Source organism: Medicago sativa, chromosome 6, assembly GCF_051527215.1.
Source record: "Medicago sativa cultivar Bolivia chromosome 6, Bolivia_mono, whole genome shotgun sequence".
NCBI lineage: Eukaryota > Viridiplantae > Streptophyta > Magnoliopsida > Fabales > Fabaceae > Medicago > Medicago sativa.
The window spans coordinates 20,710,469-20,773,627 of NC_140754.1; the positions used below are offsets into that span (position 1 = coordinate 20,710,469).

At 32.6% G+C, this 63,159-nt stretch overlaps 2 protein-coding genes, 1 long non-coding RNA gene, 1 other non-coding gene and 1 pseudogene across 9 annotated transcripts in view; 2 read left to right on the forward strand and 3 right to left on the reverse strand.

Annotated features, from left to right (window-relative positions):
- Window positions 1-725, forward strand: part of LOC146913587 (uncharacterized) — a 3,815-nt gene extending 3,090 nt beyond the window's left edge. For both annotated transcript variants that reach the window (XM_085716775.1, XM_085716774.1), the window contains one exon: window positions 1-725. This exon is cut by the window's left edge and continues 1,097 nt beyond it. In XM_085716775.1, coding sequence (XP_085572901.1) covers window positions 1-637 — 637 coding nt within the window. In that variant the 3' untranslated portion in view covers window positions 638-725.
- A 17,252-nt stretch (window positions 726-17,977) lies between these two features.
- Window positions 17,978-18,064, reverse strand: LOC146913588 (small nucleolar RNA snoR109). The gene has a single exon (XR_015016924.1). It is a non-coding gene; the product is annotated as a small nucleolar RNA snoR109 (small nucleolar RNA).
- Window positions 18,065-19,640: 1,576 nt separating this feature from the next.
- LOC146913589 (uncharacterized) lies at window positions 19,641-20,636 on the reverse strand (annotated as a pseudogene).
- Window positions 20,637-39,337: 18,701 nt separating this feature from the next.
- LOC146913590 (uncharacterized) lies at window positions 39,338-42,745 on the forward strand. The gene is made up of 2 exons (XR_015013667.1): window positions 39,338-39,911; window positions 40,017-42,745. It is a non-coding gene; the product is annotated as an uncharacterized LOC146913590 (long non-coding RNA).
- Window positions 42,746-44,419: 1,674 nt separating this feature from the next.
- Window positions 44,420-60,600, reverse strand: EMB2247 (protein EMBRYO DEFECTIVE 2247). Of its 5 annotated transcripts, none has more exons than XR_015013673.1 (27): window positions 60,270-60,600; window positions 58,528-58,618; window positions 57,795-57,921; window positions 57,154-57,237; window positions 56,014-56,108; window positions 55,403-55,494; window positions 55,089-55,142; window positions 53,973-54,025; window positions 53,813-53,880; window positions 53,420-53,495; window positions 52,665-52,748; window positions 51,939-52,087; window positions 51,734-51,851; window positions 51,511-51,627; window positions 50,786-51,006; window positions 50,023-50,112; window positions 49,377-49,488; window positions 49,059-49,169; window positions 48,816-48,953; window positions 47,867-47,917; window positions 47,677-47,789; window positions 47,445-47,598; window positions 46,343-46,447; window positions 46,145-46,266; window positions 45,783-45,855; window positions 45,482-45,648; window positions 44,420-44,939 (listed from the first exon to the last, which is right to left on the reverse strand). XR_015013673.1 is itself a non-coding variant. In XM_085716783.1 (27 exons), exons 5-27 carry the CDS (start codon window positions 56,048-56,050, stop codon window positions 44,811-44,813), a joined length of 2,406 nt encoding a protein of 801 aa, XP_085572909.1. In that variant the 5' UTR covers window positions 56,051-56,108; window positions 57,154-57,237; window positions 57,795-57,921; window positions 58,528-58,618; window positions 60,270-60,600; the 3' UTR covers window positions 44,420-44,810. The 5 variants fall into 5 exon arrangements, 4 of the variants coding, with proteins under 4 accessions (XP_085572909.1, XP_085572907.1, XP_085572906.1 ...); XM_085716783.1 differs by having other exon boundaries at window positions 46,145-46,246; window positions 55,411-55,494; XM_085716781.1 differs by having other exon boundaries at window positions 46,145-46,246.
- Window positions 60,601-63,159: the final 2,559 nt, after the last annotated feature.

Here is a 63,159-nt window from a genome sequence, read left to right on the forward strand (position 1 = left end):
TCTCGACAAGTATTTTCCTAGAAGTGCTAGGACTGCAAAGGAACAAGAATTTCTGACCCTGAAACAAGGAGGAATGACGATTGGAGAATATGCAGCAACGTTTGAGTCGTTGGCAAAATATTTTCGTTTCTTTCAGGACCAGGTGGATGAAGATTGGCTATGTGAACGATTTGAAGGTGGACTGAAGCATAGCATCAAAGAATCTGTCTTGCCACTAGAAATTCGTCAATTCCAACCACTTGTAGAAAAATGCAGAAAGATAGAAGCAATGAAGGGAGGTGGAATTAATCGAGGAAGTGTGGGTGGACCATCTAGGTCTAAATATCCAACTCAAGGGTGGAACCATAAAGGAAAGCAACCGTATAAAAAGCCTTACTCTCGAACTGCGAGTAATAATCAGAATCAGAGATCCTATCGTCCAGTTACATCAGCCATTGGAAATGGATCAAACCTAAACCAGAATCAAGAACTCACTCGAAGGTGCTACAAATGTGGAAAACAAGATCATTTGGCTAACACTTGTCCCGAAACAGGAATAAAGTGTTTCAAATGTGGGGATATAGGACACATGGCCAGAGAATGGCTTTTGTATGTGAGAATGATAGGAAAGCAACATGTTTTATTTTTAAAAATATGATATATTTTGTATCATTATGGCTGTTAAACTTAAGATTTATTTTATATATATTGACGATGTAATTTTTTTAAACATGTATTCAATCAAATCACGTGTAAATTTTTAAGCTTTTTGAGATAAATTTTTAAAATATCTCTACAATATCTACTTTATGTGATTTAATTGTATGCGCATGAAAAAAATAATTACACCATTCGTGCATGAAAATTAATTTCTTAAATTAATGCTAGTTTATTTATTTTTTGGTTACATTTAATACCAATTTATTGGTTTATCTATGATAATTGTATACATTTATATTTTAAAAAGGGTCCTGCTAACCGGTGCCCCCGGGGCACTGGTTAAGCATACCATAAAAGGTACCATAAAAGGAAACTGTTTTTGAGTTTATTATAAATTAATTACATAATTTCAATGTATTAACTACTATATAATTTCCTTTTTCATCCCTAACTAGTGTTACGGGAGCACCGATTAACATTTCCCTTTAAAAAACTATATTTATGAAGACAATGTCTACTTTTTTTTATGTAAGTAAAATAAAAATTATAAGAGATTTGAAAGAGATTTTTTTCCTTAGTGGGGACATGAGCCCACATAGTCTTGTAAGTATGGGAAATTGTTCATCCCAACTATGCTTAGGGCCACCACTATCACTAAGTTTAGGACAATTTGTAACAAGTGCAATTAAAGCGGACTATGTCAGCTCATGACAAAGACTAAGGTTTATGGACATCAAAGCACCAATAACCAAATGCAACTCGTAAACATGTTAATTATTCAGAATAGAGAATAAGGTGTATTCAAGATGATACAAATATTGGAAACATTGACACTTTGATAACATAGAGGTGGTTAGGGATTGCAAAGCGGGCCGGTCTGCCCCATTTAGGTCCGTCCCGTCTAAGCCCGCTAAAAACGAGACGAGACGAGCCGAGTCAAATTTTGTGACCGAGTCGAAAATCTCACCCGCCCCGTTTAGTGGCGGGCTTGCTAGTTGGCGGGTCGGCCCGCCAAAGAAAAACTTTTTTTTTATTTTTTTTTACAACTTAATTGTTACAAAAAAAAATTATGTTGCTTTTATCGTTAAAAAATATAAAAGAATAGTTAGCAAGTAAATTTGTGAAAAACAAGATAATTATCAAATTGTCGAATTCAACCTAATAACTAATAGTAAAATAAGGTAAATGTGCCACATAAAACAAATCATAAAATAAATCCAACAACCAAATTATAAAATAAGTCTCAAAATAAATAAACTCAAAAACCAAGATAAATCCAAAAGCATAAAATAAGTCTCAAAATATATCTAACAACCAAAATAAATCCAAAAACATAAAATAAGACTCAAAATAACAAATTGAAACACGAGTTAAGCGGGCCGCCCGCATCGCATTTTAACGAGACGTGACGAGCCGAGCCAACTATAGAAAGAGAGTTCAAAACTTCGACTCAGCCCGCCAAAAATAGTGGGCCAAACGGGCTGGCCCGATGGGCCAGACCCGTTTTGCCACCCCTAGAGGTGGTCACATAAATCATAATATGGTTTACACTCCCTCATCATATCACCTATAATTGATCTACAATAGGTAGTTGGTGTTATCTTGGTTTCCTCAAACGAATTTGGGAAGAGAGTGTTCCGTGGTGTATTTGATTTGTTATATATAATTTGCTTTTATACATACGGAGTTGTTGTTATATTTTCCAGAAGTTATACAATCTGAATCATTATATTTGTAATTGAACACAATTTGATTGACTCAAATAATCCCTTACTTATTTAATTATCAATTAATTAATACAAAAAATTAAAGGTCGTCAATGGAACCCTAATAGCAACCCACTATTAAGATTTTGCAGCTACCACAATTCTTTCCAATTAATTACATCAAAACTAGCTTGTTCAAAATAAATCATATCAAACAAAACCAAATTAATAATACGCATATATGCACAAAGGAAAACTCGTAACTCAGTAACCCCTAGAAGAACAAATAGAAGTCTCAATCCGATTCTTCATTTCTCACATCAAAAAACCCATCTTTGATCTTCCTTTATTGAATCTGGGCAAAATACCTTTAATTGTTTAATATAAATACAATTTTTTTTAGTGTTAATCATGAATTTCCTCATCTTTCTATGAACACGAATTGACGGCCTTTCTTGTAATGATGCTAGAAATTATTATTAAGCTAAACTCAGACACGTCTAATGAATAGAAAAATATATAAAATTTACTGAAACTTGAGAATGACACACTCCCAGCCTTTATTGTTGGCCTTATGTGTTGGTACATTAGCTTGTAAATAAAGAAAATAGAAAGAAAAAAACGATAAAGTGCAAACAATGAAACACAATGTTTGGTTACAAATTTCGGCCAAGTATGCCCATGGCTCGACAACAAAACAGTTGTAAATTTCCGTTCTCAACAATTTATCAGTAGAATATTTACCGTTAATAAGTCAAATTAGGTTGTTGAATGGAGTTGAGTCATTGTCGACAAAAGAAGGAAAGAAAACATAAAAGCTTTAAGTAAAAAAAAATGAGATGTGAACATTTAGATACTAGCTAATAAAATAAGAGAAAAACACCAACCAAGCCTTAACCAAAGGAGAAAAATGACAACCAAAGCTAAAGCCTAATTACATTGAGAACCAAGACACTTCTTCTCTTCCTCTATAAATGCTTCCTCATTCCTCCCTTTTTTATGAGAGAAATTTGTGGTGAATTTTTTCCCCTCTCCCTTGGCCAAGTTGGTGTGTGGGTGAAGAAGAACTTCAATTTCTTCTATCAATCTTATCTCTTTAATAGTATTTCTAGCTGTCTTTTTTTTCTTTCTTTCTAAGTTTATGTTCTATATTTATCTTTGAGATATGTATTTAAGTTCAAGCTTTATATCCAAGGTTTTGACCTTGTACCGGAGTTCCTATCTCATGATAAAGTCTCAAATTTTACACTTAAAAACCCAAGCTTTGTGTTGTAATGTTTAATTTTAAGAGTAATGTTGGATATTATATTCTATATTCAATTTTTGTGCTGTAAAGTTTAATTTTTTTCATATGCTTAAAGATTCAAGTTTTGTGTCCTCAAATTGACGATGTTTATTTAAAAAAATAGTAAACGCTTTATGTTTATGTCCAAACTCTTTATTTATCTATTGAAGATCTTTATTTATATTCAAGCATTTATATTGGAGCAATACATATTTATATTGGAGCATTTATGTTCAGGTTTTATATCTATATTCAAGTTTTTGCTAAGTGAGGTTCTATCTAAACTCATCTCTAATTGCATATTCTATGATCAAGTTTTATGTTGGAAGATTAAGCCATGTGTTTAAGTCTTTATTAATACAAGATTTATGTTCCAAAATTATGTTCGAACCAAGATGCGGTCCTTGCTTCTAAGATGAGGAGATCTTGTGCTCGATGAGGCTTTTTATTTTTGTTAACTTGAAAGTTTGTAAATGAACTAGAAGAAAATCTTAAGGATCCGTGATTTATTGTGAACGAAAATACTTTTTTTTTTATGTCTTGGCTGTTAGCTTCTTCAAGAATAGGAGCCAAAGATTTTCGTACAAAACAAAAAAAAACACACAACAAACAATTCTTGAAGAAAAAAAACACAAAATACATGTGCTTCTCTGATTTTCTTGGGACTATTTGTCATTTTACATCGCTCATTGCAGACTTAAATCCTTTCGAGGTGGATGGTTCACTTCTACAAATTCACCACTTCTACAAATTCACCACTTGATTTAACCACTTTCCTCTAAAGGATTTAAGTCTACAATCAGAGCACAATGTCAAATAACACAACTCGCATAAATTAGTTGCAGCTTAAACTAGTATCTATGTTAACCTAGCTTATTTCACCTTATTAACCTAGTTATGATAGAAATTACAAATGCAAGTCAAGATAGGATTAGAAAATGGTTTGTTTCATCTTATCCCTTTGGTGGTGCATCAAACACGAGATTTAAACATAATATGATAAATTTATCATATAATGTCTCCATATCCTAACCACAAAACGGGCTTGTAGATGTCAATTGCAACCTGAACCTCAATTTAACGATTCAATTTTGTCCCAACCCGTTATTTTCTATAAGTATACACATTTTTTTATCCGTTTTCAATCATATCTACTATCTTGTGGCTTCTCTATTTTTACAGACATTTTCTCTTTTATCTTATCTAATTTATATCTCAAAATATCATTTAAGTCCTTACATAACTCTTTGAGCATGTTGTTGACGAGCCACTTCCCCAGGGACACGTCGTTAACAACTGCGATGGATTGAAAATTTTCATCACAATCACTATTTAACTCTTATTGGTTTTGGGCACTTTCATATAAGTCGTTCCAACCTAAGAGTCGTTCCAGCCTTTCCTAAATACGACACATGTTTTTGCCCTTCTCTGACGCTCGATTGTATTGTTTGATTCTACTTTATTTACATGATTTTCTTAATACTTCGGGCGATTGGATCATTTTCCAAAGTATTAAAAAAATTATGCACATAAAGTAGAAATCTAATAGTATAGCCAAGTCTCGGGGAAAAAAATAAGAAGGTGCTGCTTATTTAGGAAATGTTGAAACGATTCTTGTAGTTCAAGACCTCTAAAACAAAGTGTTGAAAAGTGATTATGATGAGAGTTTGAAAATCATCATAATTGTTAACTTGTTAACGATAAGCCTTTGTTGGAGTGACTTGTTAATCTCAACAACATGCTCAAAAAGTTGCGTCGGGAAGCAAGATGACATTTCGATATGTAAATAAAATAAGAAAATAGAGATTAATATCGGATAAAAATAGAAAGAAGTGAAATAGTACTTGAAATAAAGTGAATACGGAAAAAGTTAAATGAATAGTGATGCATTTACGGGTCCAAGTAGGGCTTGAAATGAGTCGAGTCAAATCGAACTTGTCTGAACTCAACTCGACTCGTTAAGAATTGGCTCGGTTCGAATCTCGGTTCGAGTTTGACACAAACTTTTTTTCAGCTCAAGTTCGGCTCGTTTAAATTCACGAACAGTTTGGTTCGGTTCATTAGGTTCATTTCGTTTGTTCAAAGCACATATGTTTAGGTATGGAAATGAGTAAAACCACTTGAACCATGTAACTCAAAAGTCAAAGAATTTAAATTTTCGACCCATAAATATATTGGAATTTATACCAATTTTTAATGGACTGGATGAGGCTACTATTACACATAGTAATTAACACTGGTATGCAACCACTAAATCCAGTTTTGCTTTCTTGTGGCATATGTTTCTCTTCTTCTAGATAATTGTATCCACCATTTCTCATGCATGTTCCGATGCGAGACTATTTTAGTTTTGAAATCTTTAAAAACTACAACAACATTGTGCATGACATTGTCTATCAATTTTAATGTAGCTCATTTTTATCCTATTATTGTCAAGTGTTTAATTTGTCTTAGTTTTTAAAGTATTATATATATATATAATCAATTATATATAAATTTAAAAATATTTTTTAAGTGTTATATATATATATATATATATATATATATATATATATATATATAATCGAGTCATCTCGTGAACTAAATGAGTCGAACTACATATAGCTCAAGTTCAGCTCAATTAGTTGACGAACTTAATTTTTAGCTCAAGTTCGGCTCATTTGATTCATGAACCAAGTTCGACGAATCAATTATCGAATCGAATTACAAACTTTAATCGAGTTGGTTCGGTTCATTGCCAGCCCTAGGTCCAAGGTAATCATTTAATCATGGATTCTTGTGTGTGGATAAAATTTGGTCAGCAGAAAAAGAATCTATCTTATAAATAGAAGTTCATCAACAAAAATTACTCACAGCTAAATAGTGATAAATATTTTATATTTATAATATGTGAGAATTTGGATGATTCACTCAGCATTTTGTTATGTACTAGAATTTGTATCATTTAAAAAAATATAATGACAAAATAATATTTCTCAAAAGTGTGAGCAAAATAAAATTTAATTTGTTTTTCCGAATTTTTATTAATCATATAAAGTGAATATTGATTATATCTTACTATAAAATGCAAACATTTAGTATAATTAATGCTTATAAATAATGAAATGGTGTTTTTTTTCTTATTAAATGATATTTCTTAGAATATAAAAATTGATAAATAACTATTTGATTCAAAAAAGTGATCGTTAATATATTACTTTAAAAAACAAATATATTAAATCCGTTCCATATGTGAATGTACCGCAAAAGCTCCAAACAAATAATCTTTCCTTGAATATAAAAATTAACAAATAACTATTTGATTCAGAAAGAATGATCGTTAATTTATTGATTTAAAAAATTATATGTACCGCAAAAGCTCCTAACATAAACCGGTTGGTAATAGAAAAATGGCTTTCAGTGTGTGTGATTCCATCTCATTGTTATTCTCCATTTTTTATGGGGGTCTATTATTCTCCATATTTCCTACCAAATTTAATGAAAAAACAAAGGAGAGAGGATTCGTAGATAAGAAAAATGAAGAGGGCATTGATGGTATCTCTATTTGTTGGACATGGCATGAACTCTCTTGTGTTACATCAAGTTGGCTTCTGGATGTATCTTGCTTGAGTTTTGCATCGTAGTTGTACATCGCTAAAATGAACTTTGAACATGATGTGGGTAGAACAGGGGTTGATTGAAATAATATCAACAAGTAGTATGAAATTCTAAGCAATGTATATTATCATCCAACACCAACAAGTATTAAAGTGGTTTGACTCTTCCACTTTAAAAGCTGACCTTTAAGGGAGAGTTCCACAAATACTTAGATACTTATCGGGAACTCATCTAAGGGTGTAACGGTTCAGTTTAGATCAATCTTCAATCAAAAAATATTTGAACCGATGAAATCTTCAACGGTTTAGTTAGATTTTTACTGTATTTCAAAAATGGAACCGAACCAAACAAACCGGGTTAGTTGGTTTGGATCAGTTTGTTTGGACAATATAGAAACAAAAAAAAATTCATATTCTCATAAACTTGTATTTCATGCATACATCATGTATACTCATATATTTCATAGAACTTTGTATTCTATATTTTGTTTTTCATGCTCTATGTTTTTCAAGCAACTTTGTATAACTAACGATACTCAAATTTTCCATATATCCAAGATACATTCATCCATCAAACTCAAATATTTCGATCATCCATAATTCATACATTTATCATTCATCCAACACAAATTCCAAAAATGCATCCTAAAATTAAGGCTACCACTCGCATTGTCAAAGGAAGGTCGATATTCACTTGCAATAGACTCGAGCAACTCATCTGAGATTTTCAGAGATGCAAAAAAAAGACAAGTGAACCTCTTTCATCGAAGAATTAACAAAGATTGGACCGTGGATTGGGTTGAAAACAACTAAAAACCAAAAAGTCCTCAATCTTACATATAAACCAGAATGCCTTGCCGCAAAATGCAGTGGACATGGACAGAGTGTAACGCCCTTATAAAGTATCTAGAATTTTTACAGAGCGTTAAAATTTTATACCGGATACATTAATTTACAATACATAAATTATATATGACAAACTGATAATATACATATGTCTCAGGAATTCCTTGTCAAAATACACCAGAGTAAGTACAATATACGTAATAACCGGATAATATTAGTACTAACTGACGAGTACGTAATATTATACATAACTGAAACATAGTCCAACATAATGTCTAGGAACTGAACCACACTAAAACACATCCAGAGAATATATATATACATATATACACCAACATGGAAGCTCAAACTCAATCTATAGCCTTCTCTTTACCTTTCCTGCGAGATGTCTGCGCACCTGAAAAAAAATAAAATGGAATGGGATGAGACATAATGTCTCAGTGAGCTCCACCTATCTTAGGCTGCAGGAAATCTTTGGGGATACCTATGACTACCCTTTGTCTAAAATCAACCTCTTTGAGGTTTATACATCATTAACCTGTAACTCTGTAGTCTTAACATAACTGAATATTTAATCTCAATAACTATCAATTGTGTTAGTAAGTTAGCGTTGAACAATATAATTATCCGAGTTGATTTTACGGAATAAAACCAGGTGGAATAACCCCGGAATTTATTCCACTGCTAACCGGTATATATTTCCAACTGACAGGAATCCAACTGACGGGAATACCGGACTCCTCTTATTGTTGTGGGGTCATCCTTACGGATAGTGCCCGTTCCAACTGGCGGAAACATTTTGTATCCTAACTGGCGAGGATAGCAAAAGCCACTGCTAATGAATTATTTAAAAGTCATGAACTAATAAAGAGACTTAAGTTCTCGTCTCTTAACTTGGAATATAATCACAAGGACTATGCCTCCATAATGTCATTTAACCGAGTTAGTGTTCTACCCATAACTCTTATTCATGGCCAATTTATTCTAAACATTCTTTTACACAAATAATTATGCAATATGGTAGTATGTGATTAGAGGTCATAATAATACATTTCGGCTATACGTTCCTTCAACTCCAAGCCACTAGCTAAATCCTTTCCTTCTCCAATTGCTCCTACAATCATCAAACATGTTAAAACCACAATACCCATAACATTTTAAACACATTAAAAGCATGAATTTGGCACACATTCACAAAGAGCAATTTTTCCCAAAAATGAGGGTAAGGGGCGGCCTCCTCAAGGAGTAGGAAGGGAAGGAATTTTTTACACTTATCACTTGTTTTAAGGGGTATCCCTTAAAACATGATTTCTAACAATTTCGCATGGATTTGGAGACAAAATTGAAGGATTGTAGATATGAGGAAAGGGGGAGGCTAGCTTCAAATGAGAGGGAGGAATGAATTTTGCTTGTGATTCTTGCTATACACTTGTAATATCACCACTACTAAGCTTGAATCATGACATTTGGAGTGATTTTGGGAGATTTGAAAATTTGAAGAGGATGATGAATAGTGAAGAGGAGAGAGCCGATAGTTTTAGAGAGGGAAAGGGGAAAGATGTTGTGATATTTTAGTGAGAGAAGGAAATTGGAATTATGTGGAATGTTGTGGAATAATTCTCTTAAAACAAATTTTGGTGGGCAATACCCATTTTAAGCGACAGATAAACGACAGATGACAGTGTTGTTAAGCGGGATATTATACAGAGAGTCAGTGATTTATGGTGAAAGAGTTGTTTTGAGATACAAGCAAGTTAGCGAGCAGATCCTAAGATGATACTATCAATTCTATTTCCAAAGATTATATTGTTTTGTCCATGTAGCTAAATATGCTAGTTTCAATTCTCATTGATCGTGTGTAATGGAGATGTTTTATTCAAGATTTTTGATTTTGATTTCAAGATTATTGTTTGTGTAAATATAACATGCTTTAGTTTTATTTTCTGGAATATGGATTAGAGAAATCGACAAGTGTGGCCTAAATTTAGTTTCATTTCATTTAACTTAGAGTATTGTCGCCGACCTTTTATGATAATATGATTAGTTTGAATTAGGGTTGTAAATGAGTCAAGTTGAGTCATTGTTGTTGCTTTCTTCCATGTTTTCAATTTTTCCAGACAAATCAATTTGCTTAAACTTAATCAAAACCCCTTTTATGGTAACGAACTCACATATGAATCATTTAACTCAATTTTGTAAAATCCAACACAAACTATCTAATCGTCCAGACTACAGATAGATGAATCACTGAACTAAGATCATTCGTTTTTAAAGAAATCTTTCAAATAAATTATTCATTTCTTTAATTGATCCACATGAACACAGGTTAAACGATCAAATATTACCAAAACCAGCTTCTCATTAGTATTTATTGGATTAAAAAACCAGAGTTTAGAAATCTAATGGAAAATGGGAAAATGGTATTGGTCTCATAGATAGAGCAGTTCCAATTTCCTCCTATTAAGATGCCCTCCTCGAGACGCTGAGAGTTGTTGAAACAAGTGGAAAAACAATGCGTTGTCGATTAACCATGCAATGTTTGGAATGTGCGTCTGAAAGCGATTGTGTAGATGGAGTAATGACGAGAGATTAACCTTGCAAAGTTTGGAAGGCGCACATCCCCTCTCGCGACAAATAATTAACTTAGGATTATTGTAGCCCTCATATGATATGATTAGTTTTAATGTATTCACGCCATGCGCATTTCTGCCTTGATGTTTTTGTTTAGTATTTCTAACTTGCTCCCATTGAACCATTGAAAATAGAAGCTAACCTTATATTTTTGTATTTGCAAAGTTTTGAGGAAATTTGTATTGAGAAATCTCATTTTGTTCCTTTCACTATTTGGGTGTAAATTTTTTGGGACAGTTTAGTTTCGCATTCTGATCAAGATTTTGGGAGAGTTTTGCAAATCACATTTTTGTTTCTTTGAAAGGGGAAATAAGTGGTTATTTGGCTTTGAATAATCCATCAAGATTTTACTTTGTTATTAAGTGGCTTTGATAGAATTATCTAAGTCGAAGTTAAACAATTTAAAACCAAACATGTTTTTAGTTTATTACCTTATTAGCACTATTAATTAATAATTTAAAGTCTGTCTTACTCCTTATTGTTTGATTGTATGTTCACACTCCTCATCAATGTCTATTGTTTTCATTTTGTTGATGATTGAGTTTGTGTGCTGCTAAAAAGTCTACATGCTAATTTATTTTTGATTATTGAAAAAATCCTGAATTTTTGTGAGTTTAACCTACAAATTGTAGAACAAGCTAAGTAATAGATAGAATACACTAATAGAACTTATCTATAGGGACTAAGCTTAGATGATAAGGAGGTTAATGGGTCTAATTATAGAATAAAAATAAAAATGAACTCAGAATTCAATTAAAATCGAATCATAGCTTGTACTAATATTATTAGATAGAATTTGACTATGTTAATACTTTTCTATAAAGAAAATATTTGTGTGAAAGTTTTTCCCAACACGAATGTTTTATTCAAAAAACAATTGTCAAAAAAATTTCATTCACAAGATCAATAAATTATTTACCGTTAATGAGTCAAATTACATTGTTGAATGAACTAGTCATTATCGACAAAAGAAGAAATGAAAACATAAATGCTTTATGTAAGGAAAATGAGATGTGGACATTTAGCTACTAGCTAGTACAAATAAGAGAAATTGACCAACTAAACCCTCAAAATGAACCTAGTTACATAAGAACCAAGACAATTCCTCTCTTCCTCTATAAATACTCTCTCATTCCTCCCAATTTGTATGTCACTTAGAAGATTTTAGAGAGAAATTTATGTTTGTGAGTTTTCTTCCTCTCCTTTCTCCCTCTTACTTGGCCAAATTAGCGTGAGTTGGTGAAGAACTTCAATTTTTTCAATCCTTCTTATCTCTTGTTATTTCTATTTCTAGCTGTCTTTTTTTTTTTTTGGTTAAGTTTAAGTACTATATTTATATTCAAGCTTTTGATTTAAGTTCAAGCATTAATTTGTTATTCAAGTTCTATATTTATGTTCAATTTTTTCTTTAAGTTCGAACACTTTTTTTTGTTGTTGTTTAAGTTCGATATTTGTTTTTAGGCTTTTATTTAAGTTCATGTATTTATTTTTGGTTCAAGTTATATCTATATTTATATTTTTAAGCATTTAGCTGTGCTCAATGTTTATGTTATATTCAACAAGTCTTATGTTTACATTCAACAAGTCTTATATTCAACAAGAGCTCCTATCTCTTCATAAAGTATCATTTTTTATGACTTAAATCCCAAACTTGGCGTTTAATGTTCAAGAGTAAAGTTAGAAATTTAAATTTAAATGTTATTGTATGGTAAAATTCAAACTCTTCAAATGCTTGAAGCTTCATGCTTTGTGACCCCAACTTTATGTTATTGTTTTATGTTTATGCCCAAGCTCTTTATTTGTGTTCAAATACATGCGTATAATCACTTTAATTTATTTTCAAGTTCCATATTTATATTCAAGCATTTTACTTATGGTCAAAATTTCATATTTATGTTCATGCAATTTATTTATGCTTAAGCTTTATATTTTCTTTCAAAAAAATGTTCAAGCTTTATATTTATGTTCAAGTTTATTTTAAGTTCATGATCAAAAGTTATGTTAGAAAATTAATCCTTGTGTTAAAGTATCTATCTTCTGTTTAATTTTCAAATTCTATGTTTGAAGGTTCAAAATTTATGTTCTAAAATTATGTTGAGACCGAGACGTGATCCTTACTTTTAAGATGAAATGATCTTGTGTTTGATTTTTTGTATGTTAACTTGAGAGTTTTGAAATGGGCAAAGAAAATCTTAAGGATCCATGACATATTGTGAAATAAAACACTTCCTCTTTTTTGTCTTGGCCGTGAGCTCTTTTACACATCTCTAATATGTTTGTTGAAGCTTATATATTGTCGGACTAAGGTCAATTTAGTAGACCACACCTTGGATTACTTATCCCTTAAATTACACACCCTCTTGAATTACCATCACCCTAATTGCAGACTTAAATCATTTTGTGGAGGATGGTTTGATGATTTGTATGGATTTTTACAAGTGATTGGAATGGTTCCCTTCTAAGAATCTATTCAACTCTTCGGACGTTCCTTCGCTTGTAAGACTTTAAATTTACAATTGGTGTGATGGTAAAATGAAAAATAGTATGGTTAATACTTACTCTAAAGAAAGACAATCACTTAAAGAGGGGGACAATAGCAATGGACTATATTTGAGGTATTATTACCGAATCGATTTTTTAGATGAATATTTAATATTAGTTTGAAAATTTTAGTTTTTTAACGAATATATTAAGTGTGAGATTTCATTCTATTCAATAATATTTAACTTGCCTAATATGTTTGGTTAAGGTTAATATACACTAGTTTAAAATCAATTTGATTGTATTTAAGAGTGTGTTAATTTGTCAAAAAAAAAAGAGTGTTAAAAAGTGAGTGTTGCTAGCATTCTTCTTGTATTCAAATTTACTAAAACTGCTGACAAAATGAAGTGTTGACATAGTTAAGGTGAAAAATCGCCTAAATACCAGAAGGTGAAACTGATATCTCTAATTTCAAATACCAAGAATAAATTAGTTTCACGTTAAGATATTTTTTTTAGGGGGATGAATAGCTTATTTGGTTGTGGTAAGGGATTAAGGAAAAGTTTCGTGTCAAGGAGTTACAACTCTAGGTTTGAATCCTTAAAAAAAACAATAACATAACAATTAACATACTAACATTTGTCATAACAAAAAGTTTCACTTTAAGTTAATGATGTTTTCATGAAAATTTTGAAAACTATGAATCTTAATTCAAATTCATAATCTTAGAGAAGAAGTCATCCACGTAAGTAAATAAATAATCACATGTTACATGTGTCACGTGTGCAAAATATTCAACTCTCAATTAACCGAAATACGTAACACGAGTATAACGTTTTGAATGATTTTTTATTTTATTTAAGGGGAATAACGTTTTGAAAAGTAAAATACCAAAATGCATCGAAAAATATAAAAACAAATATTAGATAAAAGATAAAAACATAAAAGTTATCCCCTAAAAAAATGAAAGTTATATTTTATCATTTTAAATAAGTGTTCTTAAAAAAATCATTTTAAATAAGTGTTCTTAAAAAAATCATTTTAAGAATGATGTAATTATTCCCTTAAAAAAAAGAATGATGTAATTATTAATCTTTTCATATAAAAAAATTATAGTTGGTAGAGGCAGACCACACACAGTTTATGGGTAAACACAACCTACCATTTAGTTTGATTGAGTATGTACCTTATCCAATCAATAAATGTTATGTCATTTTTTTTATAATAGTTTATTTTAAAATAATTTTAAAATGTCAAACAAATTTTGCATAGAGGATACCGGTACCCTATCAAGCTCTAATTAAAATATCTTAGAATTTACCCAGTTTATGTCATAATTTCTAGCTGCATAAATAACAAATATGTTATTGTGCTGAAAACCTATTTGGCATAAGGATGAAATGCAAAATCTTGACCAAAAAATGCAAAATTTCGCCAATAAATCTATCTAATTATTAAAATGTCAATTCCTGAATCAAATATTCACTTTTTTTTTCCTTCTAAAAAGTCAACATAGAAACATGAAAAAAATGTTAAAATGGTTTTCTTAGTGGGTTGTAGCTAGCTAAGTTGTTGACATGAAAAAGAATTATGTAACTTTCCGAGTCACTGTTGTGTTTTAATCTTTGGATAAACAATGTGCGAGACGTTGTCACTCTAATCCATAAATGAATCAAAATTACTAAAAGATCAACAGGTAAAAATTTTGTTGGTCATTTTGGTTTTCTAATATGGTTTTTTTGCAATCAATTCCGTCCTCTTATGTGTTTTTTATTTGTTAACTTAGTCGATAAAATTACTAACAAAAGAGAGATCAGAGATGCATTTGGAATATTTACAGGCAACATGCAAAAACAAACATATTGCTAATTATGATTACAATTAGGAATCAGAGAGTATGAGAAAATTAGGTGACATAACAAGTATACATTACATTTAATATACGTACGAAACATTACAACCAACAACATCAATTTCTAGCTACTAGGCTACTTGACCAAAAAAACATGGGTAAGAAACATTACAACAAACAACACAAATTATTTTACCAAAAACTGACAAAGTTTCGGTCTTAGTAAACAACTAAATTTTTTTGTGTTGATATGGAATGACATAGAGAGTAAAAAATTTAGATCCTTCTAGTAAACTAGTCATGACAACATTAATGTTGTTCTAAAATAATTCATAAACTGCTTGAATCAATTAACAATGAAAATCATTTTAGAAACCTATATCAAACCTTGTTGAGTGCATGTTTTATTAATTAAATAAAAAAATTAAAATATCATTAATCTTCAATTAAAAGAACAATTATGAATATTAGATAAATCAGCTAAAATCATTTTCTTTTGGAGTCATGCATTTCAACCACAAACAACAACACACACTATTTGCACCAACCACCAATATATTTTACAAAGAATATATACTATTCTTCATGTATTAAATATGAATTTTAGACTCATCCATTTCAATTACAAATAACATAATGAATTGTATGCACTAAACCACCAATATATCTTGCAAATAATACATATCTTTCCTCTTCTTCATGTATTAAATATAATTGTATAATTCATGAATGTCATGTGAGAATAAATATTATATATGTTAGAAATATAATCCGAATGTAAATTTTAACCCATCTTGCATTTTTGCGATATGTATTTATTATCTATTAAATAACTGATTTTTTTCATAAATAATCTCATAAAAATTTCAAACGTTCTACTCCTCCGTATTTTATAATACGTCAATTTGCAAAAAAAAAAAAAAAAAAAAAAAAAACTGTGTTTTTATATAAGTCACGTTACAATACGAATGCATCATGAATGTTTCTTTTCCTGCCATTTTTTACTCTATCTTTTTTCAATTATTTTAATCTTTTTTTCCATGTCATTTATAAGGGATAATTTTGTCCCCGTGAGCATAGCTCCGTAGTCCGGGATAATGCATTGTTATATGCAGGGTCAGGGTTTGAATTGCAGACACCCCATTTATTGATACTAAAAAGTGAATTATAGTCACTAGGTTACTTGCCAAAAAGAAATATAAGGGATAATTTTTATAAAATCACTCATAATTTCTTTCTTCAATACAAAATTAACTACATTATGACAAAATAAAGAAAAACATCGTCCTTTGGAGCATAGTTCAATTGGTAAAGACTTTGCATATAATATGCAGGGGTCAGGTTGCGGTTCGTACACGGATTCTCATTTATTCATCTTATAAATGAATTTCTTGCCACTAGACTACTTAACTTCGAAAACATGCGTAAGAAACATTACAAAAAATAACAACAACATTTATTTTTCCCCTTACTGCCATAATGTATATAATAACACCATGCATTAGAAACATTTCTCAGCAAATTTAAAGGTGAGGGTGAAAAGTGATACATGCATTGTGTAGATTGCCACTATTTGGAAGACAAAATACAAAAAAATTTGGATCTGAAATTAACAAAATTAAAGCATGTGGGGATAAAATGTTCCATTATCTCACCGAGATTCAAATGGAAACTTGTCTATGAATATGGGAGAACAATTAGGATAGTTTGGAGGAACCAGCAAGTGCAAAGGCTGAATAGGTGATTGTAAGTTGATAAAACACAAATAAGGCTAACAAAAGAAATAAAACAATAAAAGCTATTAAAAAAAATTCACCTGCAAAATCTGGGAGTCCATACCTGCAGTGAAGCATATTTAGATTTTGAAGATGGGCTTAGAGACACAGGAATGAAAGAACATTTGACAATGGTCCCATGTACCCATATTCAGCAGCAGCTGCTGCAGTTGAATCAACATTTTCAATACTCATGTCTGCTTCAATTCACCATCATCATCATCATCATGTCTGCTTTTCGTGCCACATGAAGTTGAAGCTCTTAGATCTACCATGGGTGATGATGAGTCTTGAACTTGAACACTCTTTGTGGGCACCACAAAACCGCACCAAAATAGCACAGCCACACAATGTTGTCATAACAGACCAAAACAGCAGCACAGAAGGCCCAAAAACTATTAACAGGATCCTACTTACACATTCAGTCAGAAGACATTACCATACCATATTGCAATCGAATGCCCCTTTACCACAATTGTCGCTTGAACCTCTCAATATAACACATTGCGTGGCTGTTGTAGGAGCAACAATAATCAAAGAAGGGTACATAGATTTGTGCTCTACTTAAACTTTTCATTAGGCTTCTCTGAAAATTTGAGCAACTAATTTCTGGAAAATAACAAAGAAATGACTAAGAAAGTTATACTTAGTGAGTATTTAATTGAAACAAACTAAAAAAGAACATTAAAACCTTTAAAATAAAATGCATTTGAGATATTTTTGAAATGTGTTGTTCTCTTAAAATTTAAATCACAGAGTTAAATAAATTTACATAGCATTGCATTTCCAGTTTCAGGAATCACTTTAGCAGCCACATTTGAAACAATATATCAGCAAACCAAGCAAAAGCAAAATTAAAGATAGAAGAATAAGAATCAGAATCCATCTAAAGAAAAAACAACCAAATGCAAAAATCACCAAAATCATGTAAAAAAATAAGAGATAAAAATCAATTGAAAGCAAATGTGGACCTTTCAATACTTGTGCTCTTTTTCTCTTCAGATTCAAGTAACTAAATGTGGGCCTTTCAATACTTGTGCTCTTTTTCTCTTCAGATTCAAGTAACTAAATGTGGACCTTTCAATACTCGTGCTCTTTTTCTCTTTAGATTCAAGTAACTATAACTGTGTGGACCTTTTTTTTTTTAATTGAAAGAAACTTAGAAAAAATGTGAGAAACTCGGTAAGCAGATTTATCGACAGAATCACAATAACCGGCCAGTTAGCTTCTTCGATTTAATATAGCTATAGCCACAATGACACATTCAAGATTAACTGTGTGGACCTTCATTAGAACCTACAAATTAAAAAGTTTAGAACATCAAAAGGTAAGAATTAAAAAAGAAGTTAAGAACAATCAAAAGGTTTATGTCATTAGATAACAAAATTATAAATGTTCAATTAAGTAGTGTCAGAAGTAATGAAAAAATAAATAAACAAACTAACCTAACAGGATAAACTCCATTCTTTCTACTGGACATGACAACAGACATGGGTAAATGCAATATATGAATTAAGTAATAGTAGTTTTAGGACGTTCTACTATAATCACAATGAAACAACTTTTTTATAAGCACAATGAAACAATTGTTCCCCATCTGCAAAATGTGTAGACAAAATTTTATCAAATAAACAATAAAAGATTAACAATCACAACATTCTCATGTCTAATCCATCTCAAGGAAGTTTGAAAATTGAAAAAACCAAAGAAGACACAATCAAAATAGAGAGTTAACTGAATCAGATGCTACATGAAATTTATTTGCAAAAGAATGAACACCGGATATCACACAACCATGATTAGAGAAACAGATTAGAGAGAACATACATACCTTCTATTAGTTTCTTTCATACGGACAACATAATTTGAAGTTATTTAATTCCTCAATGATTCAGTTACTCTCAATTTCACAGCAAATCATCTAATACCATAAAAGATAAAGAATCACAGACAAAACAATAGTTGTAACAAATGAAAGCTAAAAAAAAAAAACTTAAATATAGATGATAGCAGTAGAAGAGGCATTGGTCTGTTTTCATAACCGCAACCACCACCTGAATTCTTCAACCTGCAGTGGGAAGGGTGAATTTCGTGTTTGTGTTTGTGATTTCTGGTGATGCAATTTCACAAAGGTGGGGTCAGAAATTAGGGTTTTCCAACACTTACTTACATACCTGAATCGAAGAAAAGATCTTATAGGAAAAAACGAAAGTACCTCAAGGATGAGATCGCTGGAGAGGATCGAGGGGACTGCCGGCGACAGAGTCATTGTCATGGCGGTGATGGTAATGACGTGATGAAAGTTGACCGCGGCGATGGTTTGTTAACGGTGACGACTGTGACGGTTGGTTAGTGATGACAGATGGATACGGCGTGATAACTTATTGTTTGGTTACTGCACTGATGGTGTGGATAATGAATGGTGATAGTGAACAGAGAATTGAGAGAGAGGGAGATGAAACAATGAAAAAAAAATGGTGTATTGAAGTTGAAAAAAAAGAGATGACACAGATAAAGTAACGTTTTTGGAAAATGAAAAAGAAATTAAAGTGAGGGACACAAAGGTAATTGTGAGATTTGAATTAGGTTTAGGGTTTTCACATTAGCTATGCATTGTGAACCTTCATATTATATATTAAGATTCAATAATACTAGATCCCCTTCCCGTGCTGACGCACGGGCATTTATAGTGTGGATTAAAATATAGTAGAATATAACACATAAAATGTGTACATGTTGGTAAATAGTTTCAAGCCAGTCTTATATAGTAACAAATAAAATTAAGCATAATATGAAAATACAATAAATGAAAATGTTAGATAAAATCAATTACAAAATAAGCTCAATGATTCTTATATTGTATGTAGAAGTTCATACATTCTAAAATACTTCCTTGTATACGACATTGGTTGTGTTATCAATGCAATCACCATTTTCATCAGTTATGAGTATTTTCAAACATTTCCTTGATGTTACCCTAGAAACTGCGACATATAATTGGCCGTGAGAGAATACAGATTGTGGTAGGTAGATGCCAACTTGTTTTAATGATTGCCCTTGCCTTTTGTTAATGGTCATTGCAAAACAAACGGTAATAGGAAACTGCCTACGTTGGAACTTGAAGGGGAATTCTGGTGTCTGAAGGTTGCAATGATAATCTAGGCACATACACCTTGTCCCCAATGTTGCTTCCTGAGGCCACACTTCCTTCTAAAACATATCTCCACATTCTTGTTATTATTAAGCGTGTTCCGTTGTATAAGTTAGCAGTTATGTCCAAGTTCTTCAGTAGCATAACAGGAACTCCTACCTTCAATGTGATCTTGTGGTTTGGAAGACCATATGCACTAATCGTGTTCAAGAATTCTGGTGTGTGAACATCATCAGGCCTATTAGCAACAGTACTACTGGGGCAAGGTGAATCACAACTCAAATATATCCTTTCTTCACCAGGTATCAAAGACATAACATAGTTGTTTAATTTCATCCACAATCACATTCTTAGGCGTCAAAATTGCTCTATCTCTAAAAAACTCTGGATCATCCATATTATGCAAAATAGAAGGGTAAATGCACTCTACAATTGATTCAACATGATCACCTGAACTACGAATAAGCAAGTCGTCGGGAACACATACATTAATTCCATCATCACATATATCCCCGACAACACCATCACCAATACCCAAAACCCATTCGCCAAATTTTCTTAATTCATCAACATCATTTACTTGAACAACCATGTAAAAGTCTCATGTTGGTAGTTAGAGTTAATACCTCACAATGACGCCAGAGACGCGATGAATTAATGCTCATAACAGAAGGGTAAATGCACTCTACAATTGATTCAACATGATCACCTGAACTACGAATAAGCAAGTCGTCGGGAACACATACATTAATTCCATCATCACATATATCCCCGACAACACCATCACCAATACCCAAAACCCATTCGCCAAATTTTCTTAATTCATCGACATCATTTACTTGAACAACCATGTAAAAGTCTCATGTTGGTAGTTAGAGTTAATACCTCACAATGACGCCAGAGACGCGATGAATTAATGCTCATAACAGCAGTGTATATTACTGCAACTTCGGTCATTTGACCGTTTATCTTCACAAACCAAAACAAAGAATGAAAGTAAATCAATCCATTTTAGTTTTACCTTGTATGGACTTACTATTGAGTATAACAATTACACAATTAATTGAATAATAACTGCAAATTTTACCTTGTATAGACTGATTTCCCTTCTTTATGCTCCATAAAATCCATTTAAATTACGGAGTTACAGAGAACCAAAGCCATATTTTCAACATATCAATCATTCAACCTTCAAATGTCATATAACTTAAACCAAAGGAAATCTATAATGTATGCATTTAAAAAAAAGTATAGAGAAAATTCATCCCTTTATTTGGCAGAAGAGAGAAGAAAATAAAATTTAAAGTAAACGCCTTATAAACAATTTTAGGAACCACCATAAAAATCATTAAGTGATGCATATATATGTCCATAATCTCAGTGCATCCCCCCCTCATAATTTAGTATGATCAAACCAGCCCTTGATGATATAATTACACTATCCTATTTCTTACAATAGAAACATCCTTTGACAAACCAATTTCAGAAAATGTCAAACTAACTACGACCACAATTTAATAAAACTCAGTAGTAGCTACAAAATTAACATTTTGAGAAGTTGTAAGGGAATAGTAAGTATACAAACCAATCAGAGCAACAAACAAACATGCTTTTCCGATTGACAAAAATAACATCTTATGAGATTGAGAACCTGAACATTTATGTGGATCTCTTCCTAGAGAAAAGCTAAGAGGTACCAATTGAAAAACAGAGTTTTCAAGCTTAAACTAACACCCCAGTGAGAACGCCTTATAGTCAAAGCAAGGAAGAAAAGCACAGTGAAGACTCAAGCAGATCTTTCCTAGTATTGCAATGTCAAATATTCAATCTCTGTACATTCAAATTTAACACAAATCTCAAAATCGCAGTTCAAACAAAAATTTGTGATTGTGTAAACTTTTAATTAAAATGTGGGAACTTTGTTGAAAATATCATATTTAAAGATTAGAGATATAATCTAATGCATGGACTAAGACACAATGCTATTCAACAAAAGAGAAAAACCCTTTAAGTTAAGCAAATTAGTTGCAGCATCTCATAACAATTGATAAAAGCATCATAATTTAGTATATTTGCGTCTGGTATTGTGTTTCAGTTCAACGAAGTCCCAATAATAATATAGTCCAGTGTGTATAAATGCAAATCATATTAAATATGTCTTAGAGTTTCAAAGCACATTCAAGTGATTTTTTTTATGGCTGCAATTTCCACAACGTTCACATGCTTTTATAGTATAATTTGTGCCGCATAATTCAATGAATTAAATCAACCAAACAAAAAGAACCAATGGTAATTGACAGACCAAAGAAATAAAAGGAACACCTACATGAAGTTTCATAGTGGTGACTAAGAATCATTTGAGTAAACTAAATCAGGAATAAGGTTTTATCTGAACCAAAGGGAAAACAGAGACAAATTAAGGGTTATTGAAAGGAACATGCCTGTCATGGATGGATTCTGTGAGAGCATTGGAAGAGGAGTGAAGGTTAAACAAAATTATTTATGTTAACCTACATACACAACCACGTATAAAAGGAGACCAAACACAAATAAAACAAAAATCAAATGAACTAAATGATATGAAGACATCATGCTTTTGCTCTTAGATATACAAAAAGAAAAATAAAACCGTGTTGTTTGATGGAGCGATCAACTCAACACCAAAATTTGGAGTTGCATGATGATTTCCACACCAAAAGGTTGGTCCATAAATCTGAACAATATTAGACATGTGATGGTTATCTCCTAGGCTTTCAAAGAGAAAAATCATACTAAAACACAACCATGACAGCAACAGCTACCACAACACCTTACTCTGTAGATATGAAGAGTGAATATGCTTATCACTCCATGAAAAATCAAGCTTCCCCTGTTCTGCATCTGTCTCAGTTGTAAATGCACATGTCATTCATTAATCAACACCACATTCAATTTTACGTCCATATAAAATTAAGGCTTGATTTTGTTTTGTTTAACTTCGAATAATAATAATTGAAAGCAAAATACATTTTCTTTGCTGCCCCTGCAAAAGAGAATCCCCTAATAAATGAGAAATAAAATAGAGAATTGTGAAGCGCAACCTCAATGTCTGCATGGAAGAGGTAGAGTTCGGAAAACTCGCCGTCGTCGGAAACATTTTGCTTAACAGACTCGTATCCGCCACCCTCGCCGAATATCAATAAACCTTCACTTGCACCATGTCTGCAGAAAATTATTACTGCTATTTGGCTTTGAATCAAACACCTTACATACGCGATAAGAAAACAAATAAACATGATTGGAATTAGAATGAATGGAAATAAATTATGTCGAGAGAGAGAGAGAGAGAGAGAGAGAGAGAGAGAGAGAGAGAAGCGTATAAAGAAGCTTCAATGAGAAAAGGATAGTGCTTGATTGATACATACCTGCGGGAAGTGCGAAAACGTTTAATTACAACCACCAACATCACTCACACTCCCTATTCTGAAGGTGATGCTTGTATTTCAGGTCTTTTTGGCTGGCTGGAGTGCTAGTTGCTCAGAATAAAGGAAAAGGTTCAAACTCGGCACAAGCAACGTGTGTGTTCTGCGTTAACGGTGTTTAACTATAGGGGACGTTAGCGTTGAATAATAAATAGAGGGAGTGTGGGTAACTTATTTCATGGAGAATTTGGTCGACACTGAGGGAATGAATGTAAACAGAAGATATCCAGAGTAACATGGCTATACCAATGGGAGAAGAAATTGATAATTGTTTGGGTTGTTAGCTTGAACATGATTTTTCTATGTGCATAAGGAAATAAATTGGGGAAAGATAAAGAATAAGAAGACATAGGGAGATGCGATTTTGCTTTGGAATGATTTTGATTTTCTAGAGCCCAGCGTAAGACATACAGCCACACCTTGTGGGGAATACAAACACATTTAATGCTTGTGTGGAGATTAGCATAGATGCATCTAATGGCTAGAACAATTTGGAGCCAAAACCATCAAGATTAGGGTTGGCACAAATTGTTAGCAATGTTATTCATATTAGAAATAAGTATGATTTAACTTGCCTAATATGTTTGGTTAAGGTTAATATACACTAGTTTAAAATCAATTTGATTGTATTCAAGAGTGTGTTAAAAAGTGAGTATCGCTAACATTCCTCTTATATTCAAATTTACTAAAACCGCAGACAAAATGAAGTGTTGACATGGTTAAGGTGAAAAATCGCCTAAATAATGTCAAGGAGGTGAAACTAATATCTCTAATTTCAAATACCAAGAATAAATTAGTTTCACGTTAAGATATTTTTTTTAGGGAGATGAATAGCTTATTTGGTTGTGGTAAGGGATTAAGGAAAAGCTTCATGTTAAAGAGTTACAACTCTAGGTTTGAATCTTGAAAAAAAAAATAACATAACAATTAACATACTAACGTTTGTTATTAAAAAAAGTTTCACTTTAAGTGAATGATGCTTTCATGAAAATTTTGAAAACTATGAATCTTAATTCAAATTCATAATCTTAGAGAAGAAGTCGTCCATATAAGTAAATAAATAATCACATGTTACATGTGTCACGTGTGCAAAATATTTCAACTCTCAATTAACCGAAATATGTAACACGAGTATAACGTTTTGAATGATATTTTATTTTATTTTAGGGGAATAACGTTTTGAAAAGTAAAATACCAAAATGCATCAAAAAATATAAAAATAAATATTAGATAAAAGATAAAAACATAAAAGTTATCCCCTAAAAAATGAAAATTATATTTTATCATTTTAAATAAGTGTTCTTAATAAAATACATTTTAAATAAGTGTAAATTATAAAGACTTCTCATTTATCCTAATAGCAAAATTATGTATTTGTTTCTATTTTCTAACACAAAAGGGAAAAGATGGTATCATCCAGACCAACCAGATTTTTAAGAATGATGTAATTATTAATCTTTTCATATAAAAAATTTCTAGTTGGTAGAGGCAGACCACACACAGTTTATGGGTAAACACAACCTACCATTTAGTTTGGTTGAGTATGTACCTTATCCAATCAATAAATGTTATGTCATATTTTTATATTAATTTATTTTAAAATAATTTTAAAATGTCAAACAAATTTTTCATAGAGGATATCGGTACCCAATCAAGCTCCAAAATATCTTAGAATTTACCCAGTTTATGTCATAATTTCTAGCTGCATAAATAACAAATATGTTATTGTGCTGAAAACCTATTTGGCATAAGGATGAAATGCAAAATCTTGACCAAAAAATGTAAAATTTCGCCAATAAATCTATCTAATTATTAAAATGTCAATTCCTGAATCAAATATTCACTTTTTTTTTCCTTCTAAAAAGTCAACATAGAAACATGAAGAAAATGTTAAAATGGTTTTCTTAGTGGGTTGTAGCTAGCTAAGTTGTTGACATGAAAAAGAATTATGTAACTTTCCGAGTCACTGTTGTGTTTTAATCTTTGGATAAACAATGTGCGAGACGTTGTCACTCTAATCCATAAATGCATCAAAATTACTAAAAGATCAACAGGTAAAAATTTTGTTGGTCATTTTGGTTTTCTAATATGGTTTTTTTGCAATCAATTCCGTCCTCTTATGTGTTTTTTATTTGTTAACTTAGTCGATAAAATTACTAACAAAAGAGAGATCAGAGATGCATTTGGAATATTTACAGGCAACATGCAAAAACAAACATATTGCTAATTATGATTACAATTAGGAATCAGAGAGTATGAGAAAATTAGGTGACATAAAAATGTATGAAGAAATCTGAAGTATATTTCTCAACAAAATGAGAAGGAAGTTATGTTTATAAAGGTCAAGACAAAAGTGAGTTTAGCTAATAATTGGCCTGATTAGCTTAATTTAGGATAATCTGAGTTTAGTTCTTTATGCTAAATGACTAAACCCACAGGGCCACAAGAATATCAAGAAAAAAAATGCATTAAATTTAAAACCAAGATGCAGCATGGACTACTTACGATATTAATTTATGTTGGTAGATTGGATCTTATATGGAATAAATTATGTTGGCATATTTCTCTATTTTTGTATGCTGCAAAGACCAATGGACATGAAAAGTTTAGAAAATGTTTTCTCAAGTAACTAAGTAAATGTAGAGGTCATTCCTATTCCAACCAAAGAAGACATCCATATATACAAATATTTTGAGTTAATTAGTCCAGTTGGGTCAATGATGCTTGGGATATCAAATCACATGGATGTCTACACTATCCCTGTTCGTAGATTTTTACCGTTAATGAGTCAAATTAGAAAACATAAAAGCTTTATGTAAGGAAAATGAGATGTTAACATTTAGATATATACTAGCTAGTAAAATAAGAGAAAATGACCAACCAAGCCTTAACCAAATGAGAAAAATGACCAACCAAACCTTCAAAATGAGCCTAATTACATAAGAACCAAGACACTTCCTCTATAAATACTTCTTCATTCCTCCCAATATTTATCTTAGACACTTAGAGAATTTTAAAGATACCTTAATTGTGGTGAGTTTTCCTTTCCTTTCTCCCTCTTCATTGGCTAGGTTGGTGAGCATCAGTGAAGAACTCCAATTTCTTCTATCCTATCTTTATCTTTTGTTAATGATATTTTTCTAGTTTTTTTTTATGCTTAAATTCCATTTTATATTTAAGCTTTTTATTTAAGTTCAAGCATTCATTTTGTTATTCAAGTTCTATATTCATGTTCAATTTTTTTTTTATTAAGTTCAAACACTTGATCTATGTGCAAGTTATATCTATATTTATGTTCGAGCTTTTGTTTTAAGTTCAACCAATTTACTAAAAGTTTAACACTTTGAATCTTGTCATGGCTTGAACATAAACTAGAAACATTTATTTATGGTCAATTTTTATATTTATGCTCAAGCATTTTATTTATGTTCAAGCTTTATATTTGTGCTCAAGTTTATGTTAAGTTCATGTATAATGATCGAAAGTTATGTTTGAAGGTTAAGTCTGGTGTTAAAGTCTCTATTTTGTGTTTAAAGTTTCAATTTCAATGGTTGAAGACTGAAGCTTTGTTCCAAAATTAAGTTGGGACCAAGATGCGATCCTTCCTTTTAAGATGAGGTGATCTTGTGTTCGATTATTTTTTGTTAACTTGAAAGTTTGGCAATGGACTATAAACTAAATATCATGATTTATTTGTAAATAAAATGCTTCCTTATTATTTTTTATTTTTTTTTGAGGGAATTATTTTATTTTTTTTGTCTCAACTTGTTTAAGCTTATATATGGTGAGACTATGGCTGATTTAGTCGACCACGCCTTGGATTGCATATCCCTTAATATACACACTCTCGTGGATTGCCATCACGTTGATTGCAGACTTCAATCATTTTTAGGACGATGATTGTATCATTTGAATGAATTTTTACAAACGATTAGAATGATTCATTTCTAATAATTTATTCAAATGGCAGCTTTCATTGTGCTTGAAAGCTTTAAATTTGCATGAGTGAGATGACAACACAACAACCAAAGCTTTAAATTTGCATCAGTGAGATGATAAAACAACAACCAAGTGTTATCTCATTAAATAGGGTTGATCACATAAATCAAATTACGTCATAGTGTTCTATTATAAATCATATTTAGATTTAAATTATTAATCTATAAATCTTTTTTAATAATTTTTTTATGTCATCTTCTACCTCTTGTAATTTGACTATCCTCCATTTTATATAGTCTCCATAGTACAAAATTTATAGGTCTTTCTCTATACATGTCTAAACCACCTGAGCCTATTTTCCACAGTCTTTTCTACTATAGGTGTTTCATCTACTCTTTCTAATGTTGTCATTTCTAATCATATCTCATATAGTCTTACAAAAAATCTAACACAACATCCTCATCTTCACTACACTTACTTTATTCTTGTGTTGGTTCTTAACCGCCAAACTTTCTGTTTCATATAACATCGACGGTGGAATAATTTTTTGATAGAATTTCCCGTTCAACTTAAGCGGCACCTTTGCAATGATAAAATTGAAAAGTAGCATGTTGAATATCGACTTAAGCTCTGCTATTAAATTTTGTGGACCTTCCATTGGTCCTTATCTTCTCAAGGTATGTTCCAATTCACTTGTCTTTTTTACTTCTTTTCTTAAAACCCTTTAGGTGTTGGGCACTTTGAGAATTCTTGAAGTTAAAGAAAGTGATTTTAGAGATGATATGTAAGTAAAGAGAGAGTTTTTTTTGAAACTTTGTGGAAATTGTTTATTTGACTATTAAGGGAATGAATTACATTTGTTATTATCTACACCCTCCGGTCATAAATATAAGCAAAAATTTACTTTTTAGGTTCATTCAATAAATGATGTATGTGGTCTATTTAATAGTCTACATACATCATTTATTGGATGAACCTAAAAAGTGAATTTTTGCTTATATTTGTGATCGGAGGGTGTATGTATTTATACACAAGCACAAAAATATACCTAACTTGCTAAAATTTCAACGATTAACAAACTCATAACTACCTTGTGTGATAAGAAACTAACTTGTCATAAAATTAACACTATCAAACTTGAATTTCCACTTCATCCTTAGGTGCTTCTTCATATATTTACTGTGTGCTTATGGCAGTTCATAAAGTGTATGGACCTACTTTTGAAGGATATGTTCTATGAAATGTAAATTATAGTTAGTGGCATAATTTTTTTTCACACTGATTCCAAGGGTTAGTCTGAATTTCATTCCATGTAAACAAATTACAATGAACTCAAAGGGAGTGGTTGAATTACTTGTTTGTTGGATTAGTTTTGCAGATGGAATTACCTGAAGATGTTAAGAAATTTCAATCAATAAGCTTTACCATATTATATATGTGACAAGAAATTTGTTCTTTCTTCCCTTGCATCCTTTAGCAAAACCTTGTTAAGAGCTACCAACAAGACATGTATACATTCATAAACCACAAACTTCCACACCCCAACCTTGTATTACATAAAAAAGTAATGAAATAAAAACTAACTTATGCAAATATAATAACTTTTCGCCGCTTTCTATATAAGAACTCTTCGCACTTTACTGTTGGAGGTTTTTTCTAGCTTTTGTGTTGCTATCCAGAATGCAACTACAGTTAACTGCTGTTGGACGTATTTTAGTATTTTTGGGTGTTAATTAGCAATTTTTGAAGTTAGAAGAACAATTCTTGATCTCAATAAGTTTAGGACTATTCCAAGTAAGTGCAAACAAATTAGATGTTGTGAGCTGATGACAAAAGATCAAGTTTTATGGACTTCAAATCACCAAGAAACAGGCAAATTGGCAACATTTTGATCATTCAGAAATTGAGTATATTCAAGATCTAAATGAAGAAAACCTTTAGACTAGGATCATCAAGAAAAGATTCCATCATAATTATGTCCAAAGCAATTTTAGAGAACAAGCCTCGTTGAGAGTCGGTCCTAAGATATTGGATGATCTAGGTTATATAAATAATAGTGACCCTCTTAATTATAAATTTAGAATTTTTGTGTCGGCGGAACTTGAACAAAAAATTGGGATGTCAAAGTGAAGAGAAAAAAATTTAAATTACAAATTTACAAAAAATAAATAAATAAGAAAATAAAATCATTGATGTATAATAACATTAGTAGGGCTTCTTCATGCAAAAGATAATACAAATGGGGTCCAAGTCTTAATTCCGATAAACAACTAAATTTATTCCTCTTATATATTGATATAAAATGACATACATCTTGTTAAGAAACTAGTATAAAGCATTTAGTATTATTGTTTCTTGTTTTGCAGGGCCAATGTGGTGGAAGCACAACGTTTACTCACTATTCTTAAAACTTAGGCAGCATCTGGACAAGAAATTAACTTATCAAAGTCTGAGTTGTTTTTCAGTCGCAATATGAGTGAGGCAACACAAGAGGATTTGTCACGCATTATTGGTGTCCGGCATGTGATGGGTACTGGAAAGTATTGGGGATTATCTTCGATGATTGGTAGAGATAAGAGGTCTGTTTTTTCTTTTATCAAGCATCGTATTTGAAAACGAATAAACGCATGGAGGGGACGAGCATTATCGAAGGCGGGCAAGGAAGTTATGATCAAATCTGTGTTACAATCTATTCCTTCATACATAATGAGTATTAAACTTCTACCGAATTCAGTTATAGATGATATTGAGAAGATGATCAATGCGTTTTAGTGGGGCGGAAGGAGTAACAACCATGGGATTAAATGGATGGCATGGGAATGCGTGGCATGCCCTAAAGAATTTGGTGGAATGGGGTTTAGGAATTTCAAAGCTTTTAATCTCGCTATGATAGCTAAGCAAGGATGGAGTTTTTGGTCGAAACCTGAATCTCTGGTTGCTAGAGTTTTTAAATCGAGGTATTTTCCCAGTTCTTCATTTTTAGGTGCCAAATCAGTTATAACCCGAGCTTTGCTTGGCAGGGTATTTGGAATTCACGTCAGCTACTTTTATATGGATGTAGGTGGACAATTGGAAATGGGCAGCAGGTCAGCGTGATGAATGATCCATGGATTTGAGGTGTTCAAGGTAGCTGGATCCAATCCCACAAAGTCAAGGTGTGCATAGTTTGAGTGTGTCTGACTTGATAGCTGTCGGGGAACGGATTTGGAATATTGATAAGATTGAATCTTTGTTTTCATATGATATGGTGCAAGCTATTATCGACACACCACTGTTTGCGGAAGTTCAGAATGATAGAATAGCGTGGATGATGGAACGTAATGGGAGGTATACTGTTAAGACTGGTTATAAACTGGCTATGATGGAGTTACTGCATACTGATCGATTCTATGTTGATGGAGAGTTGCATAGAATCTGGAAGGTGAATACCCCTCATAAAGCTCGTAATTTACTATGGAAGATTTGCAGAGAGTGTGTTCCGACTCGACTCCGGTTACAATCACGACATGTACAGTGTGAGATGATCTGCCTTGGTGTGAGACAACTGTTGAGGATGATTGGCATGCTTTTATGGGTTGTACGGTGGTGCGTGAGAGTTGGTATTGGGCAGGGCTTTTGACTGTGCTGCAATCGCGAATTAGAACTATGAGTAGTTTGACAGATTTTGTTTTTGATATATGTCGTTCAGAAAGCTGAGACATTGCTGGTCGGGTGGCTTTACTTCTTTGGCAAATTTGGGCTGCACGTAATGATGTCATTTGGAGTGACGCTCATCATACTTCAACGATCATTGGGAGGACAGCTCTAGATGCATGGCAGCGATGGCAAGAGGTTCATAAACAACCTTCACCGCTAGTTGTTCAACACAAGTAGAATAGAGTGCAAGGTAACACCTTAGTTTGGGAGAAACCGAGCGAGTCGTGGTTGAAGTGCAATGTGGATGCTGCGTTCCATGACCGTAACCATATTACATCTTTTGCGTGTTGTGTTAGAGACTCCAGCGGGCAATTTATTCGGGTTCAAATGAAATGGCAATGAGCAAATATGACAGTATTGGAGGGGGAGGCAGTAGCCTTACTCGACGCCCTTCAATTTGCTGATGAGAATAGATGGAACCGGATTGTCTTCGAGTCCGACTCATCTACTCTAGTGCAAAGCTCTATCGTCTCCGAGCCATGGTGATTCGGAATTTTGTGCTATTGTTTCTAGTATTATTTATCAGTTATCTTTACATTCTAACTTCAAGGTGAAGTTTGTTAGGAGACAAGCGAACATGGTTGCTCATACGTTAGCTAGGGCGGCCTGTTCTTCGGCTAGTCATCGTATTTTTTATTCTTATCCTTCTTGTATTGAACATTGGTTGATTACTGATAATAGTTAACTTTGCTTCGGTCAAAAAAAAATAGTTAACAAAAATATTAAAACACAATTAATATTTTATTCATTTTAAATTAAAACATTAATTTTGAGTATTAGATAAATCACATACAATTGATTTTTCTCTCAATTTCATTAACTATACATGACTCTTAGACTCATGCATTTCAATCAGAAATAACACCGCCAACTACATGAATGAAACATCAATATATCTGATGAAAAATATGTATCTCTTTTATTCTTTATGTATTAAATATGACTCTTGGATAAATGAATTTCAATCACAAAAACTACATGAAATACATGAACAAACCATCAATATGATTCATATATCTCTTATTCTTCATGTATTAAATATAAGGGTTAATTAAGTAAATAGTTCCGGTAAACATTCAGAATTTTATTTTTAGTCCCTATAAAATAAAATCACACTTTTTAGTCCCTATAAATTTTCCATCAGTGTTTTTAGTCCTTATAAAAAATTTCTATCTGCATTTTTAGTCCCTGTCAAAAATTTCCATCAACATTTTGGTCCCTAAAATGCTTAAGGAAAATGTCACAGGGAATAAAAAGTGTGATTTTATTTTGTAGGGACTAAAAACAAAACCGTGAATATTTATAGGGACTAAAAACTTAATTAACCCTAAATATAACTATGTGAATCATGCATGTCATGAGAAAATAAATTATATATATGTTAGAAATACAAAGTGATTGTAAATTTAAACTCATATTACATGTATATATTATGTATCTATCATCTATCAAATAATTGATTTTATTTTTTAGGGTTAATACCTCAAATAGCCCCTGTAAGAATAAAAACTATGATTTCACCAATGTAATTTGAGGTATTAACCCTATATTTTATAAATAATCACATAAATTTCTATGACATTTAACAATTTTATGGAAAGATTATAAATTACATCATTTACCCTTTTAAAATTAGATGAGAAACATCAATAACATTAATTTACTTATCTAGTCTCATTTGTTTTCATCTATTCTTTTCTATTTTCTTCTTTTTCCATCTTTTTAATTTTTATCTTTTTAAAATTCATTTTTACGAATGCATGAATATCAAACAATTGTATTGTTTCAAAAAAAATCAAACAATTGTATTCCTCTAACATATACTGTTATAAATAATTTAGTGTACATCTAAATATTTATACATTTATGTGTGTATTACTAACAAATATTGGTGCCCATATGTATATTTGTTATTCAAACATATCTACTCCTTTCATCCCGTTTTACTAGAACACTTGAAAAATAACACAGGTATTAAGAAAAGTTGTAGGAGTAATAAATTTGTGTGAAATACGCATGACTATTACAAAATTACCCTTTATATATAAATGAATTCAATGTTACTTCTCATATTTCAAGTAAAATTAATAGTATTAAGAAGGGTTATATTGGAAAAAGAGTAATAAATGCATATAGTAATTTGAAGTGAGTAATATATTTAGAAACATATTTTTTTTTAACTAGTCTTATAATTAGGGACAAGGAAGTATTCAATAATAATAATAATAATAAAAATAACAACAACAACAACAACAACAACGTCCCCGTGAGCTTAGCTCAGTTGGTAGGGACAAATGCATAATATATGCAGGGCCCGGGGTTCGAACCCCGGACACCCCACTTCTCCACATTAAAACCACATTAAAAATGTGTGAGCTCCAGCCATTAGGCTACCTGACCAAAAAAAAAAAAAAACAACAACAACAACATCAATAATAATAATAAAAAAAATTCTACAATCAAATACCTAACTGTAAAAATGTCGAAATTGCTAAAAAGAGCGATGTGATTGAGGTTCAAACTCTGTCTCCTCCTTTTCATGTGTGAGTTTCGATGGTTATTTGTCATTTAGTCTATCTCTAAAAAAAATTGGCAACATAGCAAAAATGGGGGCAGTCCACCATTCGGGCTACAACTGACTTGAGCAACTCATCTGAGATTTTTAGAGACGTAAAAAAAATAATGATCTCTTCAAAATCATTGAGGAGTCAATGAAATGCAAATTAGCAAACATCGGTGCTTTGGTTGATAACAACTGGAAAATGAAAAAGACATAACGTTGTCTCACAGATAGCCTTGCAACAGACTGCAGTGGACATTACAGAGCGTTGATGGAGAAAGAATTATCTCGAGATACGAGCAAGTTAAGGAACAAATCACAATATCAATTTAGTTTCAAGGTTTACATCGTTTTGTCCATATTATTTTAAGACTAAATATAGTTAGTATATGAATGATAGTGTAATGGAGAAGTTTCACTAATATTATGGTCTGGTTTTAAGTTTAACTTGGTGTTTGTCAGATTTAACTTTTGATAGTTTGGAAGATTATTTGTGTCATATAACATGTTTTAGTTTTATTTGCTAGAATACAGATTAGAGAAATCGACATGTGTGACCTAAATTTAGCTTTATTTAACTTTGGATTATTGCTGCCCACCTCATATGAATCCCTGTTTGAATTAGGGTTGTAAATGAGTCGAACTGAGTCAAACTTGATTCAACTTAGTTCGACTCAATAAAAATTGATCAGTTTAAAACTCGACTCGAATTTGTCACAAACTTTTTTTCTGCCCTAACTCAACTCATTTAAAGTTCGCAAAAAACTAAGTTTCCGAATCAAATGAACAAAAAGATAAAGAGAAAAATAAAAATATCTTATCTTAGATCATGGTCATGGCTATATAATTTACACTATGCCCATTGATCCTTTATCTTACATCAAAAACTTTTTCACCATTCTTGGATGCATCTTATGTTTTGTGGTGTAATCCATTTATAGGATAAAAGGAGAGTGTAAGAGAGCGTAATTTTCAACGTGAGACTTCTATGGCAACGAAAGGATTTGGATCATTGAAAATTTTCTCAAGTTTTCTCCATTTTTAATCTCCACCATTAAAACCCACTAACCACTTTCCTTTATAACTTAACACTCATTTTCTCTCTCATATTTGATGGTTGAGATTTCAATGGAGAAAACTTGAGAAAATTTTCAATGGAAATAATCCAAATCCGCAACGAAACATATGAATCATTGAACTAAGATCATTTGTTTTTAAAGAACCAATGTCTGCCTATTAAGATGACCTCTACGAGAAGCTGAAAGTTGTAGAAACAAATGGAAAAACGATGTGATGTCGACTAACCATGCAAAGTTTGGAAAGTGCCACTGAAAACGATTGTCTATGGAGTAATGACGTGAGATAAACTTTGCGAAGTTTGGAAGGTTAAGTAATTTAAAGCCAAACATGTTTTCAGTTTATTAGCTTTCTTAATTAATTAATAATGCAATGTCAGTCTTACTCCTTATTGTTCCTTGTTGTTTGAATGTACGTTAACATTCCTCATCTATGTCTACTAGATTTCATGAGAATGGTTGAGTACATTTTCTCTTTGTTGAAGATTGAGTTTTTGGATGCTAAAATACGTGATTGTTTAATGTATTTCACAGGGCTGGCCCTATACATGAAGAGGCCTAAAGCAAAAAAATTAGAGTATTACTTTTCCCACCCTATGGCCTTCTCGCGCGCCCTGCAAAAATTCCAAAAATACCCCTGGTCCGGATTACATTTTCCGAACAAGATTGTTAGTTTTTCCGGAACATAAATTCCGGACAAATACGGTATTCATATTTTGTGTCTTTCTTTGATGTCAAGGGTCTCTGTTGACCGTTATATGAACCCCACACAAGCTGCAATGCAATTGCAGGGTTCATAGGAACGGTCAACAATGACCATGACATCACAAACACTCCCAAAAGCTACCTAAAAAACTTAAATTTTTTGAAGAAATGTAAGAAAGAATGTGAAGAAGAATGAAGGAAAATGTTGAAGATCCAAGCCTTTTTATAGCCTAAAACAAGTACTAGGTGATTTGTAAGTAAAAGAAAACGTGTTTTTCATTCAAAACCGTCCAAAAAACGCTTTAAAACTCAACTAACCGGCCAAACCTTTTGGTGAAACGTCACTGGCCAAGTTGTTACTGAGTGCTTCCGGATTATATAATCCGAAATGTATGCAGTATTTCCGGATTATATAATCCGAATGGCACCTAGAATAACATAAATAATGAATCTTTTGGGAAGGTGGTTCGAAGAGGAGCTTTTGAACTCGATCTTGCCGGCCTGCCAACTGACATGTTACGATCGGCAGGCCGACATGATCGAGTTCATAAGAACCTCTTCTTATGAACAATGCAATCAAATCATAATTTTCATAACAATAAATACCAAACTTTTTTTTGTAAATCTAGAAGGACTATCTATATATTTTTGACAGCATGCTCAGGATCTTCATAATGCCGTCAAATAGAGAGCTAACTCATCCATTCGCGACAGCATTAGAAAGATCCTGAGCTTGATGACAAAAATTTGCATGGTTTGCTTTGGTGTGTTTGTGTGTTTTGCTGGTATTGAAGATCAAAACCGGAGAGGGTGTATTTATAGAGGTCCTTGGATGTTTTGGACCACATAAAATCTTAGTGCAATGTGGTCCATACAAAAGAATCCTATGCTGAAGCAATCCGGATTTTACAATCCGAACCAACCCTCACCATACACAACGTCCCAAGTTTCACTTTGGGACACCCCATTATCGTCTTTTTCCGGAATACGTTATCCGGAATGCATGTGTTATCCGGATTATATCTTCCGGACTGCACCAGAAGCTTTAGGTCGGTGGTCTGCACCACAAAGAAAACGTTTTTCAAACGTTTTGGGCGGTGGTCAAGTGTAAAAACACGTTTTTTGACCGGCATTGATGGCCTCCCACACGTTTTTTAACCCCCCTCCCCTATAAATATGGTTCATTTTCTCAAAAATTTTCACACCTTCTTCTTTCTTCTCTTCTCCTCTTCTACAACGATGTGTTTCCATCGTTGGCCTTTCATAGAAAGAGGCCTCTTTGGAAAAGCATCAGGGGTCATATGATCGGTCAATAGGGTGGGGGTCAGTTTGAATCTGAGGTTGGTTTGCCTGGGTGTCATGTTGACCATCATGGTCTCTTGTTCCCTAGAGGCCCCTGTGCCCCCTCTGTCTCCCCACCAACAGATTTTCTTCTTCACCGCCATCTTCTTTCCTCCCACCCTCTTTCCTCTTCATCAGTGGCTGGAGTTAGAGCTGGAGCCACTGGTATAGCTTATGTAATAGGATAGGATTAGAAATAGATTTAGGATATTATGTAATAAGCTTAAAAAGCTTGAAAGCTTGAAAATTATTGTAATGTATTGTTCATATATTAATAAAATGATTTTTTTTATGTTTTTGTCTTTTTATTTATGTTTTTTAGTTTATTTGCATTTTCTTTTACGAATTGTAGACCTTACAATTGCAAAAGTTCTAATAAAACACTGTTCCGGAATATACAATCCGGATATATCTGCAAATAAATCCGGAAAACATAATCCGGACAAGGGGTAAAATTGGGAAAAAAAATAGGGCGCGCGAGGAAAGGCATAGGGTGGGAAAAGTAATACTCAAAAAATTAATGTGGCCTTTAAAAATAATTTTTTTTAACATAATGTTTATATAAAATCAATTTTGTGGAGACCAAAATTTAAATTCATGACCAAGAGTAATTGAGACCTTTTTAATAATCATTTATGTTATGCAAACGACTTAATTTATCTATCATATAATATACTTATAACCAAATTAATTTTTTAGAGGCCTTTTTTTCACCTAAAATTTTGAGGCCTAAATCCCTTGCTTGGGTTGCTTGGCCCTTAGGCCGGCCCTGATATTTCAACATCTTAGTTGATTCTCCTTTCTATACACTCAACATGCAAATGATTAATTATAAGTCAAGTGTCCTTGACGAATTATGTTTTAACATAAAAAATAATGGAAATAATCTATGTGAACGGTGCATGGAATCAAAGGATGTTGAAGCAATTGTCAAACAGGTGGAGGCAATAGTGGATGAATAGTGATGCGACTTACTAATGTCAAGTGAATTAATAAAAAATATAAGTATGAATTGTAGTAAATAGTACTTGTATTTAAGTAGTATCAAAGACGTCATCGTGAACTTAACTCAGTTGATAGGGACTACGCATGATAATATGCAAGGTTCAGGGTTCAAACCCCGACCACCAACAAAAAAAGTAGTATCAGAGACAATGCGCCTATAAATAAGAGCAAAATACAGAAGAATGAACCAAATTATAGTTGAAGAAAAAACTAACATGTAAGTTTCTTTAGGAAAAAACATAAGCTAGTTCTCTAGCTTTGCACTTTGGTTCTCTTTTTAGTTTCATTTATCACATATGCATCTTCAATAAAATTCACCATTCCACTTATTTAAAAATTAGTCATTTCATTTATTACTACATATTTATTTACTAATAATCTTATTTGCACTTTGGTGCTCTTTTTAGTTTCATTTATCACATATGCATCTTCAATAAAATTCACCATTCCACTTATTTAAAAATTAGTCATTTCATTTATTAGTACATATTTATTTACTAATAATTTTATTTAAGCTAAGAAAACGGCAATGGACCAAACTTTAATTCATGGAAATTAAACTTTTATTTATTATTAAGAGCGTGTCTAAGGGCCCGTTCGGTTAGCTTATTTTCGAGCTTATGTAAAATAGCTTATACAAAGAAATAAGTTTAATTTATAAATTTTCACTAACGAACATTGTATCTTCTTAAGCTGTTTTTCATAAACTATATCGACAAGGTTATAAATAATACATAAAAATTTATTTATTTGCATAAGTTATTCTGCATAAGCTAAAAATATGTCAATCCAAACTAACTCTAAATTGGTTTATTTAAGTTTATCTACTAACATATAGATAAGCACTCATATAATGTTTTCAACTTATTTTCATAAGCTCCTCTGAACAACTTATATAAAAACAATTTCACTTTATTTTATCTTTTGTTATAAAAAATAGTTTATACATCTTGACCAACAAAAAAAAGCTTATACAAAAACACTTCTATAATTATGAGTCCGTTTAAGTTGGCTTATTTTTGTGTTTATGAAAAATAGTTTATGCAAATAAATAAGCTTTTATGTTAATTTATAAGTTCTCACTAACAAAAAATAATGATGTTCATTTCAGATACTACTTTGACAAACTTGTGAATAATACGTAAAAAATTTGTAAATAAAAATAAAAATTGACAAACTTGTGAATAATACATAAAAAATTTGTAAATAAAAATAAAAATAAACTTTATTTCCATAGGCTAGGCTTAAAAACGACCACTCTACCTTTCTCTAAACCTTCTCTTCTCTTCTCTTCCTCTAAACCAAAAAGAGAATATTTGAATTTATCTATCAGCATAAACGCCTCTGAGATTGTCTAAAACAAACTTATAGAAATAACTTAATAACTTATGAAATGTTGATAACGTGTTTTCAACTTATTTCATAAACCCTTTAAAATAACTTATGAATAAGCACTTTATTTTATCTTTTGTTGAAAAGAAGGAAAAAAAACTTATAAATATGCACTTATATTTATCTTTTTTTTTGTTAAAAAAAAAAAAAAAAAATTTGAGGGAAACTTATATAATTATCTCTCACTTAGCACTCCTATGTATAATTGGATTTTCCTCTAAACCCTTTCTTTTCTTCTCTTCCGACAAACCCTAACCTCCAATCACCGTCGCCGTCGCCGCCGTGACCATGGCCGGCGAGTACACTCATCCACCAAAAACATTGGCGAAGTTCAAACTCTACCACATTTGTCCTCATTTCTTCCCAGAAAAACGTCACGCAGATTCTTTTCTCAAATTTCTCGACGTTATCGAAGAATCAACGATGAAGCTGTTTTCGACGACCCAATCCGTTGTCAGCGTGCTTAGAACTCTCTATTCCCTGCTCAACATCTTCCATCCTATGGAGAAAATCGTCAACACCCAGTTGGAAACAATGGCGGATTCTATCTCCGAATGCTGAAGCAATGGGTTTTCTGGGAAGGGGTTGGATGAAGTTCACCGCTTCGTAGTGGCACTATATCGCTATCACAACGCGCAATGCAGTTGGAGGAGGAGGAGCTGGTTGCCGATGGAGAAAGGGCTCAAATGGTGGCTGATGGAGAAAGAGCTCTTTCGACATATCTTCAAGTTAAGAAGCCGATAACTGGACGATATTATCAATTCTATTATCAAGGTTTGGACTTTGGATAGTTTATTATCAATTTTTATACTATGTTAGATTTTTAGGTAATATTTCTTTGTTTAGTTTCTGATTGATTGTTGTTTGTGATTGTTGTAGGAGATCACTGATTGTCATTGCTTGCTTGCTAACCGAGACGAGACGATGAAATTCATGATTCTATCTGGGGTTTGTACATAAATATCTAGAAGATTTAACTTAGGTGTTCCTCCGATTTAGAAAAAATATGCGTAAGAATTTGAGTCAAGAAACACGTTTCTAGCTTGTATGAAATATAAGATGTTTTAGTTTTATTTGAACGTGTGACCTAAATTTAGCTTGATTCAACTTGGGATGGTTGTCACCCTAATGTGAATATGATTAATTTGCACATTTCTAGTTTGATGTCCTTGTCTGTTATTTCTAGCTTGCTCCTGTTGAAAATAGAAGCTACCCTTATATCTTTGTATTTGCAAAGTTTTGAGGTAATTTGTAGTGAGAAACCTCATTTTGTTCTTGTTACTATTTGGGTTGGTCAAAATTCTGGGACAGTTTAGTTGTGTTCTGATCGATGATGCAAATCACATTTTTGTGAATTTTTGTCTGCTCGGTCTGGTGTGTTTTGCTGTCATGTTGATTCAGTGAATTTTGTGGTTGGTTGGACTTGGATGGGTTTCTATATTTTGTCAAGTTCTTTGATTATAGTCTTAGAAGAGCATGAGATAGTGTAGTTGACTTTTTCTGCTGTTCAGCATTGAGGGTTAGGAGTCTGTTGGTGTGGTGTGTGAACTGGTTTTTGAGGGGAAGCAGGGTTCTGTTTGGTTCCCTGTTTTGTGCAGCAGCTTTGTGTGTTGCAGGGGTGTTAGGGTCTGCTTTCTGCTTCTTTTTGTGGGATTTTTTTTTTATCTTTTAATTGCCGTCTTCAATTTTTTTTTTTTGCCTCTTATTGCTGGTTATGCTGATTATTTTTAGATTGAGTGAATGTTGATATATTCACTTATGAGCAGTTTTAAAACTTATAACTGTATTATTGATGGAAATGTGCATTCCTGAAAAGCTATATCTGACATACACAAGAGGTTTTTTTTAATTGGATACATACATGGATAATTGAACCACATCTATCTAGGTAATTTGAATGATGGACACAATTTTTTTTTTTCATCGGATTCATACACTAAAGTGTTGTTTTGGGATATGTGATTTCTATTACATTCTTTCAAGAAAAAGGTAATGGTCTATTGAGGTTTTAAAGTGTTAGTAGCTTTGTATTTTCTTTTTATAAAAGAAGCATTTTCGTAGGAATGTCTTAGCCATTGCCTATATGTTCTATTCTCAAGGATTTTTACAATGATTAACATGTGCATATTTTTTACATCTGAAGGGATTTTGTATGATATGTTTCTTTTTGCAACTTGAGTTTTTCCCAAAGTATGTTATTTATATATGTTCTGATAATTTATTAAGGTAGAGTCTATACACTGTCACCTAAAGCACACTTTATTGCTCTATGAACTACAATTAGTGAAAATTAGAGCAAAAAGTTCACTGTGCTATGTTATACTGCCCAATGATGGACAAATAGACTATTGAGTAGCGTCATGGTTTTGTTCATAGCCTGACCTGCACCATTGACTCTTCATTCTCTCTCTATCTCTATCTCTCTCGGTCTCTCTCTTATACATATATACACACACACATATTTATTTATTTATTTTAGATGGTGCACAAAGGCTGTAAATGAAACCATTGTCAAAAACTGCAGATGATATATACTTAGCTATGAGATCTGAGGGCTCTGCATGACATAAGTGATAAAGATTTAGCAAGTGTACCAATAAGCTTTATGAGTGGTTTCTTCCTTTTGTGTATTTGTTGTTACTGAATAAGCTTTAATGCAAATTTAGCTATTTCACAACAAGTTTGACTTTGTGGATATGTTAATCCTTTTGGGGAAAGAAATGTGGGATAATTCCCACCTCAATAATTGAGGTTTGTTAAACAGTTAACTTAATCCTGCATGTTTTATTGAGAACAATGATGTTGTGCAGTCAACTTGCATAGTTTCCCTACTTAGAAATGTTTTACTGCATGTTTCACAGTACAAGAAATGTTTTACTGAAGCACAATTTTCACAACCTTGATCATATGATTGGTTTGGACCGGTTAACCCACTTGGGTTGGCTTTGTGGTGTTGACTTGGGACGTTGGAGTGTGCTCATCTCAAGGTCTCTGGTTCGATTCTCTCTGGTTCCAATTTCGATGGGTGAATTTGGCTTCTTAAAAAAAAAATTGATTAGACCAGTTTTACTCCCCCTTATGAAAAATAAAAGTTGCACCTTCTCAGTTATTGCTTACTGCTCCCAAACTCTTCTAACCAAACCAAGCCTTGTCCAAAACCTTCTTTCTCATTTCTGAATGTAGTATTTCAACTCTTCTTTCTGTTATTTTTGAAATTTAAAAGGTTCCCAATTTGGTTTACGATTTAACGTATGGGTTCCTATTTGTGTCTATTTTGTTGCAGATTGGTTTATGAAACTCCATAATATCTGAAATGGATCAAACTACATGTTCTTTGTTTATATTCTCCACATTGTACATACACGGCGCAACATTGTTAGTCTTTGCTCTGCAGGATTTGCGGTGGCGCTGATTGATTGGAAACTGTAAGGAACAGTTCTATTGGAAACTAATTATATTTAAGGTATAGGCTGCTTCTTACGAGAAGTAGAAACTCAAAAGAATATCTTTGTTAACATTATTGCTTTGCATACTTTGTTATGTAATAGTTTGGGACCAGCCCATGTTAGGCTTTTTTTTCTTGAAATGGTAATGTTGTTCATTGTTTGTGAATGCTAGCTAGAGTTAAGTTTGGTCATGTAAAGTAGTAGAAAGGTGAGCTTGGTCAAATTTCCAGAGGTAGAAGGAATAGGTCCAAAAGGATGGTTGGTTGACCAAAAAAATAAAGGTCCAGAAAGATGGTTTTCTGAAAGTGTTGGCTAATATAAATAAAGTTCAACAAGAATTGTTCCATGAAATAAATTGTTACTTATTTCCACACTTAGAAGCATAGGAACGGATGGAGAAGTAGAGACCGAAAAGAGTACATTTTTAGTCCAATGTTTGCAACACTTCGGATTTGGTTACAAGTGTTCTAGTAGAACTTCATACTAGCATAATCTTGTATGATATACAATTAAATTCGTAACCTCTCCTTTATAAAAGCAGTATGTACTCTTATTTGATCAATGTAATGTATGTGTTGCAAACAAGTTGTTTGCTTGCAACACATACACTGCATTGATCAAATAAGAATATAGTTACGAATTCAATTGTATATGATACAAGATTATGCAAGTATTCTGCTCTTCACCCAGCACTTTTCGCTCGCGCCCTGCAGCCTTTCCCAAAATACCCCTACGTTAGTTAACTAACACAAGTGTAAATTTATGCGTTAGTTAACTAACGCTGCGTGCAAAAATTCATATCAGTAATTGAAAATCATATCTGCTATTGCTTTTTACTTTTGTCAGCAATTGAAAAATCAATACCCCTACTTTTGTTAGCTTTTGTTAGGTGTTGTAGAATTAATGGGCTTCACGTGTATGAATTGATGGCTTGTTTCTATAATTTTTATCAATTTATTTTGGCTCTATCTTTGTATGAATTTAATGCTCAAATGAAAGAAGAAATACGTGAGTTAATTGATGGCCAAATGACTTAATCTTCATAGTTAACAAACACATGATGCTAGAAAACGAAAGCAGAAAACGAGAGAAGAAACAACAAAGAAATTGGACTAGCGTGAGTTAACTAACGCGGCGTTAGTTAACTCACGCGAGGGTATTTTTGGCAAGGCTGCAGGGTGCGAGCGAAAATTGCTGGGTGAAGAGCAAAAATCATGATGTTCTACCAGGAGAGGAGGTTAGGAAATTGGTTTGGGCTGTCAAGACTATGCGACACTTAATAACTAACTCTTACAACTTACATATGCATGTCAAAAGTTCACAAGAAACAAAGGATATACTGTATTTAACATCAAAGTTTTCATGTTAAATTTCATTTCTCAAATATTAGTAATTGAGTGAAAAAATGGAGATAATTCTTGCCTCTTAGTTACTGCCCTCCTGATTTACTTAAAACAATCAACAACAAAATAAAACCAATCTCATGTCTATGTTCAACGTTTTAGCAATTTAAGATTAGCATTATAGTCGCTAACAGAATCTCAGTCACAAGATTGAGGAATTTACAAGGACCTGATTTTATGATTAAAGCAGCTGCCTGCAACTTACACTCATCAGTGTTCACTTTTCACACTCCTCTCTCTTGTGTTTGCTTAACTACTGCAAACGATTACGTATTTAATCAATTTTCTAGTGAAAACAATACCACAAAAACATTGTCATCAGCAATTGCTTGGTGCTTTCTAGCACCTGATTATAAATCAAATATTGAGGTCCAATAAAGTAACTGTTAATCACAAGCAGAATAATTTAGGCAAAGGGGACATTATTGGGAAATTTCTGAAGAATGAAGTTGGCAATACCCAACTCTATATAAACTTCTGCAAAATAAAACCAGAAATACCTACCTAACTCTAGTGCTTTACAATACATTGGTATTGTTACATTATCCTGTGAAGACTTTTCATTCATCCCTCTAAAAAAAATATTCTTGTCCATTGATTTTTTGTAACACATAAGGGAAAGATGATATGCTAGATACAATGATCTGAAGCAACCAACATTTTCAAAAATTTATACTCTGGTGATGGTGATACGTAACAGAAAAGCTGTGATTAATTTTGCTGATCCGCAGAGAGTATTTACTGCAACTGATGCTATGATGTGATTAACCATATCGAGTCACAACATTTGATGTAGGGTAACGAAGTAGCAACTCTGGATGGGCCTATTTTGAAATTAGAACATTAGAGTTCAGAAATTCAAGACGGTTTTTGGTTAAAGTAATCTTTTCTTCGGCTTCCATTGCTTTTTCTCGCACTGCACGGACCACCTCTTCCGGAGCTTTCTCTACGAACTGCAGAAAGTGTTAGACAATAGTTAATTGGCACAGATTACTTTTGTACACAAATTCCAGAAGAATCCACATAAACTATTCTAGTATAATGCAAAACTCCACATCTTTCTGACTATTAAAGTTAGTAATCGTAGAGTATGAGAAAAGGTGACAAAAATAATGTAGAGAATTTGAGTCTAATCTGAACTATATTTCTGAACAGATTGAGAATGAAGCTGCGGTTCTTGTGTTTATAAAGGTTAAGACAAAAGTGGTTTTAGATAATAATTGGTCTGATTAGCTTATTTTAGGGAAAATCCTATGAATTGTCTGTCTTGGTTAGCAGGTCATGGACTCCTATATATAGTAGATACCGTATGGCTTTTGGAAGGCAAGCAATAAAAGTAGTAGATACCGTCTGCATCTAGATTTAATCAGCGGTGCATTGAAATGGGTTCTCAAACTGATTTTAATACTTAAAAAGCATATATGGAGGACCATGGAACAAAACCGTTTATTCAGGTCTATATAGTGCAGAAGGTAAGGAATATATTATTTCATACTTTTGGGGAATTTAGTTTAGCTATCATTCCATCATACTCCTTCTGCATCTTCACAAGGCGCTTTGATAGACGTTGAACTTCTGCAGAAATATCAACCATATCGGCCAAAGGGAGATATGCCTCTAGTCCTTCCCCAGCCACAAGATGAACTGATTGATCAGCATTTCCTGAAGGATATTACATGACATCCACCAAATAAATGACTTAATTGACCAGTTAACAATTAACATGAGAAATACATAAAACAGAAACGTCATTTCACTTTTAACCCAGGGAGTACAAAGTGAAGTCGAAAGCATACCTGGGGAAGAATTCATGAAATGCAGATTTTGTAGATCCAGCCGAGAGAGAAGTGCTAAAACCTCTTTTTCTTCCTGAAGAACCACATGATGCAGCATAACATTACTTACTATATCCCAAGAGAAAAAGGATAAGAGAAAGTCTAAGACTTCTATCACAAGGGTCACAGTTCTTGTACTGCTTAGAAATCAATTGATGCCTCTAATAATGGGGCAGGTAGTGTTATTTGCAGCGAGATAAAAAATGAAAAATAGCAAAAGAATAATTTGCAGGTTTATATTTGAAAAGAAAAAAATCATATTGGGGTTTAAAAATTCCAATTCAAAGAAAGTGCCTGAGAAATGAGGAGTAAACCACACTTACAGCAATATATTCAATAACTTCATTGCTTGCAACCACGGATGCTGATATTCGTTTCGCAGGCTCAACGGAATATTCTGCCCGAATATTTCTGATAGCTCTAACCTAAGACATTAAAAAATAAGCTGTCATAAGTACATTAAATAATGTTAAAAAGTTGTGTGAATGGGACGAGAGAAGAAAATAAGGAGATAAACACACCAAAGTTTGCAAATTTTCGAACTTTTTTACAGAGCTCGTACACCTTGGAAGTTTGGTCTCTGGCCAAGGTGATACAATAAGGGCATGCGTCCGGCTAGGGAGTGCCTGTTGACAAAACAAAGAAATTGAAACTTTGAAAAACTTGCATTATAATTTTCAAGTTATATAGGGTTTTAGGTAAGAAAGAAGGGAGTATAAAGAATCCAAGGCTTTGAATTATGATTAGTTTGATATTATGATGCAAAAGAGTAAAAGCAAACCATTATTTATATTAATACTAGACTCCTAATCCTAATCAAATAAGGAAAATAATAACCAACTCCTATTAGATGATCTAAAATACTGTAAGATAAGATCAAGATATTTTTTCTATGATCAAACATAAATAAACACTCCCTCAAAAAATAAAAAACACAAATAAACCGAATTTGAAGTAATGTTGAGATAAATTAGATTTTTCTTGGATTTTCAGTTGGCACTGCTTTAGGTACATAAATGGTTTTATCTCCTACCCTGCTTTCCATACCTTCAAAAAGGAATCCTTGAGTATGGGAGAAACAAGGTTCAAACTCCCATAATTTGCACTGAAATTTAACTTCTTTCATTTATAGTAATGGGGGTAACAAGCTTAAACCTCTAGACCATATGGTCATTCTTAGAATTTAAGTTGGGCCTAACTCAACCTTACAAAACCTGCTTGTAAGATAATGATTCATAAAGGCCTAACTTCAGTATATAGTGATTCATGAACAACCAATCCAAAAACTCAAGGTATTAAGTGAAGTCATGTGAATGGTTTTATATCTAAAGCATTCACAAATCAAAGGAAAACAAGCATTCGAAAGCATGGACAATGCTAAAGTGAGGGCACACAATTGAATTGTGTCATTGTGTGACCAATGGGGAGAAAAACACTGTCAGAGGATGCGCTGCCGGAGAAAAACCAGGGTTTCAACCCTAGTGAAGGCACAGTAACAAAGGAGAAAGGATCACAAAGAGATCTTTATGTCTGTTGGTACGGTAACTATCACCGCATAGGGTGGTTTTATAGAATCCCTATTGATCTGTTGGTGCTGTACTGTATAGGCCATGTCATATTTACCTGCCATAGCTCCTCAGTTACAAATGGCATGAAAGGATGCAGCACTTTGAGTATGTTCTCAAAAGTATACAATAAAACAGCCTGTGCCATTAAAGCAGCAGAGTTGCCACCATTGCCAGAGTTGTAAAGCCGCCCTTTGCTAGCCTCAATGTACCTTAAGAGCAGAGAGTGGAAAAGATTTAGAGAGTATTACTCACAATGAAGGCAAAGAAAGCCCTACAAAGCAACATACCAATCAGCAAAATCGGCCCAAAAGAAATCATATGTTTCTCTTCCCACTTCTCCAAAGAAAAATTTGTCATAGTTTGCAGTAGCAGATTCAATAAGCAAGTGAAGTTTTGAAACCTGAAAAGAGGAAGTAAAATTATCACACAGATGTCCAAATAGTGACATAAGAAAATGTTAAAACAAAATTTCCTTACCACCCAACGCTCTGGTAAAGGAAGATTAAGTACAGAGTCTTCAGTGTCAAACTGAGAACAGTAAATTGGAAGTATTAGTTGAGAGAAAAGGTAGATTAGTATTAGCTAAACAGATGTTGAACTAAAATGAACAGAAGAAGCAGTATTAAACTATTAACTAAATTTTCCACGTTAAAGTGACAATAACACATTAAATTGAAAGTACTATAATAAAAAGTCCAACAGATCCAAACTTTAGACTATGCTAGTACTTACAAGGTGTTATGCAACACTAGAATTGGGATATAATTGGGTGTTTGACGTCTGATTATTAATAACTTTTTCTATTACTTTCTGTTTTGTACTTTAGTCGAGAGAAGTATCCCTTATCCTCCGTTCTCTGTAATTATGTTTTCCTTTCATCTTAATGAATTTTGTCTTTTATCAAAAGAAAAACAACAACCAAGCCTTATCCCACTAAGTGTGATCAGCTACATGGATCAAATTACCATAATGTTCTATCATAAAGCATATTGGGATCCAACTCATTAATCTCAAAGTCTTTCCTAATAGTTTCTCTTATAATTTTTCTAGCTCTTCCTCTACCTCTTTTGATTTGACTCTCCATCTGATCTACTCTTCTACTACAGCATCTACAGATCTTCTCTACATGCCCAAACCACCTAAGCCTATTTTCTACCATCTTTTCTACTAATGGTGCTACCCCAACTCTCTCTCTAATGGTGTCATTCCTAATCCTATCACGTCTAGTCTTACCACTCATCCAACACAACATCCTCATCTTTTCTTTATCAAAAGAAAAGAATAAAAAAAAAATTATGTAACAAGAAATTCTTCAAGAAACGAGATCTTTACAAAGAGTTAACATGTCATCCTTGCAAACATGTGTTATTAAAAGACAGAGAAAAAATTAACAATCTATCTTTTGGATGCTAAGATTGGATCTAACCTTATACGAGAGTATATTCTCCCAAGCAGATACATCATTCTCCTTAGGCAAGTTCTGCAATACAAATTTGCCAGCGTTCCACAATTTGTTTGTGAAGGCCTTGTTGGAGGTCAACCGCTCAGTAGACAAATTAAGGTCCTGAATTGAAGAGAGAAAAACCATCACACCACTGTCTTCAATAATGTAATCAACTTCCTCATTGGATAAAAAAAGAACCAATTTTTTGAACACGGTAAAAGAAACCTGGCCAGCTGTTCCTAAAGCTACTGTGAATCGCAAAGCATCTGTCCCAAAATCTTTGATGGTATCAAGGGGGTCAATTACATTTCCCAATGTTTTGGACATTTTTCTCCCCTGAAAATAATAAAGTCGTTACATAGTGAGCCCAAAGACAAGGCATAAATTTGAAACAGGGAACAGTTGCTGAGTAAAATTGAAAAAAGAAAGATTTGATGCACCAACAGCATATAGAAGTTTAAACCATCACCATTCTTCACATAAAATGAAGTAGTCAAGCTAACACCATGATAATTTCAAAATGCACAAAAAAAGTGAAGTCACCTGTGAATCCCTGATGAGTCCATGCAAATAAATATAAGAAAATGGAACTTTCCCAGTGAATTCAATCCCCATCATCACCATTCTTGCCACCCAAAAGAACAATATGTCATGCCTGTCAAAATAAAACTCAGCATAAGTTGGAAGAATATTCACAAAGAATGGATTAGAATATGAAATAATTTTAAATGAAACCAATACTTAAACAAGGCTACGATAGATAAAATACAAACATGACCTACAAAAGCAATTGCATTCATTATTCACATGGACGGAACAAATGGTAGAGTAGTTGCCTTCTCGTAGAAATAAATGTATGAACTATACTTTGTATTTTTATGAACAATACTTAGATTGAATATATTTTATTTACAAAAACATCAACATCAATTCTTCATTATGTGTATAAAACCCTAGAAAATGAACTATCTGGGCTCATAAGAGAAAAACTTTTGGAAACAAAAATAAAAAATGAAAACAAATTAATATTTTTGTAATCATAATGAAAAGTGATTAACTAAAATTAAAACCGAAAACAAATCAAACACCCCATCCTGAACTAGATTGCAATTACATCTTACATATGATAAACTTACTAATGGCACCCCAAACCAACCGTGTCACACTGACAATCCAAGTAATCACATACCCGGTTTCAAGCATTGTAGTTGGATAGAACGTCTTAAAATCCTCTGCAGACAAATCTGGCCATCCAAGCGTACTAAAAGGCCACAGCGCGCTGATAAAATATGTAAGAATTAGTTAGTCCATACAACTAACAGGAGTAAAAGAATGCGCCGTGATTACTGACATTAGGTTTACGAATCTCTTCATTACATATAAATTTTTAGAAAAAGATCAATTGCATTATATGATTTGCTAAAAAATATTATACATAGTATTTTTAACGAAAGATTTGGGCAACATGTATTTAGAAAGCCAATCGAAAACATTTTTTAAAAGATTAAACAATCTTTAATGTGAATGAAATAACAAGCTATGGTAGAGCTCTTTCGGAAAAAGCTATGGTAGAGCTTGTAAAGAGGCAACATATAGGGAAATTTATGCCATGACATCTATTAGAAATAGAAGAAAGAACATGACTTTAAAAGAGATGCTTTAGTAACTTCAATTACCTTACCTGTGTCATTTACTCATTAGATGGGTTAGATATACAATTACTTATGGAGCACAAACAGAACAATGTGTAAAAGAAAAACATGTCGATATAGCTAGCATAAGACACAACAGCTCTCGTAATATATATTTAATACTTCGTGCTTTATACTCGGTCCATACTCGTACACACGACAAGCACCGGTTAGAAAAAACGTACATCAACAAATACTATTTAGTCTGAAGATGCTAATATAATACATTTCAAAGAAAGAAATATATCTAATATAAAATACCTTGAAAACCAAGTGTCAAGAACATCAGGATCCTGATATATTTCTACATCCTTTCCATATTTCTTGTGAGCTTTTTCAAGTGCTTCATCAGTGTTCCTAGCAACTATATAGTCCTCTTCCTTGTCTTTTCCATCAATATACCAAACAGGTATCCGGTGTCCCCACCATAGTTGTCTGCTAATACACCAATCCTTAATGTTGGAAAGCCAATGGTTGTAAATCTGTATGAACATAAAGTTTATAAGGAAAGGGCATGGCATAATCTAAGACTTTATACCATCAACAAAATAATGCTAGAAAAGTAATTTTACTGGACATTATGTTCTGATGCATAAATGTAGAATAAGAATTTACATACAGATACTAATCCTTATTAATACTACTTTCCTATAATATAACTCTACACCATGAATCTTTCCTAATAAAGGAAATTAAAGTGGAAAAGATCTGTTTAAGGAAACATAATAATAACTGTGATGTAGAGCCACCAGTGATAAATTGAGTAAGTGAAGTCTGGAGAGAAGAACAGAAGCAAGTGGAAGAAATATAAATAAATAAAAGCATTGAAAAAATAGATCCCCAACAAGCATGGTTAGATAGTTTGTATCGAATCCATGACCCATGATTCCATTTATAATTTTAGATTTGTCACATCACAATGAAAACCTTGGTAGGGAAAGTTAGAGAGAAGTGGGAATGGGAAAATTACAGAAGAGAGGAAAAACCTTCTCAAATCTTTCGGGAATTATTGTCAATTCTCCTTTTTCAACTGCTTGAAGAGCTTTCTCAGCAAGAGGCTCCATACTTACAAACCACTGTTTACTAACAAGTGGCTCTATTACCTAATTGTAAAATGAAGAAAATGTCCAAGTGGGAGATTCGAATCAGTGACAGAATATAATACCAATTCATAATTCTAAAACTTAACTAAGAAAAATGCTGTCTCACTTCTCCACCACGCTGAGATCTGGGAACTCGTAAAGTGTGTGGTTCCTTTTTCACACCTAACCCTGTCTCCTCAAGCTCTGCCCACATTTTTTTTCTGACTTCAAATCGATCAAGACCGCTGATATTGGATTTGGAGATTAGCTTCATGTAATAGTCATAATTTTGCTAAATCTTCAACAGCTAAATAAAAAATTCCTACAAATACCTGTACAAGCCAGCAACTTCATTTAATGTGCCGTCCTTATTCATCACATTAAGTATTGGAAGACCAAGCTTTCGAGCAAGTAGATAGTCATTATGATCATGTCCTGGACTAATTTTTAAAACTCCAGTTCCAAACTCTCTATCAACATACTGTGACACACAACACCAATCAATATTAACTAACGGCGTGAAACTTACGTTAACATTGTCAAATAACTTCTGCAAAATCACTAGAACAATACAGTAAAATAAATCCTTTAACACCTATGATAAAATGGCCCAAGGGCTGAACATCACAGCAAGACTTAGAAAACAACTCAAACAGATTACTTTATGAATAAACCATCAATTTAGTCCCTAAACTATCATCGTCTCTCAAATTTAGTCCCTAAACTATATAAATATAATTAGTCCTTAGACTATATGAAATTGGTTGATCTAGTCCTTAAATTATATTAAAATCCGACAATTTAGTCCTAACATCTTAATGGCAGAGACTAAATTGACAGATACTTTAGGGACTACTTAATATAGTTACATAGTTTGGGGACTAAACTGAAGTGTCGGCAGTAGTTAAGGGACTCAATTGATGGGTTGTTCTAATTTTCAAGCACATGAAATCCGCGTAAATGTGTATTGAAGCACATGAAATCCGTGTAAATGTGTATTCACGCACTACAGTAATAACTAAAATATACACCAGTTAAATAAACTGGAACATTTATACCTTGTCAGCAATAATAGGAACATGGCGTCCAAATGTCAGAGGCACAATTGCCATCTGACCAATATACTTTGAATAACGTTCATCCTACAATTCAGTGATGAATACAAGATATTAGTCATCCTTTCAACAAAAACAGTTTATTTTATTCAAAGTAATTATATATGCAAACTAATTCAATAATATTATATATGCAATCTAAGTTTATTTTATTGATCTCTTCTCTCTAATTATATTTCAATTAACATCTGTAGACAAACACACACATAATCGAATGTTAAAAATAAATGGTCAAAATATATATCATGCAACGGCTAATGCTAGCACTTCAATACGATTAATTCCAAAGAAATTAGTAATTGCAATTTTTTTAGGGCTGTTCTTGCTATATGAGAAATTCTGGAGAAATACATTTGTTGGTTTGGTGAATCACATTCATTTGTGGAATCAGTCAGTATACTAAAACTTAATACTGAAAGAAAAAAAAAAAAAAAAAAAAAAAAGATAAAAATAACAGGAAATATTATGCTGGCGAGTACTGAAAATATAACAATGTAAATGTTTACATGTTTCCTTTCATGTTTGTTTCTTATGGAGGGCTGGGCAATATAAATGTTTAATTATGTATCACGTGCTGTCTTAGCAGGCCAAGTGAATGGATTTCAATTACCAATGGAAACACAATCTAATTTTCATTTCATGTGTATCAAATTCTATCCAAAGGCACAACACCTTAAGAAGCAAGTATTCTATCCTACCTTTGGATTAACTGCCAATGCCACATCACCAAATAGAGTCTCTGGACGTGTCGTAGCTACAGTCAGCCAATCGTCCCTATAAAATGAGTAATATTAATTGATATATGTTTATCACCAAATAGAGTCTCTGGACGTGTCGTAGCTATATGTTTAATATTAAATGCACAAGTTCCAATACAAACTTGCTATTTTTAACTTTTTAACATGTGAAAATTTGCACATGATAGAAAAACCCTAATTGAATCTTTAACATATAAATAAAAATCTAATCAAAATTTCTACCCAAAAAATATAAATAATCAAAACATGAGCTTAAAGGTTGCTTCAGATGATATGCTTCTACAAAAAAATACATAGAAACACTGAATAATTTTGAGCACATCCACTATGTACCTTGAACCTCCAGCAACGCGATATCTAATATGATACATATATCCAGATTCTTCTGAATACTCAACTTCCTAAGCATAAAAGAAAAGGCTCAATAAAAATATCCAAAATTATATGAATTAAGTAGTAACAAGAGTACAATCAAAACGAAAAAACTGCTTACCAAGTCGGAAACAGCAGTCTGTAGAGTTGGTGACCAATTTACCATATATGAACCTGAAGTACAAGGAAGCCAGAGTGTTACATACAGCACTATATAATATGAAGTATGAATATAACATGTGTGTCTATGCAAAATTCAACATTATCTCTTCCATTTTTTGGGTTACTCTGTTTTATTTTCACCAACTCTACTGTTCTATTGTGCTCATCTTTTGTCTATGACATGTTATTCTCCTATATTTTGTCCTCTTAGTTCAAACAGTTATTTTCCCCCAGTCCTTTGACTCCTCTCTAATAATAGCAAGAGCAGGAGTGTACTTTTATACTATGTTTGTTGCGTTAAGTAATTTGCAGTGACTGTCTTCATATTTATGAAATATCATATTTTTCATGAATTTTATTTATTGCAATTTGTTCTTAGAACTAGTAAAAAAAAATAAAAACAAACAACAAAAAATTATATGTTTCCCGCTATGCTTACTATGTCCGACATAACTGCAAGCAAACACTACAGCAGTCGTTATTATTGCCCTTAGCTCCTTACAGCAAAACTTGCATCGCGTAGCAATTTTCATATTGGACTCAGCGAAATCCGCTACACAGTAGCATTATAACACTGCTATTTTCGCTACTTAACACTTGTCAAATGTCAGTACATCACTCAGCTTAAAGCTCTTCAAACACATTGGGGAGGCAGATTCGCATGTTCACAAAATTGCTCCATGAAATTGGTTTTCTTGTTCGAGTAATATCTCTACATATCAAGGTACAGACTCATGGGCATGCCCATTAAGTACATCAAATACCAAGGTAAATATATACCGACTCAAAGTCAACCCTTGGTTCTAACCAATGGTTATAGGAAAGTCATTTTCACGCACTAGCTGACGGCTTGACACTGATACCCTTTACAGATCAAATATATGTTATATCATTTGAACAGAAACTCCATTATTAACTAGAGCTTTCCACGTGACTCCTTGTACAAAATTGACTAAGCATAACTACAAACTCCATCCAATATTTCAAAAGTTTCGAGCAATATGGAATTGTATAACAAAGTGTAATGCCAAATGAAATATATATTATAGTGGAAGGATGTAACTTCAGCCTATACCTTGATAAATCAAGCCTTTCTCATGAAGCCTAACAAATGCCTCGACAACAGCTTCTGCAGAAATTACAAACCATCAGTATATGTTACACAAACAAATGCTAATACGCAACCACGCTGGATTTAAATTAATGAGACAAATTCAGATGCATGTAATGGATATTGGAAAATGATAAGAATAGCATATAAAAAAGTTAAAAAAAAAAAACTGCACCAATTATATTTATTATCTCATTTGTATCACCGTAACTTTTCAACTATGTGGACAAAAGCTCTCCTAGCAAGTTAAAGTTCCAATTAGTAGAAAACTATCTTACGACTTAGCTGTTCATCAAGGGTGAAGTGCTCTCTAGACCAATCACACGAAGCACCAAGTCTTTTGATCTGATTTGTGATAGTTCCACCATACCTGAATAAAGTAAAGAAAAATCATTGCACCACTACATAGTTATTTAATGATAGGCAATATCTATGATCTGAAGATGCAGAACACTCATTAGTCATGACTCATCTAAACTAAAAATAATGTAAGCAAATCTACAAAAAGTTCAATAAAATTTCCAATTTTCCTTTGCCATTAGGTCATGGCATATTCCTCTAAACTATACCATTATGACATTAGGTTATATGGATTTTGGAGAAAGTATATTGTAGATTTGAGCTAAAATGGAAATAAAAGGACCGCTTTCACAGAGGCCTCTCAAGTCTCAGATTTTATCATTTATCTTCTTTATAAATTTATAAATCTAAGTTTTTACACTATTCCAGATTCTAATCTCTTGTGATTTAAATTTTTAACATAAATAATAGGAACAATAGTAAGCTTCAAACCCTTCTACTTTTCCCTGTTTTAAGAAGGGCGGTCCATTGGCTGTGGAAAAACAAAAAAGTAGATTCCAGGAAGATAAACAAGGATGTGAAGACATACTTTTCTTTCCACTGCCAAACTCTTCTTGTGAATTCATCTCTACCTATTTCAACCCTCTTGATTCCTTCAGAAGCTAGCATTCTTTCCACGACCAACTGGTAGAAGGAGACCAAATTTAAGAGTGGATAACTAATATCTTCAACTTAAAAGATATAAAGAGAAAATGCAAGAAGCATAGAATTCTCTGTAACAAAAGGAAACTGCATAATAAGGTCAGATACTGAAGATGAATCCAGGAGTTTGGCAGCTGCCACTGCTGATTTACTATGGATTCAGACCTTACTTTGAGAACAATCAGTGCCCTTTCCTCACTCCAAGACTGTATTGTAACAATCAGAGTGTTGTTTATTTGTGTCCCTTAATCAAGTACTACATGCTATAGGTTTTTTTGTAATGGGCCTAACTCATCCTTACACAACCAGCTTGTAAGGTGAGAAAAGCCCGACTTTTAAACACATGTTCAAGTCATCTCTCATCCAATGTGGGACTCTATAACACACCCCTCACGCCAAGGACTAGAAATCTTGAGTGTGACCCGAGTGGCCCGATAGCGGAAACCTGATGCGGGAACCAACAACAGATCTTTCCTAGAGATATGGATGTGTATGGAGTGTTTCATAAAGCTTGGGGACTAAATCCATCCCTTCAAATCCAACACATTGAAGGTGTTGGAAGCTGGAATGAAGGCAATGCAAATGCCGCAATTAGGCGGCTAGGGGCAGACCGCAATGAAGGCAGAATTTCCAACATATGCTTGCACAATCTACCACCTTAATATGAACTAATGCACATTGATTGTACATCATGTTCTAGCCCAGGATCAATGGTGGGCTTACTCTCTGACATAGTCTGTCTCCTACCATATTTCTCCAGCTCAAGGACAAACTCAATGTGCATGAACTACCTAATGTTTCTCACCCTCTTTGCGCTTATGCAGGGGTGTGTGAGAATTCTTCTCGAATAGTTATATGTAACAGCTGCTGATTGTACAGGTTTAACTAACTCAGAAAGTTAGTTGCAGTTAGCGCAGATGAAGATTACTAAGTGTAGGCTAAGGTCGGCTATATATTGCTGGTAGTTGGCTACCTCTCAGTAAGTAATGAAAATTGATATAATATTGGGGTTTTGAAATTGACAAACCTGTGTTGCAATACCAGCATGATCAGTCCCAGGAAGCCAAAGTGTTGGTCTTCCCTTCATGCGATTGTACCTAACCATAATATCCTGGATGAAAAAGCATGATAATAAATAAAAACATATATCTTAGTGACGTGAAATTTCGTAACAAAAAAATGTTAACATCTCAATAGCAATTAATAAATCACATTATTGATACTTCATACAAGACAGACAACATCATTATGCAGACAAACAGACAGAAAGGAACATAAGCTAAGGAAGGAAGATCGCTTTTATTTTCCCAATGCAATACCAAACGTATTCACATAAATAACAAGCAGCTAACCCCATAATTTCATGACTTAAGAAGAATCACATCAAACAGTTTTAAAATGCCCCAGAACAAAATCCGTTGTTACAATTACCTTTGGAAATAATATAAAAATAAAAATGAAAACTTACCACAATGAAAATATTACAAAAACAAACATGCAAGATGACGCATCAAATCAAATGGTATATCTCTACCACTATACGTCTTGTCTCAACATTTAGAAACATTTAAACCATATGATGATACATCCAGCCATCTAGATACATGAATATGTATGTAATAACATACATGAAATGAAATAGAAAAATAATAAAAAAACTGAAAAAACCTCAAGGGTCACAAACATTGCATGCCCCATGTGCAAAGATCCAGTAACATTGGGAGGTGGCATTGATATCACAAAAGGATCACTTCCCCGGTCGAAGTTCGGCTTAAAATACCCTTGTGACTCCCACCTAGCATCCAATAATCATAATTAAATTTAAAACATTATTTACAACAACACAAAATATACAAAAACAACATAATTATGAGTTCAAAATGCTCATTCATGATCCAAAACAACTTATCAATATAATCAGAGACAGGCTATACCCACATAAAACAGAAAAGGGTTAATTAATTTAGATGCATTGCACAATGTTATATACAGTAACATTTTATTCCTCTTGTCAGCAACCTATGATGCACTGATAAACCTTAATTTCGTAGATACGCGTCAGAGCCATATCAGATACCATTTTTAAAAATTAAAAAAATCTAACTAAATAAATAAAAAATGAATTTTGATACTCTCTCGAGACGCCATTGACACACTTCTGACTCTTACATTAATAGCAACAAATACAATGCATATCACCCACTCAGCTATTAAACCCCATTTTCTAGCTTCAACAGTTCACTTTAGCTAATTTAATCACGCAATACTAAAGTTCTACTGCAAAAACTAAGAAAATAAGCCATTTTGCTTGGAGCACATATACATTGAATCAAAAATACACAAAAAAGAGAAATCATACCAACACTTATCTTTATATAAAAAAAAATAAAAAAAAACATACCAATTATATATGCGTTCTTCCGCAGCAAAGTCAAAAGTTTTGGCTATCTCAGGAGAAGTAAAGACACCATTATTCTCTGAAGCAGTAGCAACTGAAACATTGAAGACATAAAACAATCACAAACAAAAAACTCCAGTTACTGTAAAACCAACTAAATATCGTTATGTTCATATTTTCATCACCAAAAATCTTATTCTCATTATTATATAGAAATTTTCAACCCAAAAACATATATAAGACCGACACTTCAGACTAACGGCATGTCTAGTATATCCGAGACATGCCAATGTCCAACAAGTGTTGGTATCCAACACAATACAGACACATTTAGTTATATTCAATCACTACTATTTTCTTACAGTATTATCAATATCTACGTGTCAATCATATCCGGTGTCGTTTTAGTAATAGTCGAACACAACCCATAATTATTGTAATTATTAAGGTGCATGTTGGGTTTGAACTTTGGATGGGGCAAAATTGATTCTAGACGGGTCGAATTCACATGTTCGGACATCTCCAAGTAGAATTGAGTTTGTAAATGGAATTGATTCTAATGCGAAGCTAGAATTTTGAGCTTTTGATTCTAGAATTGGCTTTTACATTCAAAACTTATCGTTCAACTCACTTTAACGTGAATAAACCACTTCAAATTCAACTCAGTTGTAACTAAACAACAAAATTCATTCCTGTCACTGCATGACCAAACAGACAAAAAACTAGTAACTAAATTTGAACACGTTTATCCAAACAAGCCCTGCAAAAACTCACTGCATTAAGGACGTGTTTGGATAAACATCTTATTTGCAGTTTATAGCACAAGCGTTTATGATAAGCGCTTATGTATAAGCTGCTTCTATCGTAAGCAAAGATACAATAAAGTAAAATTATTTTTGTATAAGCTATAATCTGTTTTCATAAGTTATTTTGGATGACTTGCGAAAAAGGTGAAAACAGCTTACAAACAATGTCATAATCTGTTTTCATTAGTTCACCTAAACAGTCTCACCAAACACTTATGTCAGTAGATAAACTCAAATAAGTCAATCAGAACAGGCCCTAAACCAATATACTTCAATTGTTTCACGAGTAGATAAGCATAAAGTGTCTAAAATGGCGACAAATGACAAACAAAATAACGAAATTCAAAAAACGTCTATCCAAACAATCCCTAACTTATTCAAAAGCCAAAGCCCAATCACTCAATTAAACTAATACTTCAACTATTCTATGCAAATATAAGCATAAAGTGCTTATAATTGTAACAATTAAACGACAAATAACAAAATTCAAAAGCCTCAATCCAAACTATCTCTAACTTATTCAAAAGCGAAATCTCACTCAATTAAACTAATACTTCAATTATTTTACGCAAATATAAGCATAAAGTGTTTATACTTGTAACATTTAAACAACCAAAATAACGAAACTCAAAAACCTCAATCCAAACAATCGCTAACTTATTCAAAATCAAAAACACACTTAATTAAACTAATAATTCAATCATTTCATGCAAATACAAGCATAAAGTGCTTAAAACAGTGAAAATTGAACAACACGAAGTAACAAAATTCAAAAACCTCTATCCAATACAAATTCGAAACGATCCCTAACTTATTCAAAAGCAAAAACTCATTCACAGCGATAAACGAATATTTCAATTATGTTTATATACGAAAATGAACAAGTGTATGAAAAACTGAAAATTGAAGAGGAAGATGAATTGAAGCGAAGAAGAGAACCTGTTGTGAGAAGACGCATTGGTGTGGTTGCGAAGCGGTTACGATAGCGGCGAGAAGGAGAAGAGAGAGAACGGCGGGTGTAGAAGAGAAGAGGGTTGAGTTTGTTACAAATGGAGAATGGATAAGAAGAAGATGAAAGAGAGAGAAGTGTAGTAGACATGGTTTGTTATAGTTAGTTAGTTAGTGTTTGTTTCAGTGAAGAAGTTTTTCAGTTCAGAAGAAGAAGGTATTGTTGATAGAGAATGAGATACGGCTAAGGAAGGAGGCAAAGCCAGTGGGACGACGAGTTACTGAGAGGGATGAGGAGGGAAATCAAACTGTATCCATCCCCCACATCTTGTTAGGCTGAGAAACACTAGTAAAAGACGAAAATGCCTCCTCGGTAGTTAACTGTCGAATTATGAAACCGGATGCAGTTAACTTCCGAGGAAAACTTCGGCAGTAAACTCCTGAGAAAATCTGAAAACTTCGGCAGTTAACTGACGAGGAATCCTCAAACCTTTTTTTTTTTTACAAAAAACATTAATTCTCTTTATTCTTTAAATTAAACTTTTCTTAATTAAATTTAATTCTTTAATCCTTTTAAGGAATTAAACATAATTCTTTTTATGAGTTCATTCATGTGATTTTGTTGCCATAAATGAAGAAATATGGATTTTGTTGTCATTAAATACACGATTCTTTTTATAAAGTTGTTGATTTCATTCATATGATTTTGTTGTCATAAATAAAAAATATGAGATCCTAGAATTACTACATATTCAATCACGTTTCTTAATTAAAAAAAATGTTTTTTTGAAGAATAGAAAAGTGGTTTTATTTGTACAAAAAAAAGGTATTATTGATAGAATAATTACAAATATAATTATTTGAAAGAGAGATGAATAATATTTGAAATATTATAATTTGTGAACAACAAAAAAATATCTTAAATATTATAATTAATTACTAATAATTACAAATATAATTATTCTATCATTTGTAACGTTTTTTGTTGTTGCATTTTTTTATTGAATTATCATTTTAGGTCCATTAACTACCGATTGCAGATATTATTCATCTCTTATATTTCTTCATTTATGGCAACAAAATCACATGAATGAAATCATAAAAAAAATTGTGTTTAATTCCTTAAAAGGATTAAAGAATTAAATTTAATTAAGGAAAATTTAGGTTTAAAGAATAAAAAGAATTAATGGTTTTTGTAAAAAAAAAAACGGGGGGGGGGGGGGGTTTGAGGATTCCTCAGCAGTTAACTGCCGAAGTTTTCAGATTTCCTCGGTACTTTACTGCCGAAGTTTTCGTCGGTAGTTAACTGCAGCCGGTTTCATAATTCGGCAGTTAACTACCGAGGGGGCATTTTCATCTTTTACTAGTGTTTCTCAGCCTAACAAGATGTGTCAACAACAATTAACATCAAATTTTACAAAAGATTAAAAACTACTCCCTCTGGTCCTATTTATAAGAGAAAGTTGACTTTTTAGATACATTGAATAATGTATGTATCTATCTAGTCAAGAACCTAAACCAAATACATAAATTATTTAATGTATTTAAAAAGTAAATTGTCTTCTGTAAATAGGACCGGAGGGAGTACTAATTTTATTTTCGTAAAGATGAAAAATGAAATTCAGATACTTTTAAGGACCATTTTATTTAATTAAATTTTAAAATATTGTAAATAAAATGTTACTCCCTATCGAGGGACAATTTTATAGTCAAATAGATGTTTAGATAGATGGGCGGAGGGAGTATCTTATATTAATGAGTTTAATATAGGCTTAAATATGTATATAGTCCCTGCAAATATGGCTCGTTTGAATTTTAGTCTCTATACTTACTAATCCTCCCATTTTGCCATTGTAATTATTAATCATTTGAAATTTGATCATAAACTCATTTGATTACTGATATGGCAATGACGTGGTGTCAGTTGACTGGTAAAAGACCATGATGAGTCACCAAATACCAAAGGAATTGACCTCTTTACCCTTAATGGAATTAGCCATGCTAAAATTACCAAAATGCCTCTTCTCTTTCACCTTATTCAATCTCTCGTCCTCTTATCGATCTACACCACATTTGTTCAATTCGCACAGATCAACAACTAAATTGGATCTACCCTGAACCCTATTCGCACAGATTTTGAGCAAGAATCATTCATGAATCATTCTTGTAATCTTTCTTTTATCCCTTTATCTTGTTTAATTGCTATGTGTAACTAAACCCTCCATTGTTGGGGATGAGTAACCCTAGATGAACATGATTGTCATATGACCTAGTTTTTATTATTGATGAAACTCATTGAATTGCTTTTCTTATCTCTGTTCTTAATGCTTTTATTGATTGATCACCTTTAAATTGATTTACGGTTTATATTGTGAAACGGAAGTGGAATTTATAAATGCTTGAGATAAGAAATCCTTGCCTTTGTAGTCTAGGAATAGATGCAAACCCTTGGAATCATTTGAGAATCCTTACTCGTTCATGCTTAATTTTAATCTTAAAACTCACTAAGGAATAAGGTGTTTATTTTAGAATTAACGTTTCTGTCACTAAGGAATTAGGGCACGAATTCTATAGAGGATTCGGTAGCAATTAGATGAGTCGATTCAATAGCAATAATTAGGTTGTTAACATGAAATATTCATCCAGTAAAACTAATCCCCAACACTTTTCTCTTATTAATTTGAACCACTTTACTTTGTTTAATTTTCATCATTGTGATAAAACCAACTTCGTAACCTTTTGTTCGATTAAGTCCTAAATACAATTCAATAGTATAACGCGATCCTCGAGTTCGACACTCGGTCTTACCGATTTAAATTTACTACTTGAACGATTTCGTACACTTGCGAAAATCGCCATCAAACTTATACAAATGAATGGT

Coding starts and splice junctions, on each gene's coding strand:
- EMB2247 (XM_085716780.1), bottom strand. CDS start 60,429: ATGTCTACTACACTTCTCTCTCTTTCATCTTCTTCTTATCCATTCTCC. Junction 51,007..51,510: donor TTCCCGAAAGATTTGAGAAG/GTTTTTCCTCTC, acceptor ATGTTCATACAG/ATTTACAACCATTGGCTTTC. Junction 49,489..50,022: donor ACTACAATGCTTGAAACCGG/GTATGTGATTAC, acceptor TTATTTTGACAG/GCATGACATATTGTTCTTTT.